Source organism: Castanea sativa, chromosome 10 (assembly GCF_040712315.1).
Source record: "Castanea sativa cultivar Marrone di Chiusa Pesio chromosome 10, ASM4071231v1".
Classification (NCBI taxonomy): Eukaryota; Viridiplantae; Streptophyta; class Magnoliopsida; order Fagales; family Fagaceae; genus Castanea; species Castanea sativa.
The window spans coordinates 26,756,997-26,828,545 of record NC_134022.1 but is presented as its reverse complement, the minus strand read 5'-3'; the positions used below and the strand labels follow the sequence as shown (position 1 = coordinate 26,828,545).

Genomic DNA, 71,549 nt, shown 5'->3' with positions numbered 1-71,549 from the left:
TTCACATTCAAATGATCAAATTCCTATTCCAAATTCATCTTGATCATGAACACACAAAAACAACACAAGAACAACAAACCCAAAATATTCAATCCCAAGAACAAAATAATAGAAACCCAAAATATTCCAAAATTTGTACACAAATTCTTCCACAAAAATCAATTGTACACTAACACCAACCCAGATCTGAATGGTTTTTTTTTTCTTTCCTTTTTTATGTTCTTATTAGGAGCAGATTTGGGTTTGGAGCAGATCTAATGGCGCCGTTTCTGGGTTTGGAGCAGATCTGGGTTTGGGTTAAAAAACTCCCAATACTTTTCTTTGCACCTTCTTTCATTTCATTTGAGCCAAAACTAAAAATGGTTGTTGCTGCTACTTCCATTTCTTCAACGAGCTTATTCTCTCCCTATGCTCTCACTCGCCTAAAAACTCACAACCCTCAGCCTCACAAGCCCTCCAATTCCAATTCCAAGAGAAAGCAACTGCTACAAAACCTTAACAAGTTCAATACCCAATCCAATCGCTTCAAGTTCCTGCCGGAGCCGATTGTTCTCTCCCCCGGCAGCGAAGCCACCACCTACACTCGCCTCCCTCCCAAGGAAGATTTCTCAGTCCCTTCTCTCAATCTCTCCTCCGTAGTCAAGCTCGCCGACTTTGCCTTGCCGAAAATCCAAACTGAAATTCCTGATTTGATTAGTGAAGATGAATAAGCAAATCTGGGTAATTTAGGGACTAAATCACTGGGTTTTTTTGGGTAATTTACTTAGCAAAGATTGTGTTCTTCTGGGTTTGAATCTACTGTGGTAATTTGTTTTTTTTTGCTGGTTTGAATTTTTGTGTTTGATTTTTCTGGTTTGTTCATTGTGTTCTTCGTTTTTTTGTTTTTTTTTGGGTTGTTCTCTAGTGTTCGTCGTTTTTTATTGTCTGGGTTTGTTCATCCTATAAGGTAAATAAATAAATAATTAAATTATTGTATTTTTTGAGGTAAAAGATAGAATTAAATTATTTAATAGTTTGGTAGAAATAATTTAAAGTTTTTTAGGTTATTTATGAAATATAATTTATTATTATTTTTTAATTGGCTACGTCAGCATTTAATGTGCCAGCAATGTACTCAGTTTGCCACTTAAGCAATTTTCGTTAGTGGGCTAACATAAAAGACCAAAATGGAACACATTAATTGATTTAGGGACTGAAAGTGGTAAAATTAAAATGTAAGGATTAAAATGTAAAAAAAACCAAAATGTAAGGACTAAAAGTGCATTTACTCCTAATTTTTACGTAGTCCCTCATTCATAAAAACTACTTTTCAGGAAAAAAAAAAAAAAAACTCTCCTAGTGAGAATATTTTGTGCATTTTCATTTTGTGTCAAAGAGAGAGAAATAGACATTGAGTAGTTTGCAGAGCGACCTTGTGTGCTTCGTTTTCGTGCTGTAAATCATTTTATCCTAGGAGGCAGACGTTCGTGAATCTCAAAGCACCACAGTGATTGTGTGGGGCGAAATCTGCTTTAAGGAGATTATGTCAAACACAAGACTTTATCTGAATTGTTCATCCTTCATGCATTTGGTCTGTGAGTTTTTAATTATTTGCAGATTTTTTTTTTCTCTCTCTCTCTCTATATATATATATATATATTCAGTATTTGTTTATTGCTTTTTCTTTTCACATCTATTTCTGTTATTGCTTATTCTTAGATATGTGTATTATTCATTTTGCTTTATCACAAAAGTAAATTGTTGAAATATAACCAACAAATAATCCATCACTTTAAAAATGGTTTAGGACTAACACTTATAAGTTTCAATTAAAATTTTCATTTTTTCACTTAACAAAAAATAAAGAAAAGAAGAAGAAGCAAATTATCAAAATTTTTTGCACGTTGCACGTGTCTACGACTAATGATGTACAAGAGCTGAAACGTAGTATTTATTTTTGTTATGTTCTTGTTAAGCCAAATAAATGTATCATTTAGTTCGATTAATCTTCAATCTAGTTTTGGTCCATTTTAGTGCACTTACTTAAAAATAGGAAAAACAATTTTGAGTTGAAAATACCTATTTTAAATCCAAAGTTATTAAAAATTAGCTAATAAGAGGGTGTTTGGTTTGAGAAAATAAGTAGGTGTTTTCTATATTAATTTTCAATCTTTTGTAAGACTCACAACATAAAAAACTAGTTCGGTTTGAAAATTTGTATTAAATTTTCATTTTTAATATACTAAAATTTGAATTTGAATAAAAAAATGAATATGCATTTCCAGTGAAAACGAGTAGAAAGACATTTTTGTTACTTTTTAAAACGATTGGGACCCACCAACTCTTAAGTCCCCTCAACTCGAACTTGCACAATAACTGAAGTGACCTATATAAGTGAAAAAGAAAAAGTGTTTCTTTTTTTCCTAAAATAAAGAACATTAGTCAAACCGGAGAAGTGAGTATTTTGTATTCAAATTATGTATTCAAAACAAGTTGTGGAGAAGTAAGTATTTCGTATTCAAATTATGTGTTTAAAACAAGTTCCTATACAACTCAAATCTGAAAACAAGTTATTTTTTCTATATCCAAATTAAAAAAAAAAAAATATATATATATATATATATTTATATATATACAAAAAGTGAAAATGAAGAGTAACCAAGCATTAATTAAGCCTTCATAAATTTAAGCCAACGGATTTCTATATAAGCTGTTCATTTCAACGTACCCTTTATATACCGCCTCACTTTCCCTACAGTTTTGGCGGCAAAATTCGTACATTACAATACCTGCTAGGGTTTCTCTCTCTCTCTCTCTCTCTCTCTCTCTCTCTCTGTGACAAAACAAAAGTACAGATTGAGGCCTAGGGTTTTGCTGTCCAGTAAGTTTGAATTCACAGTCCCCAATCCAATGTGAAAGTCGGTCCGAAACAAGGGGCTTCAATGGAAGCAGCCGATTCTCCATCCCCAACCGCTATCAAACCCATAAACAAAGGTGTGGTTCACAGAATTTGCGCAGGCCAAGTGATCATTGACCTCTCGTCGGCCGTGAAGGAACTCGTCGAGAACAGCCTCGACGCCGGCGCCACCAGCGTCGAGATCTCTCTCAAAGACTACGGCCAGGACTTCTTCCAGGTTATCGACAATGGCTGCGGCATTTCCCCCAGTAACTTCAAGGTAACGTAACCCTAAGTTTCTTCGCTAATAAATGCATGATCTCTCATTATATATGTGAATTGAAATACTGACTGATGCGATTGTGACTCTGTTGTGTCATTTTGGATTAGGGTTATGTTCACGCTTGCGTTTTCTGATTTACAGTGCGCGAATTCAGAGTGTTTGGGAGGGAGTTTAGGAGACTACAACGCTATATTAGTGGAAACTATTTTCATTTGATGGAAACGAATATATCTTAACTATATGAGATTTTGTTTGCAATTTCAAGTGCTAATGCTAATGAGCTTTACCTAAAATGACATTTCCTTTTTTTTGTAAGAGTAAGGTCAAGGGTGAGGTTGTGTTTTTTGAAAACCCGATTTCAACAAACAAAATCGAGTTTTAAAAACCAAATTTCAACACAATTTAGAAAGGGAAAAAAAAAATGCTAGATTCCCAAATAGTTTTAGAACAGTATCAATTTAAATAGTTACTGGTAAAATATTAATATTTTGCAAATTTTGCCTTGTAATTTGGCTGACAGTTCAGGGTGGTCTTTTGTAACTTACCCTTTATATTCAATGTAGCTTGCTTTAGTTCAAAATAGCTTACTTTACTTGAGTTTGATATGTACATACTGTGAAGTATAGAGTGTTGGAGGTGGATGTAATTATAGATTTTCCGACTTCAATTGTTACTGGGCTTATTATGTTCTTTATAAAATTGTGTAGTATTATTTGTTGAACTCTGTGCTTGACTGCTTGTTCTCATTAAATCAATTTGAAGGAAAAGTATTCATTATGTCCTTTTTTAATTTTGATGCTGCTTATTGTATCTGTCATTAGTTCATTGCATGGGGTAGCATATAATTATTGATTTATTATATAATAAAAAAATTGTTGCAGGTTCTTGCACTTAAGCATCATACGTCGAAATTATTGGATTTTCCTGATCTCCAGTCACTGACCACATTTGGCTTCAGAGGGGAGGCATTGAGTTCACTTTGTGCTTTGGGGAATCTGACTGTTGAGACTAGGACAAAGAATGAGTCAGTTGCTACACATTTAACTTATGACCATTCAGGTTTACTGGTAGCTGAAAAGAAAACAGCACGCCAAATTGGTACCACGGTCACTGTTAAGAAGTTGTTCTCCAATTTACCTGTGAGAAGCAAAGAATTTAGTCGCAACATTCGCAAGGAATATGGAAAGCTTATTTCGTTATTGAATGTGAGCTTCTCTTTTCTGTGTCATAACTTCAATTATTCAGGTGTTGTGTAATGCTTTGAGTGCAATCTTAATGTTAACCTGCCAGTGAACTAATTAGTTATTTGAATTTGGCTAAAAGATCTATACACTGTGTGTGTGTGTGTGGAAAGCCGAAAAACTCAGATTTTCTTCAGTTTTTATTTTCATTATCATCATCATTTTTTTGTCTTTAAACTTTCAGGCCTATGCCTTAATTGCAAAAGGAGTTCGGTTAGTCTGCGCCAACACAACTGGGAAAAATGCGAAGTCTGTGGTACTTAAAACACAAGGAACTGGTTCTCTTAAAGATAACATCATTACAGTGTTTGGCATGAACATCTTCAACTGCTTAGAGCCTATGAATATATTTATATCAGACAGTTGCAAAGTTGATGGCTTCCTTTCCAGGTTTGGACATGGTAGTGGACGCAACTTGGGAGACAGACAATACTTTTTTGTTAATGGTCGACCAGTGGATATGCCTAAAGTTGGCAAGCTGGTGAATGAATTATATAAAGGTGCAAACTCCCGGCAATATCCGATTGCAATCATGAACTTCACTGTTCCAACAAGAGAATGTGATGTTAATGTAACTCCTGATAAAAGGAAAATATTTTTTTCTGATGAAAGCTCCATATTGTCTGCCCTAAGGGAGGGTTTACAGAAGATATATTCCCCAAGTTATGCTTTTTATCCTGTTAATAAAGTTGAGGAGTGCACTAAGGAAGCAGATTGCTCTGAATTGTGCTCTCCACGTGAGAAATCTCATATGTTGAAACAATTATCTCCAGATGGCAGTGATCTAGAAGTTATTGAGGAGCATGTTACAGAGGATGGAATTCATCTCAAAACAGTTGAAAATGCTCAGCAGCTAGTGCATGATCAAGAAGGATCAATCCACACCAATAATGGCAAATTCATGGAGAAAGATTTCACTCTTAGAGTACATGGCACTAAAAAGGCTGACAGCAGTAGGAAATTGACTGGTCACCTCCATAGTGTTACAACTGATCAAATTGCTTCCTCCCCTTCACGAGCGGATGGGAATGGAATTGCTGCTAATACAGATTCATGTGGTCGTTCAAGCTATGTCCAATCATCGCTTAACAAATTTGTAACTGTCAATAAAAGAAAGCATGAAAGAATTAGTACAACACTATCTGAACTGCCTATCCTTAGAAATCAAACCCTTTCTTGTCATTTGAAGAATGATGATTCTGAAAGGCATGCTGCTGTTTCAAGATCCCCAGCGAGTCATGACCTGGTTGATAATACTGCTGTGGTGAACAAGAATGAGCCTTCCAAGTATCTTAGAGCAGATACGATTTTAAATAAATTTAGAATTCCACTTTCTTCTGGAGGCAATCCTAAAGATGGAGAACCTGGAAAGGTGTGTATGTCTATGCTCTATACATGCCTTTATATTTTTTATTACAATCTTGCCAATGAGATCTAGCTCAAATGGCAGCTCCTTCCCTTGTAAGAGCAAGATAGAGGATGAAGTTGTGGGTTCAAGACCACCGGGTGTGCTTGTAATTTACCAATTTATGTGTGTGTATATATATATATATATCAATCTTGTATCCTTTCAGCAACCAGTATGAGGATAGAAATATTCTTTATTTCAAAATTAAAAATATACAGTAATGTAAGTGTACAATTTTCTTGCTATAAGTTGTGACATAATGGGCTTTATTTATAATATGTTGAGAAATTTTGATTGATTTTACAACTGTGTATGAGATATTTGAAAACATTATCCATAAGTTTGAGAAGCTTGTCTGTAGAAATGATGAACAAAGATGTTGAAGAACAAAAAGAAGGAATATAAAATAAAAGTTGAAATATCTTTAAAGGCTAAAGTTGCTCTCACCATTGAAAACCTTGAATGGTGAAACTCAGTCAGTTTTTTAATAAGCTGGCTTGTAATGTTTTTGATAGATAGATAATCAGCATAAGACATTTGATCATAACCTCTTGACCAAGATTCTTGAAATTTTGTTGGGTATTCTTTTGTCATACAATTAAATGTAACAGAATTGAAGAGGATATATATTAGCATTAATTGTAATCACTAAAACATGGATGTTATAGTAACTGTTTACACTTTGCTACTAATGTGTGTTAAACGTTTCCCCCAAAATCAAGCTAAAGCCCACAGCTTTCATTTTCTCTCTCACTGCTCAATGAATAAGAATGCATGCTGTTTTATAGATCCATTTCACAAATTTAAAGTTGGCAGTATTGTAAGCATCAGATGACCTGACCAACCATTGACAAGCTTTTACTATTCTAAACTTCTATGAGGTGTAATCCTAGAAGTAATTGTTCTCCACTGTAGTCCAAGATTTTCTGCTTCTGAGTAACAAGTTCATTTCAGGAACCAGAGGGTCAAGAGAAAGCAGCCCCTTCTTCTAACATGGCACCAATTGCGTCTTCTAGCAAGGATCTCGAAAATAAATTACAAGATCCTTCTGTTGCGTCTCCTTCACGTTCTTCTACATCCATATTAGATGCTCCAAAGTCACCTGCTGATCTAGAGTTGTGTTCCACCCTGCAATTTAGTTTTCAAGAGTTGAAGACAAAGCGGCAGCAGAGGCTGTCTATTTTACAATCTAGTGGTCATAAAGATGGAAGAGCAAAGATGAAAAGGTTTATATCATAGTAAATCCCATTTGAAGGAGGAAAAGATATGACTGTGCTATGTTTTAACTGGATTGTTTTGTTATGATCACTATAGGTGCTATGACGCTGCAACTCTGGAGCTTTCTCAACCTGATAATGAGGAACGAAAGGCAAAGGCTTTAGCTGCAGCTACTAAAGAGTTGGAAAAACTATTCAGAAAGGAGGACTTTGGCAGAATGAAGGTTGCCATATTCGTTATTCATTGTTTATAATTATTTACACATTCATAAATTAGATTAATTTTACTAATACAAGTGGACCAAAAAAACAAAAACAAAAACTGGAAACTTAACTTTCCAGATTGCTTGGCTGGTTGACTGAGCCATTTTGCCTTCTCTCCCCACTTGCCCCCAAGTCTTATGATGATGAAAAAGGCTCGCTGGGCATTTGATTCTTTTCATGGATAGATACATGTTCTGATTCACTTGATATGGACTCATTAGGTTTGGTTTTGGTTTCTTCGCTTATACAACCTAGTATCAGTGATGAATTATTTTTAAGTTTTTCAAAAATCAATGTCCCTGATTAGTGGATCCATATCAAGCTGGGCTGTTTTTAACCCATCCCTACCCAACCTTATGTACATTCTGATTATGATTAATTAGTACTGACCAACCTTTGCTTCTATTTTATAGGTGATTGGGCAATTTAACCTTGGTTTTATAATTGGGAAGTTGGATCAAGATTTATTTATCGTGGATCAGGTAATATTATATTCTTGTGAATCTTTTTCCCTTAATATCTTAAAAGGGTTTTTTTCCCTTTTTTATTGAACAATAAATTCTTCTAAATGATTCTTTACTTCAATTTCTGTGTTCCAGTTACAGACATTTTCAATTGATTTTTTTTTTAATAAAATTTTCTGAATTTTCAGCATGCTGCTGATGAGAAATACAATTTTGAGCGTCTTTCTCAATCAACCATTTTTAACCAACAGCCTTTGCTCCGGTGAGAAGTTGGATTTCATTATTTTGTTACCCTTATTTGATTTGCTTCTGCTCAGAATGTATAATGATTGATGTAAACAGTGATAACAAATAGAGGATAAGCAATCTGTACATGTTTGCTAAAAGCATGTTGAGAACTTCTCTTCTAAGATACGGTATTTTTTGAGACATTTGGAGTGCTTTATCTGATTCTAATTATTCAATAGATGGGTCTTTTTCTTTAGAGGTTGCTTTTCTATTATTTTTCTTTTCTTATCTATCTGAGTTTATAATTTTTTAGTGCACATCTACTTTTATTGTGAGAAAGGAAAGTGAAAAACCTTGAGCTACATGCATGAATTCAATATTAATCATAGTACCTATTTTTTAGTTTGAAGTTAAATTTTCATTGTTTGATGCTAAAGCAGAAGTTATGTTTGTATTACAAATTGATTTTTGAAGACATCTTAGCCTTTTATGCAGGCTTGTGCGCACGTGCACACAAAAGATTTTTAAAATTTTTATGACATAGAACCTCACCAAGGCAGGGCCCTTTTGACCCACCCCTAGGGAGCAAACCACAGATATACGACCCCATCTGCCAAAATTGTATATCAGGCAATCCAAGATATCTAGGTCTACAGCTCCTCCCAAGCCTCCAACTACTAGCATACACCCTAACGGGTATGCACACACACTAGAACTTATGCTTTTATGTGTCTAGATTGCTGGGTTTGTCATAAGTAATCAACATAAGGTATGAACATGGCATGCAAGATTAGGATCATCTATAGGAAAAACTTATTTATTAAATCAGATGTATTGCTAACTAGAGGATTGGATGTTCAGGGTCAAAGTTATCACAATTTGGTAATGCCAACCGCCTTGTACTCTTTTCCTCTGGGTGTAGCTTCTCCAGATAGCTGAGCTGTACTTTGACGTGCATGTCAAACCCTTTTATGGAATGCCATTGTCTGAACCGTACTTTGACAAATATGTCAGCTACTGGAGATTTTTCCATCCATTCTCTGAACTTTTTGGCATAGGATAAGAATCTCTTCTGCTTCAGTTGTTGCAGAATTTAGATATGAATAGATTTTATACATTTGGGAGCTGCTAGAGCCATAGGAATCCAAATGACATTCAAATATATCTGCCACTCAGCTCTGCATTTAGCTTCTCTGTCATGGGGGCAGGGTTGGGTTATGGTCATTTAGTATTCTCTGAACTTTTGTTATTATTGATATGCTTACACTATTTCTGCATCTGCTAGAGATTGAATTATAAACCTTTGCTTCCAAATATTATATGGACAGGCCATTGGGGTTGGAGTTATCTACTGAAGAAGAGGTGGTTGCTTCAATGCACATTGACGTAATTAGGTACCACCTCAGCTGCTTCTGTTTTGTTTATTATATTTGTCTATTCATTATTTATATTTTGGTCAATTCTGAAACTGTTAATTTACAGGTGAATTACCAAAAGTAAATAACTTTGTTTGATTCGGTTGAACCTTTGGGCATCACACCACATAACAATTATGTTTACGAAACATGCTATGAGTGCATGTTAGAATAAGAACAAACTTAGCTGTTGGAGTCAATTGAATTGCTGAGGAAGAATGGTTGCCCATGGGGAAGTGACCATCAAAAATAGGGTTAAATGGGAGGTCAATGTCGTTAACTTTGCAGGACCTTGGGTTCAGTCAAATTCAAGCTCATGAAATTAAATGTTTCACAGCAAAGTGCTTTGGATTTTGAACTGTGGAAGAACTCAACTGAACCTGAAATAACTTACTATACATTATTTTCTTTCATTTTCTCATCTGCCAAACGAGAACTACAAAACACTCATCTTCCCGGCAAACCCAGTTAGCACCAATACGTAGCTGTTTTTCACATGTGCCAATAAATGCATGCCACCTGTCCATAATTTTTATAACAAAATGGTTTGATCGAAGTCAAATACCACATTAGCATTCCATTAGGCATCACATAAACGGAAGGATGTAAAGTAGAACGTTTTGCAAAGTTTAGGGATGAAAAAAAAAACTCTTGAAAGTTTAGGGACGAAAAACAAACTTTTGTGAAAATTTAGGGACAAAAATGATATTTTTACCCTAAATTTGAATACTTTTTTAATTTGTAGGCCTTTTTTCATTTGTTTGTTGATGTTGTTCTGTGTTTTTTTTTTATTTTTTTTTATTTTTAAATTTTCATCTCAATTTTATATACATTAAACTTGTACCATCTAAATTGTCAACCATTAAACCCTTTCTCAACCTCTTTGCATTCTCACATTTACTTTTTTTAGAAAAATATCCCTCTTTAAGCATACCTCACACACACACACACACACACACACACACACACACACACACACACACGTAGTCATACCCAAATTTAGACGCGTTAGTTGTTCCCAGATGAGCGAAGCCTACATAAGCGCACACGCTGAACACTTTCACCCTATTCATTGTAACAAAAAAATTTATGACCCTAAATTAGTGCATGATATTATAATTGTTAACGAATCACAAATCAGTGTTCAAGTTTACAATGATGATACATAGAGATTCTGCTGGTGGAATCACTAGAATTTGTTCATTTTTAATCTTTTTTCCCGGAGTCTTGCATTGTCCTCATCCATTTACGTATTTGGGTGTGTGTGTGTGTGTGTGTATAAAATCTCTTAATACTCTTTTATTTTCTGACAGTAATATGATTTCCAATTTCAGGAAAAATGGCTTCACTCTGGAAGAGGATCCACATGCTCCACCTGGGCAGCGTTTTAAATTGAAAGCTGTCCCCTTCAGTAAAAACATTACTTTTGGAATCGAAGGTAGTTGTTGCTTTCAGATTTTTTCCCCCTTATTTTCTACTGTATAGACTGTATTTTGAATGTAATGACCATATAGGAATGTGTTGCTATGCCTTGTGCAATGCTATCACAAATATGTCTTTGTTAAAAGTTCTTGCATATTGATGAAACGGAGTGCAAAAGACATTTACCATTTACAGTTTCTTTGAGCAGATGTCAAGGACCTGATTTCTACTCTAGCTGATAGTGAAGGGGAATGCTCAATGATTGGGAGTTACAAAATGGATACTTTTGACTCTGTTTGCCCAAGCAGAGTTCGTGCAATGCTGGCATCACGTGCGTGCAGATCATCTATTATGATTGGAGATGCACTTGACAGAAATGAGATGCAGAAGGTAATAACCCAAGATTACTTTGAATTGCCCTTGACCCTTTCCATGTCCATGCGTGAAGCATGACCCTTTTACTGCTGAATTTTGTACACAACGAGTATCTATGCATTTCGTTGCTTTGAAACTTCATAATTTCCTGAGCTTCTGAGTCCTATTTTGCAGTTAGTTTTTGTAATGGTTCTGACATCATTCTCTGCACTTTCAATTATATTGGATAAAGAATATAGCATTATACATATTAGAGAGAAGCAAGTGTTACATTACTGATTTACTTGATGGCTTCAGATACTCAAGCATTTGGCAGACCTGAAATCTCCTTGGAATTGCCCGCATGGTAGGCCAACCATGCGTCATTTGACTGACCTGACATCCATTCACAAAAGATCAGAAGGAAAAAATGTGGACTGTTAATAGATCTTTCCATGACTATAAACGGGCCTGTGGTTTATCTAATTTATTTTGTATGACCTTAGAAATCCATGTAAAAAGTCCCCATTCACCTATGTGGCTATGTACAGGTACTTAATGTGTGTGTGTGTGTATATATTGGGGTAGGCTTCTGGTTCTGGGTCCTCTCTCTGCCTCTCAAACTACATGGACTTTTGGCCCTTGATCTTGGCATTTGATTTTATGCTGTGTGTAAGGGATAGTCCCTTCCATCATCGAAATGGTGCAGCAGTTACTTGAACAGCTTAATAGCTGTAAAACTTGATAAAAACTTTCTAGTGGGTTTAAGTGCTTGGATATGTACTGATTTAATTTTAATGGATGGAATAGAAAGAGAACTGCAAATGGTAGAGTAGTTTCGGACAGGCTCGGTTTCTGCATAAGGGGTTTACATTCTTGATCTCATGTGTGTAAGAATTTATTAACAATATATTGCTCCAGCTTAAATTTTAACCATTTTAAACTGAGTAAGTTAAATGCTTATCCTCTTAATGGTTTCAATTCTTACTAAATACATTTGTTCTTTTGTTGTATAAAGGATGTAAGAATATGATGTTTTAAATTCCTATGGTTACATTACTGTCAAGAGCTTTGTAGGCTGTAGCTCAATTATCTCTTCTTGGTGTTTCTTTCTTCCTCCACAGTAATTATCGAATAATAATAATAATAATAATTGATAGGGGTATTTTTAAACAAAGCCTAGACACGTCATGCAAAGAAACTGACAACACTTACAGGTCCATCAGTCTCACATTAGCAAACGAAGGATCTAGAGCAACGACATAAAAAGAGACGGGACCACATTAAAACTCGATGGGCAAAGGAAAGGCCGACGGGGCTAGCAAAAAGTCGACGGGTCCAGCGTGGCCTTGATTTCTACGGAAGTCCATATAACGAAACATCTTGATTCTTGCATATCACGCAAAGTGAACTTGCTACAGAGTCGTGTCTCTCTCATATGGAAAGACATCCTACAATCTCGGAAACCCTAGTACCAGATCTTCTCCTTAAAGAAAGATTCTCACTCTCAAGGGATCTTGGTTTACCACCAACTGCTATATAAGCACCAGACTTCTATTTTTCTTAGATACGTAAGAAAAATCCTTAACTAACTATAGCGTTCTTGGAGATTTTCCGTTTACGAACTTGACCTTCGGAGGGTTCTCAGCTGGTACCACCTCGATGCCTTCTGTTTAGTCCATTTGCTCTTATTACACAGGTACCCATTGGAGTGATTTGAAGTCAACAACTTCCTGACAATTTCAACACATCATCAATAATAATAATAATAATAATAATAATAAGGGTTTTACTAACGTATACTCTTAAGGCATATGTTAATAAAACTATTTTAGAAAAAAATTTATAAGAAAATAAAAAAAAATGATTGATTTTTTTTACGGCTTTTTAAAAATTTCATAAAAAAATTTCATAAAATTAATAATTTATGTGTAACTTTAGGCACACATTAACCAGATGTTAATAATAATATTAACATTACCATATAATTCTTATTTACAATTCTTTTCGGTAAAAACAATTATCAAGTTTTACACAGTCAGTCACGTCATGCTGTTTCTAGTAAAGTTAATACCATAAAGGTATCATGCCAAAAGTATTGTGGTTTAACAGTGTTGTTCAGTTCTTGTCACAGAAGAAGAAAAAAAAAAAAATCACATCACGACACTAATAGGAAACAAGAGCATTAATGGACATCTACTGGTTACTAATTTCTACGTCCATTAACTACTTAAATAATTTTCATAGCAATTACCCAATTAGTGTTAGTTATTACATGAGCCATTATTTTCACTAGTCTAAGACTACATTAAAGATGTCTTTACATTTAAAAAAAAAAAAAGTATTTATTGTGATAAATGATGTAGATTTATTAATTAGGTATCATTAACAAAAAAAAAAGTTATGTCCAAAACTAAAACGAAAATAAATTTATGATCAAGAAAACTTTTTATATTTACATAAGATAGAATTTTATTTTAGCCTAATTTAAGTGTATATGTGTGTAAAACTCTTTTTTGAAGACTTGAACCTCGATTTTACCCCTACACCTCACAAGTACTTATACTTGTAGAGTAACTAGCACACCAAGAGTGTGCAGTGGTAAAAACTCATCTTTAATAAAATTAGGTATTGACTTATGTTCTTTGCACAAACAACCAATATACTAATTCCGAAACTTGACTGCAATAATGTGATTCTTTAAAAAAAAATTAATATGACCTCAATTTTCATGTTATTTCTTTTTCTTTATTATAAAAAAGTATAAACACGCCAGAAAAAAACAAAAAAAACAGAAGATTGATTTTTTTTCATTAAAAAAAATAAAGATTGATATTTAATTTTAAATGACTTCACATTATATTAAATAAAAATTAAGGAAAACGATTTATAGTTCAATTTAGTCGGACAAACCAAAAAAAACAGTGTACCACGTCAGTAATTAAAAACAACCTCGTAATTATTTATTTTTTTTAAAAAAATCCTAGTCCTAGTAGTAGTTTTGTTTTATAGTTAGATACAGAGAGAGAGAGGTAGCAAAACAGAAACCCGGTGGATCACTATATATATATATTATTATCACTCGCATTCGCATTCGCATTCACATTCGCAATCAAAATTCATTGATACACGATTTTCTTGTTTCAAAGTCGAAATCGAAGCCTCTTCTTAATCTTAAACAACAGGTAATCTCCGTTTCTCTTAGTTTATATCCTGAATTCAAACCTATATCGTTTTATTTACGATTTCCTTCTTTCTCTACCAACTCTCTCTCTCTCTCTCTGCACCGATAAAGATTTTGTTGTTTTAAATTAAAATCCTATTTCTTTAACATAGCTTGCTCGATCTAATAAAAATTCTTAAATTTTGTTCATTTACTTTTGGTGTTTTTTTTTTTTTTTCCCCTTGGAGGGTTTTCATTAGATTTTGACTAAAGACTTTGTTGCAGGTTTTTTGTGTTGTCTGAGTTTCTGTGCCCCAAAATATGGTACGTTACTTTCTGAACCTCAAAAATTTTACTTCCTGTTTGGTTGCCGAGAAAACGAAGGAAAACCCCAAATACTAGAAAAGATTCGATTTTTTTTTTCCATTGTTTTTGTGGGTTTTAAGACAAAATTTGAAAATTCTGAACTGAAATAAGCTAAATTTTTGTACTGATTTCGACTAAGTAATGCAACATATTAGAATTAATGCTTAGCAACTAGACTGATATGTGGGTTAACTTTGATTCTACTTGTATTTTTCCTCTATTTTTTTATTTTTAATTTTAATTTTTGCTAATCACTTTTCTTTTCTTTTTTTTCTTTTTTGGGTTACAGCTTCCACTTTCTCTACTTAAGAGTGCCCAAGGGCACCCAATGGTAATAGTTTCATCAATATATTGAAAATATTATTCGTTGTGAATGGACAAGGATTTATACTTTATAAGGCTTCTAGATATTGAAAGTTGAAGTTATTGTACTTTGTAACAGTTGGTCGAACTGAAAAATGGTGAGACCTACAACGGGCATTTGGTCAATTGTGATACTTGGATGAACATTCATCTCCGGGAAGTCATCTGCACCTCTAAAGTAATAATTTTTTCCTTTCTTTTGACCCTTTATTTTGTTTAATTCACTTCACTTTTGTTCTTTGAAGTGTATTTTTTCTTACTTATTAATATTTTGATTGAATGTGATTGGGAATTGTGATGTAGGATGGAGATAGGTTTTGGCGAATGCCTGAATGCTACATCCGTGGGAATACAATCAAGTATCTTAGAGTTCCTGATGAGGTATGGTTAGAAGTGTTCTTAATAATCTGCTCATATTAAAGTGTACTCATCTTTGTATTTTTTGTGTTGTGCTCTTTTCATATATCTATGCATCTCTAGTCCATCAAGAGACATAATTTGATCTGTTGTCTATGATATTTGTGTTGTTAGTTGTTCATGTTGTCTGGTAGCATTAATTAAGGAATAGAGTTTTTGCCTTATGCTTTTTGGAAGGTTCTATCATTGCTTTGTAGTGTTCTGAAGCCCCCCCTCCCCCCATATTTTTCTTTAAAGCTAGTTGCATTTGATAAGTTCTTCTACTTACTGAAAATAAACAAGCATGCCTTTCTAATTTGGCTTCATAGTCACTTTTATTGTTGCATTGGTACTTTTGGCTTTAAAAAATCTTTTCTGATTAGATCAAGATCTGCATGTAGCACATTGTTCTGAAATTTAACTGATGTAACAGTCAGTTGGCTGACTTTTTAAAATCCGAATGCCATAGTTTCTATCATCATTTGCTTTTGTTCTTTTTTTTATTATTATTTATTTTCATTGTTTTAGTGGCATATTTCATTAATCTATATTGGTTCCTTTGTATTTCAGGTGATTGATAAGGTTCAGGAAGAAACCAAGAGCCGTTCAGGTATACTTAACTCTTTCATCAAAGAAGACTAGGTTATTTATTTTGAAACTCACTTCTAAGGATGAGGAGAGTAGTTTTAGGTCAATATTTTTTTTTCAAAGAATTCAGCAAAAAAAAAAAAGTTTTGAAAGAAGCACCTGAATTTCTAAAATTGTGGGTAAAATAAAGCTTTGTTAATTCAGAAAAGTGAAAATTGCTTTTAATATAGGTTCTTATTTGGTCAATTGCGTTTTGCAGACAGGAAGCCACCTGGTGTTGGTCGTGGTCGAGGACGAGGTAGGGAGGATGGTCCTGGTGGACGCCAACCGAAAGGAATTGGGCGTGGCTTGGATGATGGAGGTGCTAAGGGTATGGGTGGAGGCCGAGGTAGAGGTGGATCTGGAGGAAAGGCTGGCGGAAGCAGAGGTAAACTTTTCTAAGAAAAATATATATTGCTTGGTGATTTCTATACCTGTTACATAGAAAGAAAATTTGCATATGATGGATTCTATCCTATTAAGTATGGCCAGAACAGTGGTAGATGGATTCAGATCCTCTAGAGTTCCTAGGGTACTCTACCAGTAGATTTCATTAAATCCTAACCACTCTTTAATGATTTAATGGTCTAGATTCTGTCATGTCAGCATTTCATTAATAATATTCTTAAAATAATAAAATAATGTTATAAACAAAACAATTAGGATGATTGTTAATGAAATGCTGACATGGCAGAATCTAGACCATTAAATCATTTAAGAGTGGTTAGGATTTAATGAAATCTACTTGATAGAGTACCCTAGAAACTCTAGAGGATCTGAATCCGTGGTAGATTACAAGTGTTTGTTGTCACCTAGTAAAAGAACTTAGATATTGATTGCACTTGCTCTTTCTGTAGCATTTCCATCCCTGGTTAGAACTTTCAATAGTATTGATTAAAAATTGCTATGTATTGTTGGAAGCAGCATGTGCTATCATTTTTTTTTTTTTTTTGGGTTTGTTCATGGTATATGTTCAGCTTAATACTGGTGAATTTATACACCATAAGAAGTCATTAATGTTTTTGCTTTTGGTGACAGGTGCAGGGCGTGGTCGTGGCTGATTCATTTTATGGTGTGAAACATTCATCTAATGGCAGCTTTGCTACTTTTAAAGGCATCGGTGTCCAAACTTTATATTTGCGTTGTTTGAGTGGTTAACCACTGTTTCCCTGTTAGGTTTATTCAGTTGGAATAGTTGATGTTGAGTAGCTATTGCATAGTGTCGCAGAACGTAATGAGAAGCTTGTACTGTATGTTTTTTTTTCTTTTTCTTTTATTGAAAATCTCAATGATTCAAGTTATAATATTAAATACAGGTGAGATTTTTATATTCCCTTGGACCTATCTGGGTGGTTGTAATTCATGTGTTTTCCTTGTTAGGATTAAATTCAATCAGGCCATGATTGATTTTATTTACCTAATCAAGGCAGGAATATGGAAATTGATGATATTGGTTTGCAGGCTCTGGAATCTTATATATGTATTCTGTCTTTCTCTATTTGTCTCAGAGACACAACGGATTATCCAGCGTGACGTGATTGGAGAATGAAAGTATACTTTTGCCTGCTAAACAAGGGGATTAATTTCAGTTTTTACAGATTGAAGTATATTGTAAAAACTAAATCAACAACGTTTAGAATTGATCCCTAGCTTATGCGTCATTCTCCAGTCAAAATAACAACGTATTCTTTTTTTCTTTTTCTTTTTTTGAGATGATTTTTCTGTTTATAAATGTGTTAAAAATTAAATTTTTATTGACCTGTACTGTTAAATATGATATGGCGTATATCAATTGGCCCAACTATAAAGATTGCAAGCTTATTTAGCTTTTACCATTCGTATAAATAATTAACGAGCATGGACAGTAGAACAAGATTACAAATATTTTTAACTTCAAGTACCAAAATGAAAATGAAATCGGACTTAAAAGGTGTAATTTGTATGTTATGGAAATTATGTTAAGTACGTTGAGGCCCCTGGGTACTTTAATAGGATTTATATAAACACAGCCGATCAACAGTTTAATACAAAGTTACAAACTCCATATGTTTCCCAATGCTCAGTACACCCACATACTCTACCCAAAAAAAAAAAAAAAGAGACTATATTAATGGTACAGTGTTCACAGCAAGCAGTACTGAAAACCCAAAATTTAAAAAAAAAAATGACGAAGAAAAAGATACAAAAGGCCAATAAAAAAATGGCTTTGCTAATAGGGATTGTGCCTATTTTTCTTGCGAGTACTGGGTGACTTCATTATCAATGCGGTTGAAATCCATGATCTATTTATCTGAGGAGAGTCATCAGACAACCAGCAGCATAAGCGGCCATCTTCAGCACCTGTCCATCCAAAAATGCCTTGGTTTTGGGCTAGCCCACCCTGCTGCATACTTGCCATAGGCAACACACTCCTCACAATACCTGTATGCCCACCCGCAAGAACTGCTTCTGGACATCCTATGACTCCCACTCCATTATAATTTACTGGAAAGTAGCCTATAGTGCCAGAGTTACTGCCGCCAATCACCCATAGTCGTTCATCTTCTTTTGAGTAGTGACAATCGACAAAATAATCTACCTGCCAAAAGATAAGGGTTACTAATTAGTGGCTCAGTGCCAGCACAATCTGGAAGGGAATTGGTTTGCATTCTTTAAACTTTAGTGCAGTACATTAGGTTCTTTAATTAAATTCAAAACACCTGGTTACATTCAATTGTCCTTAGAAATGATAATAATATTTATACTTTATTGGCATCAATGCAACCAGATATTTGAATTTAATTGGAGAACCTAATGTACTGCACCTTAAGTGCCCAGAACCATATATTCCCATTAAGAAACGTTAAAAATTCATAGCTTTCTGCCTAAATGGATATCATGTCATTCTCAAATGTTCAGGGTGACAAAATTGTTGCATAGTTGTATCTAGATAGAGTCCTAACTATGGCAATAATTCCTGCCAATTAGGAAAAACGACCCCAAGTGATTGGCCAAAAAAAGCACTAAAATAAGTTTCCAATTGACTTAAAGTTAAGCACCACATTTTCAGTGATCATGCTGTCTAATGAACCATTAGCTTGGCTACAAGAAAAGGCATGGTTGATATACAAAATTTGTGAGTTAGTAATGCTGCAAAACCATGGTTTATTACATATTTGACAACTCATCAGAGTGGTGTTGCTGGTCATCTTACTTGTATCTTTATTTATTACAAGGAACATAGCTAAATCGGGCATTGCTTATGCTTCCCAAGGTAAAGTTGTTGCTACAACTCAACTATGCTTGTACTGATACTTGATTTTGCCTATTTTTATTTTCTTTTTTCTTTTTTTAATAAATGTTAAAGTAACACATGCACCCAGTGATTTGAACCCACAACATCATTCTCCACCCATTATTGTGGGAGGTGAAAGTGCAATTTAAGTTAGAGCCTATTGGCAAGAAGTTCTACAAGATTCTGGCCTGCCTCAAGGAGTTCTTGACAACCATGGGATAAACTCCAGGCTTAATCATAAGAGGATTTTTTAGCTATTATATTATCTGCCTATGGTGGGATGCATCTCATTTATTTATTTATAATAATAATAATAAATTTAACCATGTATGTAAACATGAAACATAGGGCTTCTACTAATTGACAAAAATGAGTAGATTTTGAAAAACTTACATGATCTAATGTCCAACTATCAGAAGCTAATGAACGGGCATCTTGGAAGCTTACTTCACTTTTTGCATCTCTCCAGTCCCAAACACTGAACGAAATCCAAATAAGCCATTAGCATTTAACATATATTGTGCCAATCAGAGTAAAAAATATGATTGTCAAGTAGAAATCTAAATATCTAACACGGGACATATTAGAAAGGTGGAACAAGAAATCTGGTTTATAGCATAGATTGTAATTTCAGGTATAACAAATATTAATACTAAATTTTCGTCTCATGATTCCCACAGGAAGATAGAGTAGAGATTAGGAATATTTTAACAATAATGTCCTTAACAGCAGTTCATGGGAAAAGACAATACCTTAAGGTCTCAATATGGGTCAAACACCAGAGCTTTTGATACCTCTCTCCAAGAAACCCCACTTTACTGATTGAAGTTCCCACATTAATTACCTACATAATTGTACCCATAAACCTGATCATATTTATAAAGGATCATCTATCCAATACCTCCAAAAAAATAGAAACCTGTAACAAACCATTCATTTGTCAACCTTAAGCTCGAGCACTTAGAGGTCATATTTTGACACTAAGTGCATCGATACTAGGTTTTCATGAGACACCTGGCAGTTGACAAGAATTATCCTTTTTATTTGTTGTTTCACGGGGGGAAAAATTATACACACACACACACACACACACCTTAGATACTGAAAAGCAATTATTTGGACCCAATTTTCTCTGATCAACCTTACTTCCCATAATAGATGTAACTGGCCATTTCATCTGTAAAACAATACTGATACAGGCATGCACTTACTGATTCAAGATTATCGTCATCATTTATATCTCCATCAGTATTAAATATACATATCAACCCATCTACAGATGCAGAAAGAAGTTTGCTTTGATGGCCAGGGACAAAGTGAACCTATCAAAAATCACAAATTACAAATTTATCAAAAACTCAGAAAATACACAAGTTCCAAAAGCTAGCTAAAATCAAGTAACAATATCCCATCACCACCCTATTATATCAACAGATCACATAAACAAACCAGATGCACTAGTGTTGATGAATCTTTACAAGAAAGTTTGAAAAAACTAGTACTACTACAGCTCAGCTAAGAAGTATCAAAATATAATTATAATGCAAGCTTGACTGACATAGAGTAACATAGCCTTCCACATAAATCCATAACAAAAGCATTTAGGATTTCAATATATGACCCCACCCCAATCAACTGATAAGCCTGACCATATGTAAAGTTTTTGCATTCTAACCACATTTCAAGTACTTGATAAGGACAACTTAAAAACTAAGTTGTGCCACTATTTTCCTAAATTAGTGAACATGATTCGACCTGAATGTACTGACATTTCACAGGCATAGGCATCAGAACAAACCTGCGTAACATCTTCCACATGAGAGTCCTCCAAACAAGCAACTTGCTTCTTGTTCCTCCAATCCCAGAAGAGTATCTGAGTAAATTGATTATCACACAAAAAAGATAATCATAAGTGCATGAACTAGTAAATAGTTATCCTACTTATTTGACTGTCTAATACAGGAATGAAAAAGAAATATTGAACACATTTTATTCTTGAAACACCACCGAACATATACAACCTATATATGTGAACGTGCAGAGATATATCACCCTTGAAATACTATAATGAACACCAAAACTATCAAATAACAATCTAAACCGAAAAACTAACATTTCACAACACTCGATATGATTTATTTCTTAACATAGACATTGAACCTGAGATTTACATCCTGCAGCAAGAAGATTATCAGTTGATCCTCCAAATGAGAAGCTGAAGACCTCTTGTGAATCGCCAGCACTTATACACGAAACCTGCAGTGTTAATAATCAAATTAAATAAACGAAAATCAGAAACCAGCATACTTTAAAGAATTAAACAAGAAAACCACTAAAAATATTTTACACCACAACATGATGTAAAAAAAAAAAAAAACTTATGAACGTGTATGCGAACAGATAGAGACTAAAGGAGCTACCTGCTGGAATGTCCTGGTATCCCAAGCTCTAATGGTTCCATCAGAAGAGCAAGAGTGCAACACATGTGGAGTTGATGCACCGGGGAAAGAGATATGATTTATGGTATCAGAGTGACCCCTACACTCTCCATAGTACTGACCAGTCACTGGTGAGTAAAGCTTCACTGCATTTGTTGATAATGACACCGCCATTGCCGTCCAATCCTCCCTGCCATCCAAAACCCACATAACAAATTAACCCCTCAAAATAAAATTTAAAAAAACGAATACGCAAAACCCATTTAACAACTACTTGTTTGATTCCCAAACTTATAAGCATAGCAAAAACCCCACTAACCAAGTTAAAAACTTTGACAAAATATCTCACATATTGAAATGTTGTATAAGACCCAGAATCAAATTTTGCTCCTTTTTCCTAAATTTGATCAGAAAACAAAGAAAATTTAGGTTCAAAAGGGAAAGTAGCGTACCTGGGGACAATTTGGAAAACGTAGTCATCGCCGAAGTTGGTTTGGATTGAGTTTTTAAGACCGAACCGCTTGAAAGAATTTGGGTTGGAACTGGAATTGAGATTGGGATTGTGATTGTTTTGAGGCTGTTCTTCAACATCCATGTCCGTAGCCTCCATCTCTATCGTTGTTGCTGTAGAGGATTCAAGAAAGAAAGACAACCTTGTTATCAGGGTTTTAGGCAAGAACGGGAGAAATTATTTGCTCCTCCCGGGTGGACGAGTGACGTGGTCCTCGTGGTGATGTGGACCAATAAAATGCAACCATGTATTAAAAAAATATCTGAGTCAGCAACACACCACTTCAGCCTTTTAAAACAAAAAAACGTGTGTATCAAAAAAAAAAAAAAAACAAAAAAACGTGCACTTCAGCCCTTTTAACAAAAAAACGTGCGTGCACTTCAGCTTATTTGCCGCTTCACCAAAAACCCAAATTATTTGCTCACCGCCCAGCTCTCTTCTCTCCACCTCCCTGCATCATTGAAGAAAATTTTCTTTGCATAAACAAGCTCTATGAGATTTTGAACTAACTTTGTTCTTGGGCTTTTCTTTTTTTTCTTGCTTGTTTCCCTCTTTTTCCCTATGACTGAAGTGGTTGCTGGAATCCAATGCTCACCATCTCAACTAACAATGGCTGATCAAGGTATGTTACAAAGGCTGCGTTTGGTTCAATGTAAATCGAATTTCGAGTGTAAAATGAATGCAGAGAAAGTGAATTCCCGTAAGGAAAATGAAATCCGGGTGTTTGGTTGTGCAATGAAAAATAGTACGAAATTTTTTTTTTAGTGTTTGGAAACATTTTAAAAATGCTATTTTCCTACAAATTTTTCACATTTTATCAGTCATTTTCTTAGCATCCAAACAAATTTTATTATAGAAAATTTCAAAATATACGCTTAACACAACCAAAAATCAAAATAAAAACATTGAGCAAGAGGAAGAAAAAGTGAGATCAGAGGGAGAAAGAGTGACAGATTGAGGGAAAGAGAGATAGATCGGAAAAGAGAGAGATCAGAGTGGATGGAGGACAGCGCTGCCGATGAGCTTTGGGGTGGATCTAGATGGCAGTCGAGAACGAGAACGAGAACGATGGCAAGAACAAGAACGAGAACGGCAGCGCCGATGAGCTTTGGGTCGAGAATGAGATTGGTTTTGGGTAGATCAGTCTTGGGTGGTGACAATCTAGATGGCGGCGCCCATGAGCTTCCAGCGGCGACTATGGATGCGATCTCGCCAGTGCTCGGGTGCAATTTCGGTGGTGCGATCTCGCCGGTGCTTCAGGCGGCACGATCTTGTCGGTGCTGGGGTGCGACGAGACCGGTGCAATCTAGGTTGTGGGCGGTGGTGCGATCGACGCTTCAGCTTCTGGTGTGATCTCTTCTTGCTGTTTCTCTCTCTCTCTTTTATTTTCCTGGGGTGGAAATCATTTGAAGGTAAAATAGAAATAGAAATTCATTTCCTGCTGGGGAGGGTTATTTTACAGTCAACGCAAAAATTGATTTCCGTTTGACCCAATTTTCTGTGCTTACCAAACACATAGGCTGGTGTAAAATGATTTCCTGAAATCCTTTTCAGTCAAAACAAACACAGTCAAATCTCATTTCACTCTTCAAAGTCTTATTTTCTTGCTCTGTTCAATCTCTATGTAGTTTATAATACAGTGCATTCTACATGTTTGATAAAAAGCCCAAGATAAAAAAAGTTTTAAAAGAATGAATTTTTTATTTTCTTTCTATTTAGTTTTCCTGACTATGAGCCCTTGTTTTTAACTCTAGATTGCAGGTCTTTTATTTTAGAATGAGTATTTAATTGAGAACCCCTTAAGTTCAGTATTATAACGTTGCTGGGTTCCTCTGTGTTTTTTTGTTTTTTGTTGGCATTTGATTGTTGCTGTTGCTGATGCATTTGAATGTTGTGGTGTTTTTAATCATAGATATTACAGTCAATGAGGAAGGTGTTGAAGATACTGAAACTTTGCTTGGAATGGTGGTGCATAGTGAGGATGAAGCATATAAATTGTACAATGACTATGCCATTCGAATTGGGTTCAGTGTTCGGAAAGAAAAAATCAGATATGCAAAAAATGTTGTAAGACAACAAGATTATGTGTGTTCAAAAGAAGGATTCCCACGAGATAGTGACAATTTGGATGATAAGAAGTTCAAAAACTTACAAACTAGGACCGGTTGTGAAGCTAGTATCCGGTTTACAGTGACAAATGGTGAGTGGAAGGTTATTCACTTCAATCCTACTCATAATCATGAGCTTGCAAAGCTAGAAGAAAGGCCATTTCTAAGGTCGAATCGAAAAATAACTGATGCTCAGTTAGGTGTTATAAAAACTTTCAAGGAAGCAGGTATAAGAACAATAAGCGCATATTCCTATTTAGTTGAGGAAGTTGGAGGGTTTGAAAATGTTGGATTTATAAAACAAGATTGCTATAATGTAGTGAACAAGTAGAAGTTAATCAATGTTAAGGCTGGAGATGCTCAAAGTTTAGTAAACCACTTTAAACAGAAGCAAGCAGAAGATCCTATGTTTTTTTATGCAATTCAAGTTGATCAAGAAAATCGAATGACAAATTTTTTTTTTGGAGAGATGGCAGATCAAAGATTGATTAGAACTCTTTTGGGGATGTTATATGTTTTGACACTGCATATCGAACTAACAAGTATAATATAATATGTGCCCCATTTGTAGGTGTCAACCATCATTGGAAGACTGTACTTTTTGGCTATGCATTTTTATTGGATGAAACAACTGTTTCTTTTACTTGGTTGTTTGAAACATTCTTAGAATGAATGGAAAATCAAAAACCAAAGATAATTTTTACTGACCAATGTCAAGCAATGAAGAATGCTATAAGAGTTGTGTTTCCTGATACAGGTCATCGCTTGTGCTTATGGCATATCTCAAAAGATGTTGCAGAAAATTTACCAAGGCATTATGGGATTCCTGAATTCAAGAGTAGATTCAATAAGATTCTTTATAATTGTGAGACTGAATCAGAGTTTGAGTCTTCTTGGGATGCCTTACTTAGTGATTACAATTTGGTGGGTAATAAGTGGCTTAACACTTTATATGAAAATCGGGAAAGGTGGTGTTCAGTTTTTAGTCATAATATTTTCTCTGCTAGAATAAAAGCTTCATCAAGAAGTGAGAGTGTAAATAATGTTTTTCAACACATGGCATGCAAAATAATGAGGCTAACAAAATTTGTATACGAGTATGAGAAAGCTTCAAAAAATATGCGTGTGGAAGAGTTAGAAGAAGATTTTCGTTGCAAACAAGGTACATCTTCTCAAATAGTCCAGAATTGTGGACTTTTGGAACATGCATTATCTGTTTATACTCGTACATTTTTCAAAAGAATTGAGTTAGAAATTGCTTCTACCTTGGGGGTCACACACCAAGATGTGTATTCTGATGGAGTGCCTTTTACCTATGAAGTTATCGAAGGAGGTGGTCGGAGGGTTCGTGTTGTCCAATTTAACTCCTCGAATAATACTGTGCCATGTAGTTGTAAAATGTTTGAAACATTGGAGCTACTATGTCGACATGCTTTGCGAATACTTATTGTGAAAAATGTCACAGAGCTGCCTGTTCAGTATATTTTGAAAAGATGGACAAATGATGCAAAGAAAGATAGTGTTCTATGTGATCTTGTAAAACCAGCAAGTGCAAATGATGAGTTGTCGGTGACTTCACGCAGTAACGAATTAATGCACTCGGTTAATGAAATTCTCACAAAAAGTGCAGCAACAACTCGACATACTGAAATGTGCAAAAGAAAAGATGATAGAATTAGTTGAAAATGATATGGAGCAGTCAAATGTGGCTAGAGATGATGATGAAAAAGAAAACAGATTGTTGCTAATAATGTCTTTGATGATGTTGAGAAGACAGATTGCTCTCTCAATAGTTTGCCAATATTAGACTCCCCCTGTGTGCGACCAAAAGGAGTCACAAATGCAAGACTCAAAAGCAACTTGGAGAAGCGTAAAAGGAAGCCATTAAAAGATGTTACAAGATCAAGTAAATCTTTGTTCTTTTATTTAAATTTTATATTGAAAAAAATATATGTTAGTAGTGTGGTTCAAATATTGGTTTGTTGTGAATAATGCCCATGATTTCCTCTCCATTTTTTAGAACAATTGTCAACAAGAGGATTTCCAACAAGCTCTAGCCATGCCCCTAAAGGTATTGATTCTTTTCTAAACAATTTTATATGGAGGACTTTCAAGTATTTTGATTTGAAAATGTGCTTACTCTTTATAAATGATGCACTATATGATACACATTATCATGTAAATCTTCACTGTGCAATGCTATAGGAATATAAATTTTTTTTTTGTTAGTCTAGCAGATTTATGTATTTCTGTGTTTGTTACTGATTGGCTTGAATAAAACCAGTTTGAAGGTCAATAAATGGCATTTCATCTTTTCTCGAACTCATCATTTGATAAATTATTTTTACACTTTTACTTGAAGACTAACATCCTAGACTTCAATTGACACATTTGGAGGGTGTTGGAAACCGAGTAAGGGAAGGAATGTACTTTAGTAGGGGTGTTTTTTTATTTTTAATCCACTTTGATGAAATTGTTGAAGACAATAACTTGTGGGACACCTGCCATTTCAACTCATTAGTACTTTCAACACAGATACCATTTCATTTGGAAAAATGGTAGGAAGATGATAACTTACAGGAAACTTGGCAATTCATCACATTTTGGTGAAATTGGAGAAGTTATGGAAAGGGCTGTGAAATTATTGACTAGTTATATTCACAACCTAGATACCATTTCATTTTTATTAGGGAGATTGTTTGCCAAAAACCAGTCTGTTTGGTTAGTCAAGTAAATTTATTAGAAACTTAAGATTTTTTTAAAGTTACTTGCTTGGAAGGGTATACATGGTTAATGTGCCTATGCGTGAGAAAATTAGAGTTGGACTATTTATAGAGAATAAATCATCTCTAACACTTACCCAAACAAAACAAGTTATAAGGGGGTAGTTTGGTGAAATATCTGTCGGTTACTTAGGCTTGTTATCACTGGTTTCTAGGGAGGGTTATCTTGTAGTTAGTCTATTCAAGATGAGGTCTTGTAGCAGTGACATCAAAGTTCTCACTATAACTTGGACCAGAAAAACTCAAGACAATGCTACGTTAGTAGGAACATGAATCAAGGTGGGCTGCTGATGAGAATAATGAATTGAAGATAGATAGTTACTTTACAGATATCTCTTTCCAGTGTTCTATGAGGAGATGAATAGCTGAAACATAGATGCCTTTAGAACAATTGCCATTAATTCACAAAACTCAACCTATGCTCCACAATGTACAGGTCTTTGCCAGCCAAAGCACCCATCTAGTGTACCCATGGATGAGAGTTATAATAATCAAGTATGATCTAAGCCCCTTGCATCCTCTTCTTTATTTTTATTTTTTTTAATGATGCCTTATTAATCTCTTAAATATTTGATAGGTATTCCTTCCTCTAGCCATGCCAACAACCATTAGTCCAAGTCATTTTGAACATCCAAATCAGGTAAAAGTAAATATAAATAAATAAATAATTGATTTGTGTAATTGAATGTTCATTTAAAAAAATATCTAACATTTAAGCTTGAGTTAATTTGAATGTAGAACCCCTTTTCCTATTGGAGCAATGCTTCTCCAAATTTCAACTTCATGAGTATGCTTCAAAGTAATGATTTCTTGAATCATTTAAGTCAGGTAAAATATTTGTTGTTTCTATTTTTTATTCTTCATTAGTTATGTTTATTTATAGTTATCACCTTGTTACTAATAACTGAAAAATGTCCATCTCTATTTGTGCATAATTCTTTCTCAAATGGTTTTACACAACTAAATCCTAGGCAAAAATGATTTGACTCAGAAGTTATCATATGAGTATTCAACTTGGAAGATTTTTGACAAGTTCTCAAGTTGGAAGATTAATCAAGTAACTAATGATTAGAGGAGTGAAAGTTGCAGTAGATATTTTTGTATTTCGAAGGCAATGAAAATAGGCCTATTTATAGGAAATGTTAGATTACATTCCTTTTTGTATATTTTCTTTTGTTATGCCTTCTCATCCTCTACTAAAAAAATTTTATAGTTCAACTTGTTATTTATACAATTGAATATAACCAATAGCAATGAAAAGTATTTTCAATTCAAAAGCTGATTATAAGAAATTTTTGTGAACTTGTGGTGTGGACAATTAAAATATAACCATTGTAAAACAAATGACTTGATTTATTGAGAAACATATTTCAGTACAATGGCTAACAAAAAGAAAGAACATTCCTAGCTGCATAGTTACAACTCACTAGCTGCATAATTATTAGTTTTTTTACACTACATGGAAAGAAATTGATTCAAAGTTTAACATGAGTAGCCTAATATCAATTAAAATTAATCTTGCCTCAGCAAAGTAGCTTTTTCCATTTGTCAATGCATTCACTAATTCAACATCTTGACAGTTCACACATCTGATACAAACATCTCTAAAACTCCAACACATTCTTCCAATTAGTAATACCTTGATATTATAATAACAAAACTTTCAAGGTATTACTAATAACTTTCTAATATATTACAACTCCAAAGTTTAAACAACCATACCAAAACACAACAGCCTAACTAACTAACTACCCCTGACCATCCCAACCAACTGCTCAACTGCTTGGTACAACACAGCAACAGCCCACGCACCTCACAGGAACAGCCCACGCACCTCACAGGAGCATCCCACGCACCCCAGTGCACACCTCAATGCACACAGTTGTGCATCACGCTACACACCTTAATGCACACCATTGCCTTAGCACGTGCCTCAGTATTTTGGCCTTGTATGACATCAAAACCAATTCTTTAAAGCCACTGATACAATCTTTCTTCAAAACTTTGGGACATCAATTTCGCAGCATCAACAACAACATTCAAAACCATGAAACCCAACAACTAAAAGACTCACAATCACAATCTAGAGTTAAAAACTAGGACTCAGGAAATTAACCTCCCCACATTACAAATTCAAAAAAACTTAAAACATCTGTATGCCTTCATCTCATCAACCACATCCCTGTTCAGATCGAATGGGCATGAGTCTTAAAACCAAAACTCATAATTCCCATGACCACCAAATCCGATACCAAAACCGATTGGAGCTTGTGGGCTTTGGGTCCTATCTTTGCTTCTCGGCAAAGATGCTAGTTGAGAGAGATTTCAACCTTGTCGCGAAAGAGAAGAATGACGCCAACTTCGTTGAGAACCTGAGCAAAAGTGACGACCTCTTCGTTCGATCTAGTGACGCCCATGCGCTCGTACGCTTGAATGAGCTCAGAGTATCCAGTAACCTCTTTGCCTTCCATACCGAGCTTTCTCTTCAACGCTTCCACGTTCATTATTCTCATCAGCCTCCTTTATCTTTATATTGTTGCTGTTGCCGTCGCTGTTGTAGTAGCCACGACTTAACACTTCTTTGAATTTCAATTTCATATAGAAAGAGAGGGGGAATTGCTTCTCTAGAGAGATATTGGGGAAATAGAGCTAGAGGGAGGGAGAAAGAAAGAGGCAAATGTGTTTGAGAGAAATTTTGATTTTGGGTTTCAGAAATTGGGTGAGAAGGTTTGGGTTGCTGATGTGTTTGAAAGTGTATTTCACGTTTTTATGTTTATGAAGTGCACGTTTTTATGTTTTAAAAGGCTGAAGTGGTGTGTTGCTGACTCAGCTTTTTTTTAATACATTGCTGCATTTTATTGGTCCACATCACCAGGAGGATCACGTCACTTCTCCACCCGGGAGGAGCAAATAATTTCTCCAAGAACAGACCCGTGGGGGCCCAAGGGTGCAGGCCCCTAGTCCTTTATATATATATATATCCCGTTTTTGTAGTGGCCTTCCAAAACCTTATCCCTTTTCATCCATAACTCTAGCTAGCTTTATCTAAATAGCAATTATTTGTTAGGATGTGTGTCCTTAAATCTTATTGTATGATACTATGTATGACTTAATGTTGTGATTAATAAATTTGTTTTATTATTATCTAAAATAATGGTAATATGAATATTTGGACATTATCATATAGTCCATGAGATGCATAGTATGTGATTTATGTGAAAAGTCATAGAAGATATAAATCACAAGTTCTTTGTAAACTCAGAACTTTAGTTCGTAGTCGATGATGAAATTGGACGTTTCATCTGCGAAAACTATAACATATTAACTAAGATGATTTGTCTTGATCATAGAAGTGGAAATTTTTAGTTGATGTGTTGATATGTTTTAAGAGTTAAGACATATTGAACTGGATAGCTGTGAGATTTATTATTCTCCTAACGACTGTCAAATGAATAATAAATTTCACGACTTCCATTTGCATGAACTCTTAATCCTGAGAAGATAATGGACCTGATCATGAAATGTAGGTTGCTTTGATATATCAGGGATGAGATCTAAAGTCACGATCAAAACTTCAGTATGTTGAGCAGCCACATTTAGTGTTAATGGAACATATATTCTCAAGATGGAATTAATAGTCCCTTAACGAAGATACAAAATATTCCCTTGATATAAGTTTAATGAGTTTGGTTATTTAGAATGTTAGGCCTAACCACTTTAGTAAGGACTTACTAAAGTATATATTTATGAAATTGAATTTCATAAATATATGATGAATAATATAAATTATTAAACCAGGTACTCAATGATTAAAATGTAGTAATTTACGAAGTGACAGTTTACATTCATGACTTTATATTACTACGAATATTTTATGAAAGGGTTGCATGTATAATAAAGTCTTAGGATATAATTTATAAATAAGGCCTAGAATGCAACTATATTTTTATAGTGATATTAAATATAGTTAATGGTAACTTTGGACTTATCAAGAGTTTACAGAAAAGTCCAAGGCCCATTGGAGCTAGTATCTTATTGATCCTTTTTTGTCCCACTCATAGCCACACACTAAAGCCCAGTTGGAAAGACCCAAAAGGCTAGCCCAATTAAATAATCAGTTATATACAAAGGAAGAAATATACAGAATTTTAAGTATGAGACACTATTGTGAAATGGTGTGTATGTGTATGTGTATGTGTATGTGTATGTGAGTGTGAGACGCTCTTTTATTCTCCATTGGAAAACTGATTGAGAGACCACACTTCTTGGGCGTAAAGTGGAATTGGAGTGAAGATTAAAAGTGTTCCCGAGTACTTTTGATCTTTATTTTGAATTTTACCGCACTAAAGTACGCTCTCTTGATCATGAATTCTGAAATTTACATAGTACATGTTATCAATTACGAATGAAGTAGATCCGTTAATTTTTCGCTGCGTATGTTTTGTATGCGATACAAACATATTTTTGACCAACACTATTTAACTTAAAAACTTAACAAAAACAATAAAAACATTCACAATGGTGATTGTATTTTAGCAAAAAAAATTATTTTACTACCAAAAAATTAAAAAATCATGTGTTATTGGAAAAGTTAAAATACAATTATTTTTTTAAGATTATATCTCCTCCTTCAATTAAAAAACTCAAATTCTCTCTTCTTTATTATTTTAATGAGTTTTTTATATTATTTTAAATGAAGTGTTAAAAAAAAAATAAAACATTTGATATTTGGTGTATTGGAAGTGAGGTGGTAAAATAGATAAAGTAGTTTTTGAGGTGCTAAAAATTTTAATTTTTAGCATCACCATTGTAAGTGCACAGTTGCACCTAGACCCAAAGACAATCACTGGCTCAGGCCCAATGAGCCTTAAACAATAAAATTTGTAGAGCGTAGGCTTGTAACCTAGATTAGAAGTACTGGGAGCATGATAACAGGTTTTTATGAACAAGTACAGGTAAATAACGAATGATAATTGCAAATGGATCTCCTCGAACTCGAGCCGATGACTACTTCTTTATTATTTCTCTTTCTTCCTTAAAGATTACAATTTCTTAATTTCTTTCTTTGTTTCTCCCCCCCCCTCCTCCCTGGCCTCCATCCCCCTTAAATACTTCCCTTTGTCACACTTTTTGGACAGTGACTAGAAGTTTCAGCCCTACTGTTCAGGGGTCACTTCTCCATTAATGCGGCTAGGAAGGTAGGTGCAGAGCCTTTAATGAGGAGGTGGCAGCCTTTGCCCTTGATATTTTCTTTAACACTGGTGCATCTAGAAGGTTCAGGGTGTCCCTCTTTAACCATTAGTCTTTCCAGAGCTGTGCCTTGACCTTCATAATGAAATCTTGAGTTCTCTTGGGTCGGTCCGAGGAGGAATTCACCCTTGGTTGTATCTTCGGAACCTCGGCATATGGGACGATTCGTAGAGTTTAATTCTGTAGCAGGTCGGCCCTTCATGCTACAGTCCGAAGGCCCATATGCCCATTTGGGTCCTTTTACTCCCCACAATAGCCCCTCAAAACTCTATTTTTCATCATCCGAGGAGAAAAATAGGGTTTTGATCCAACGAACACTTTCCCCACACTTTCTGTAAATAACTACACGTGTGAAAACCGTTTCGCGTTCCAGAGGGTGCCACTTGGCGGTTTTATTTTCAAAAACGCGCGCATTTATTACTGTAAGTTATAACTTGTCCCACACGTTCAACGGTGAGATGAGCATCCAACGGTCCTTGTTACTCCATGAAAATTTGGGCGGGACAAATACAATTTCGAGGCGGCTTCCCACACGTTGTGACCCTTCGGGAACTTGCGCCTTCATTTATTTCTCCAGAGGCTAATCCCATCAAAACATCATCAATCACCTTTTGTCCGCACAAATCCGTGGAAACTCGCACAACTTCAAGTCTGTAAGTTCCTATTCCTTTTTTCTCTTAACCCTTTCTCCTCGGACCCTGTCCTCGGCTCCCCTTGTAATCATTCTCCTTCTTAGAATTTAGCCTTTCGTTCCTTTCTGATGGGAAAGTTCAAGTGTCTAGTTGATACCGCCGCTGGGATGGAAGGCTTTAGAGCCAAGTATCGTATTCCCAGCGACGTAGGTTTAGAATACTGTCCGGCGGAAGCCGTGGCCAGTTCTAGGAAGGCTGGAGAGGTTATCATCCCAATGGTAGCCTTTGTAGAAGGTGGGATGACCCTTCCAATGAAGCCTGTAACCCGGGAGTACCTCCGCAACCACCGGTTGTGCCCCGATCAGTGCGCCCCAAACGTTTTTAGAGTTTTGGGTAGTGTCGACGCTTTAAACGAGCAAATGGGTCTGAACCTCACCTGGCATGACGTCGTCTTTATGTACGAATGCCATAAACTCACTAGAGTCGGTTATTACATCAAATCCCGCTCCAGCGTAGTTAGGTTAATCTCCTGTTTGCCTAAGTCCAACAAAGGCATGAAGGATGACTACCTCATCGTCTCTGGCAATTGGCACGACGGCCCCCACTGCCCTGTTGAATGGGGAGATCCAGGTGCGACACCTTAGGATTTAACTTCCCTAACTTCCTAAATCATCTAGGAATATGTATTAGCATTTACTTGAGCGTCTGACTTTGATTTATTATATGTTCTAAGTATCTGACCGTATTCTCTTATTTTGATGTTTCTCTCTGCAGATAAGCAAAACGTGCGCCCGCGATTAAGCCACTGCAACGTTGCAGATTTGAACAGAGTACTACGCTCCGAGGTGTTCGTAAGCAGAGACCTACAACTTAGAGCGGCCCATTTGATTTTGGGGTACGATCCCGTCTCCTCGGACTTTCAGGAGATCGAGAACGCCATAATCGCGGGTGACCGAAGGCGCAGGAGAATTAACGTAGCCAGACCCTACTTTTTGGCCGACCACGACATCCCTGACGCCCCACATACAGTGTTGTACACATAGCCCATAGCGGCAGTTCCCCTCGCTGTGCACTCTCAGGCTATTGACGTCCCAGAGGAGCGAGTGTCTTCCTCGAACACATTGGACGAGGAGATAGACCAGTTTCGGCTCGAGGACTCCCCACGACCTCGCGGAAACCCGTTTGTTATCCTTTCCGACGAGGAAGAAGAAGAAGCTGAGGCCTCTGGGATCGCGGGTCTAGTGATAGCGTGTCCAGACGACAGTTCCATTGAAGAAAAGATGGACAAGCTAAAGGATCTTATGACCGATAGAGGCGCCCGAGTGGCAAAGAAGGGGACACGGGGGTCCCAGGTTCCCCCGGCTTTACCACTACCTCCTCCTCCTCCAGCCGACCCTAAGCCTCCAAGAGAAGATCCCAAAAAGAAAAGGAAAGCGGAGGCTGAGGGGGCTGGAGGTGAAAAGCAAAAAAAGATGAAGCAGCTCGCGCCGGCCCGGCAGCAGAAGTTGGACAAGGGTAAAGGGCGCGCCCGCTCAGTTGAAAGCGGGGAGATCAAAGACGTGGCCGAGGTGCGCCGAGCACCAGCTACCTAGTCTCCTGACTTGAGACTAGATGGCGCTCCCATTCCCTGCCATTCCAGCATTAGGGTGGTCCAGCAAGGCCACGCTCACCACTTAGCCGAGGTGCTGGAGCGCCCTCTTCTGCTGCCCAAGGACATGGAAACCTTGGAAAAGATGGGCCAGCCGCAGCTGTTCCTCTCGTTAAAGAGGGGTTTAGCTCTGGTACGTCCCACCTTGCACTCGTACCTTATATTCACCTGTAAATACTTTAGCATATTTAACCTCCCAACATTTTTGCAGTCCATCCAAGAAGTTTTTGCGGCTGAGAAATTCGTGGAGGATTCTCGGAAGCGCGCTGGGATGGAGCAAGAACTAAGGCAAGAGGCAGAAAAATCCTTAAGCCAGGCCCTAGCTGAGAATGGGAAGCTCACATCAAGGTTGGCCGATCTAAAAAGAGAGAGAGATGGTGACAAGGCCAGCCTAAAGACGATGGAGACCCAAGTGGAGGGACAGCGTAAGCTCCTTCGTCAAAAGGATGACGAGCTCGCCCAAGTCCAACAGGCACGCTCTGACTTGGAAAAGGAGCTCACGTAAGCTTAGGAGGAGGCTCGCGCCCATAAGCATGCACTGGAGGCTGCGAAGAAGGCCAGTTATCAGGAGGGGGTAACTAGAACGCAAGAAGAGCTGACAGAGGCTTTTGCGGCCTTATGCCGAGAGTACTGTCAGTAGGTCTGGGGAGAGGCCATGAATGCAGTAGGGGTTCCTCAAGCTTCCGAGCTGAGGAAGCCCAAGAACATCTAGCTTCCCCTAGACATACAGGAAATTGAAGACCCTCATGTTGCTGCCTCTCCTGCCCTTCCTCCTGTGGTGGAAGAGCTCGAACCTGCTTCTACAGAACCTGAAGGTTCCCATAAAGAGAATGACGAGTGCAGTGGTGCCGAGAAGGAGCAGATCCAAAGCGTGGAGCCCCCTATTCCTTCAACAGACAAAGGGAAACAAGCCTTGTCCACCTTTGAGCTGGAATTGAAGAGTACTGAGGCTGGCAGCAGCTCCCTTCAAGACCCCCCTTCCCTAGTTTAGGGCCTAGTATAGGAACTTTATGTACTCCCCCTCTTTGTATATAATTAATGAAGAAAATTTTTATTCAACTTTCATTCATGTTGTCTTTGTTTTACTTTATTCTTTTGGTGCTTGCCATGAAAGTTTTTAATAACAAATAGTTAAAGGGAAAACAGAATAAATAAGTATAACTCCACCATGCAAACCACTATGACTTCAAAACAGCCACATAACTTAATTTAAATATCAAATAATGTCACAGTTAGACAACTCACATGACAGTTAAACCTTTTGTAACCTGACGTATTGCTTTCAGTAGGATGTAAAGTCCGAAGACCATTCCTTACAAAAATTTGTTTAACACTTAAAAATGAAGAATTTGAGATCCAAATTAATGAATGGTGAGATAATGATTTCCACAAAACAGGTGATAAGAATAAGAACAGTGACAAGGTTTGTGATCAGAGGACTACACTTAACCAAGTTTCTGTTTGATTCTTAAGACTAGTAACTTCAAATGTTAATTTCCCCAAAGTAGGAGGTCCGAAGACCCGGCATAACTAAGGTTCTGTTTAACAAATGATAAGATATCAATTTCCACAAGGTTTGTGGTCCGAGGACTACACTTAACCAAGTTTCTGTTTGATTCTTAAGACTAGTAACTTCAAATGTTAATTTCTCCAAAGTAGGAGGTCCGAGGACCCGGCATAACTAAGGTTCTGTTTAACAAATGATAAGATATCAATTTCCACAAGGTTTGTGGTCCGAGGACTACACTTAACCAAGTTTCTGTTTGATTCTTAAGACTAGTAACATCAAATGTTAATTTCCTCAAAGTAGGAGGTCCGAGGACCCGGCATAACTAAGGTTCTGTTTAACAAATGATAAGATATCAATTTCCACAAGGTTTGTGGTCCGAGGACTACACTTAACCAAGTTTCTGTTTGATTCTTAGGAATGGTAACTTCAAATGTTAATTTCCCCAAAATAGGAGGTCCGAGGACCCGGCATAACTAAGGTTCTGTTTAACAAATGATAAGATATCAATTTCCACAAGGTTTGTGGTCCGAGGACTACACTTAACCAAGTTTCTGTTTGATTCTTAAGACTAGTAACTTCAAATGTTAATTTTCCCAAAGTAGGAGATCCGAGGACCCGGCATAACTAAGGTTCTGTTTAACAAATGATAAGATATCAATTTCCACAAGGTTTGTGGTCCGAGGACTACACTTAACCAAGTTTCTGTTTGATTCTTAAGACTAGTAACATCAAATGTTAATTTCCCCAAAGTAGGAGGTCCGAGGACCCGGCATAACTAAGGTTCTGTTTAACAAATGATAAGATATCAATTTTCATAAGGTTTGTGGTCCGAGGACTACACTTAACCAAGTTTCTGTTTGATTCTTAGGAATGGTAACTTCAAATGTTAATTTCCCCAAAGTAGGAGGTCCGAGGACCCGGCATAACTAAGGTTCTGTTTAACAAATGATAAGATATCAATTTTCACAAGGTTTGTGGTCTGAGGACTACACTTAACCAAGTTTCTATTTGATTCTTAAGACTAGTAACTTCAAATGTTAATTTCCTCAAAGTAGGAGATCCGAGGACCCGGCATAACTAAGGTTCTGTTTAACAAATGATAAGATATCAATTTCCACAAGGTTTGTGGTCCGAGGACTACACTTAACCAAGTTTCTGTTTGATTCTTAAGACTAGTAACATCAAATGTTAATTTCCCCAAAGTAGGAGGTCCGAGGACCCGGCATAACTAAAGTTCTGTTTAACAAATGATAAGGTATCAATTTCCACAAGGTTTGTGGTCCGAGGACTACACTTAACCAAGTTTCTATTTGATTCTTAGGAATGGTAATTTCAAATGTTAATTTCCCCAAAGAAGGAGGTCCGAGGACCCGGCATAACTAAGGTTCTGTTTAACAAATGATAAGATATCAATTTCCACAAGGTTTGTCGTCCGAGGACTACACTTAACCAAGTTTCTGTATGATTCTTAGGAATGGTAACTTCAAATGTTAATTTCCCCAAAGTAGGAGGTCCGAGGACCCGGCATAACTAAGGTTCTGTTTAACAAATGATAAGATATCAATTTCCACAAGGTTTGTGGTCCGAGGACTACACTTAACCAAGTTTCTGTTTGATTCTTAAGAATAGCAGCTGCAAGCATCAGAGGTACTCATAACTTTGAAATGTTAACTGACAAAAGCGCATTTTATTAATAGTAATACCTTCTAAGATTATTTACATTCCATGGGCGTGGTACAATTCTTTCATCTAGGTCAGCTAGCCGATATGACCCTATGCCTGCCACTGAAATAATGCGATAGGGGCCTTCCTAGTTGGATCCTAGCTTACCCCAAGCTGGGTTCTTAGAAGTGCCTACAACTTTTCTTAGTACAAGATCGCCAGGTGCAAGTGGCCTTAGCTTCACGTGGGCATCATATCCCCGTTTTAGCTTCTGTTGATAATAGGCCATCTGGACCATGGCTGCCTCGCGTCGTTCCTTGAGTAAATCAAGACCTTTCTCCAGGAGTCCATTATTATTCCCCGGGCTAAAAGAGCTCGTCTTTAGGGTGGGAAAACCAGATTCCAGAGGTATCACCGCCTCGGCTCCATAAGTCATAGAGAATGGCGTTTCTCCCGTGGACCTGCGCGGTGTGGTCCGATACGTCCACAGAACATGAGGGAGTTCTTCTACCCATCTGCCTTTCGCATCGTCCAACCTTTTCTTAAGCCCACTGACTATGACCTTGTTAACGGCCTCAGCCTGCCCATTTCCCTGAGGATAAGCTGGGGTGGAGTATCTATTTATGATACCCATGTCACCACAATATTGCCTAAAGGCCTTGCTGTCAAATTGAACGCCATTGTCTGAGATAAGTGTGTGTGGTATACCGAATCTAGTGACAATATTTTTCCAGATAAACTTCTTGGAATCAACATCTCTGATATTTGCTAAGGGCTCAGCCTCAACCCATTTAGTGAAATAGTATGTCCCCACGAGAAGCCATCTTTTGTTTCCTGTAGCTCTCGGAAATGGCCCCACTATATCCAATCCCCCATTGGGCAAAGGGCCAAGGACTAGAGAGAGGGTTAAGAACCCCCCCAGGTTGATGAATATTAGGGGCGAACCTCTGGCATTTATCACATTTTCTGGCATAGTCCTGAGCCTCTCTCTACATATTGGGCCACCAATAACCCTGAGTCAGAGCTCTATGAGCTAAGAACCTTCCCCCAGTGTGGCTTCCACAAATCCCCTCATGCAGTTCCTCCAGTAATGCTTCCGTTGATTCAGGGTGCACACACAACAAGTACGGTCCTGAGAAGGATCGTTTGTACAGCTTCTGGTCCTCGGACAGCCAGAAACGTGGCGCCTTTCGACGTATCTTTTCTGCTTCAGATTTGTCCTCAGGTTGGATATCATTCTTAAGAAAAGCTATAACCGGGTCGATCCAACTAGGCCCGGGCCTTATCAGATGAATGTGAACTGTGCTGACGACGGTAAGAGTTGGCTCCCACAAATCCTCCACGAGGATAACCCTGGGCAAGTCCTGAGCCGAGGACGTCGCCAACATAGCCCAAGAATCTGCATGGGTGTTTGCACTCCTAGAAATATGAGCTAAGACGAATGAGTCAAATTCAGCTTGCTGACGCTTGACCTGGGCCAAATATTCTTGCATTCTGGGGTCTCTAGCCTCCATGGTTCCCATGACTTGGCCGACCATTAACTGAGAGTCCGAGAACACATGGATTTCCTTTCCACCCATCCTACGTACCATCTGCATACCTACCAAGACTGCTTCATATTCGGCCTTATTGTTAGTAGCCGAGAATGCCAATCTCAAAGATTTTTCGAAGACAATTCCCTCTGGGGACATTAGAACAAGTCCAACACCAGACCCTCTCTGATTAGCAGCCCCATCCACATACACTTTCCAAATCGAAGGTACTGCGGCCATGATCACTCCAACTGGTTTTCCATCCATATGTGCTTCTTTTAGAGTTTCTTCTAACAATGGTTCAGTAAACTCTGCTACCAAATCAGCGAGGACCTGGGCCTTCACCGAGGTGCGAGACTTGTATTTAATGTCAAAAGCCCCTAAAATGGTTCCCCACTTTGCCACCCTACCAGAGTAATCGGCGCTGCGTAACACCGCCTTGAGAGGTAATTGGGTCAGAACCACTACGGTGTGAGACTGGAAATAATGAGGAAGCTTGCGCGTGGCATGAACTATGGCCAGAAGCGCTTTCTCTAAGAGCAGATAGCGCACGTCGGCCTCATTCAAAGACTTACTAACATAGTAGACCGGTCTTTGCACCCCGCTTTCATTCCTTATAAGGACCAAGCTGACCGCGTGGACGGCCACTGCCAGATAAGCAAACAATACCTCGTCCGCCTCGGGGCGAGACAAGATGGGTGGCCGAGAAAGATACTGCTTAAGCTGCTGGAAAGCTAACACGTAGTCCTCGGTCCATTGAAATCCTTTCCATTTATTCAACAATTGGAAGAAAGGATGGCATCGGTCAGCTGATCGAGAGATAAACCTATTCAATGCAGCAATCATTCCGGTCAGTTTCTAGATCTCTTTCGGGTTTCGAGGCGGCTACAAATCCTGAATAGCCTTGACCTGCGCTGGGTTCACCTCTATGCCTCTGTGAGTAATCATGTACCCCAAAAACTTCCTGGACCCCACGCCAAAAGAGCACTTTGAGGCGTTAAGGCGCAGTTTGTACTTTCTTAGCACCTGGAAGGTGTCGGCTAGATCTTTGACGTGTGAAGGTATTGTTTTGCTCTTCACCACCATATCATCAACATACACCTCAATAGTCTTTCCTAGTTGCTGTTCAAACATTCTGGTCATCATTCTTTGGTAGGTAGCCCCGGCATTCTTCAACCCGAATGGCATGACCTTATAGTGGTAGTTCCCTGTTGGAGTAATGAAAGCAGTCTTCTCTTGATCCTCCAACGCCAATGGAATCTGATGGTAACCCTGGAAAGTATCCAAAAAACTCATTCGAGCATGTCCGACAGTGGCATCCACCAGTTGATCAATACGCGGCATCGGGAACGAGTCCTTGGGGCAGGCTTTGTTCAAATCTGTGAAGTCCACACATACTCTCCACGTTCCATTCTTCTTTTTAACAACAACCGTATGCACCAACCATTCGGGGTAGAAAACTTCCTTAATAGCCCCAACCCTCTTGAGTTTGAGCACCTCTTCCTTTACAGCCTCAGAATGTTCTTTGGAAGAACGTCGAGGTGGCTGCCTTCTCGGAACAATGGCAGGGTTGACATTCAAATGATGGCAAATGAAGCTCGGATCTACACCTGGAGCCTCATACGGGTCCCACGCAAAAACATCAATATTGTCCTTTAGAAATTCCAACAACTCCATTTTCTCCTGGTGTGGCATACGTATGCTGACTTGGAAGAACCTCTCTGGATCATCGGCTATTAAAAAATTCTCTAATTCCTCACAATGAGCCTCCTCTCCTGTCATCATTCCAGATGCATCAGGAGCGGTTAATTGCTATAAGTCTTTGGTGATCGAAGCCGAAGACTCGGCTTCTACCTGGTGCAGTACTGCAGTCGACATGCATTGCCTGGCCACCGATTGGCTGCCGATGATTTCTTCAACACATTCCCCCGAGGGGAACTTGGCCTTAACATGCAAGGTAGAGGAGACAGCTCCAAGAGCGTGCAGCCATGGCCTGGCGAGGATGGCTGTATATGGAGAGTACGCGTCAACCACAATGAAATCCACCTCAACCGTTTCTGAGCCGGATTGAACGGGCAAACGGATCTGTCCCTTCGGCACAATGGCTCTCCCTTCGAAGCTTATAAGTGGCGAGTCATAAGGAGTAAGATCTTCCAGTTTCAATCTTAACCCCTTAAATAGATCAGAGTACATGATATCTACACCGCTGCGCTGATCTATCATCACCCTCCTCACATCATAATTCCCTATCCTAAGCGTAACTACAAGAGCATCGTCATGGGGTTGGATGGTCCCTACCTTATCCTCCTCGGAAAACCCTAAAACGGGAAAATTTAGCTTCAACCTCTTCAGTCTGCAGCCCGACTCCTCGGCCTGAGGATGTGAAACTGCCATCACCCTGGTGGGAGTCAAACCGGTCCTGCCAGGCGCAGCGAAAATAACATTAATTGTTCCTAAAGCCGGCCGAGATGAATTATTCCTCTGATTGTTTGAGCTAGATTGACTGCCCAGCCCGCTAGGTTGGCACAAGTGTTGCTTCAGTTTTCCTTCACTGACAAGCTGCTCCAAGTGGCTCCAAAGAGTCCGACAATTCTCGGTAGTGTGGCCCACATCCTGATGGTATTGGCAGAAAAGGTTCTGATTCCTCTTCGCAGGGTCTCCGGCCATCTTACCAGGCCATTTGAAGAAGGGTTCCTTACGAACTTTCTCCAGCAGCTGATGTACTGGTTCTCGGAACACAGTGTTCACGGCCTGAGGTGCTGCCGAGCCAGACTACCCAACGTAATCTCTCCTCGGTCTGTTATTATGGTACCTGTCCGACCTGAAATCCCTTCTCTCCGGCGGGATAACCTTCTCCTTACCCTTTCCTTGTTGTTGGTCTTCCTCCACTCTCTTGTACTCGTCAATATGGTCTATGAGGCGACGTACACTGCGGACGGGCTTTATAGTCAAAGACTTTCTCAGGTCGTGATCAGTAGGAAGGCCTACCTTAAAGGTATTAAGCGCCACCTCATCAAAGTCGCCATCTATTTCATTAAACATCTCCCAGTAACGGTCGGAGTATACTTTCAACGTCTCCCCTTCCCTCATGGTCATGGATAACAGCGAGTCCAATGGCCGAGGTACTCTGCTACACGTAATGAACCGTGAAGCGAATGCTCTAGTAAGCTCCCCAAACGAACCTATAGACCCCGATTTACGGCCGTTGAACCACCTCATAGCAACAGGTCCTAAGCTAGAGGGGAAAACTTTACACATCAAGGTCTCGTTGTGAGAGTGCACCGCCATCCTCTGGTTAAAGTGACTCACATGCTCCACTGGATCAGTCCAGCCATTGTAGATGGTAAAGGTGGGTTGAGTAAACCTCCTGGGAAGCCTCCCCTTCTCAATCCTCCGTGAAAACGGAGATTTGGAGAGTTGGTGCAGCACCCAACTCATAGCATCGTTCCCTAAGCCCCTGGAAGGAGCCTTCTTACGTCTGCGAGCTGGCTGGTCATCCTCCTCACCAGAGGACATTGCACTGGGGGGTGAGCATGATCTTGAGCTGTAGCTACCTCCCCGTTCCTCCTCTGAGGAAGGATTAGATGAGGATGGTGAAGGCCTGCATCTGGCGCGGCGTAACTTTCTCTTCAAACGATTAATCTCCTTCTGCATGGCTTTAGCTCCATCCCCATGGGTGGTGCTGCCCCCACCATGAGTATGGCTAGCCCCGAGGTATTCTGTATGGACGCTTCCCTCACGATCCCTTCGACGCTCAAGACGCTAGAAAAGATCCTCCGGCTGTGATCCCTGTGACTCTGCATGGTGAGAACCCAAGCCAGCCATAGTATCCCAACTCCTTCTAGACTAGACTCCCCACAGACGGCGCCAATTGTAAGTGCACAATTGCACCTAGACCCAAAGACAATCACGGGCTCAGGCCCAATGAGCCTTAAACAATAAAATTTGTAGAGCGTGGGCTTGTAACCTAGATTAGAAGTACTGGAGTTTGATAACAGGCTTTTATGAACAAGTACAGGTAAATAACGAACGATAATTGCAAATGGATCTCCTCGGACTCGAGCCGAGGACTACTTCTTTATTATTTCTCTTTCTTCCTTAAAGATTACAATTTCTTAATTTCTTTCTTTGTTTCTCCCCCCCCCCCCTCCTCCCTGGCCTCCATCCCCCTTAAATACTTCCCTTTGTCACACTTTTTGGACAGTGACTAGAAGTTTCAGCCCTACTGTTCAGGGGTCACTTCCCCATTAATACGGCCAGGGAGGTAGGTGCAGAGCTTTTAATGCGGAGGTGGCAGCCTTTGCCCTTGATATTTTCTTTAATACTGGTGCATCTAGAAGGTTCAGGGTGTCCCTCTTTAACCATTAGTCTTTCCAGAGCTGTGCCTTGACCTTCATAATGAAATCTTGAGTTCTCTTGGGTCGGTCCGAGGAGGAATTCACCCTCGGTTGTATCCTCGGAACCTCGGCATATGGGACGATTCGTGGAGTTTAATTCTGGAGCAGGTCGGCCCTTCATGCTACAGTCCGAAGGCCCATATGCTCATTTGGGTCCTTTTACTCCCCACAACCATTATGAATGTTGTAACTTCAACCAAAAAAAATAATAATAATAAAAAAACAAATAAAAAATCTTAGCCGACCTAGTATTAAAAAAAAAACATAATTTTATTTTTATTATTGTCTTTGTTGGTAAATGATTGTATCTTAATCTATTTAGAAACAACAATATTGAGTATTTATAATTTTAAAATACTATATGAATGATTGTTTGGAGTTTTTTTTTTTCTTTATTCTCCGACTAAATCGCCAGTTTAAAATCCTAGGTCCGTCTTTGGTTTTAGAGTAATGATCCTCTCAGGTGAATATCACTGTAGTAACTTTTGTCAACAAATCAGCTCTTGCCATGTCATAAGCTATCTCTAAAGGACACCCATTTATGGACTACATCATGATATATATTAAAATTGTTCAAACAGACTCATCAATTTCAATATAATTTTTTCTTCTAAAAAAAAATTCAATATAATTTTTCTTCTAAAATTTTTTTTCAATCTAATTTAAAATAAAAAAAAATTAAAACCTCAAATTTAATTTTCCATACCTTATTACTATACTTTAAAAAAAAAAATTACACTTTACCACCTTAAATTATACCTCATTTTACACTATTCATTCTAAACTTTTTTAATACACTTTTTGCACTCTAAACTATGACCATTGTTATACTTTACACCTCAATGTTAAGTTTGCTATTAACTTAGAGGGAAACATATGACACCACATGAAAAAACCTAATTGACTATTTTCTCAATGTTTTAAAAACAAAAGATAAATTACACTTTACTACACTAAACTATACTCCTTATTACACTTTGCGCACTAGACTTTGAATTTTCATTTAAATTAACAGCAAATTTAACAGCAGTGTGCAAAATATAATAAAAGTCATAGTTTAGGGTGCAAAATGTGCATTTGAAAAGTTTAGGATGCAAAGTATAACATGAGGTATAGTTTAAGGTGATAAAGTGTAATTTTTTTTTCACCGAATAACATCATGCATTCGAGAATTATTGATATAATAATACATTTATGTTTGGAAGGTAAAATTAATATTGGCATTAAAATCTAAAATGAATCTTGTCAAATTAATTTTACTAGTTGGATGTTATTTACATTGACAAGGAACCCTCCTAAGGTACAAAAATTCTAACAACATTATCCAAAATATATAGGCGAAAACCAATCTTTATGCTGTGATCATCTACCACCAAACCCTATTTAACATATTAACACAATCATACATTCAATACCTCACATTGTGATATTAAAAAAAAACATAAATAATACTATACAAATAAAATTGATGACATTAAAATGTTCGATAAATTGGTAATCATGAATATATTTACTCAATTTGTTTACAAAGAATTTCTACTCAATTTATATTTCACTGTTTTTTTTTTTTTGTTTAATTATTAGTTTTGAATTTTAACAAAAACACGTATTGAGTTTAGTGTCTTGTGCAGTGCACTAGACTCAATACAATACAACCACGTCCAATACTTACCATGTATCCGCACTATATCAACTATAATGTATGTACCCAAGTCCTACTTAACAATAAATTGGGTGACCATTGCCTATTGGCATGCTTGTCTTTACACTTTCGGCCTTACCATTGCCTTTGATTCATTAGATTGATCAATACTCACCTTGGTATTGATATTCTAACACTGGTAGAGTAGTTGACCATGCTAATCAAAGTTCACTTAAAAAGGTGAACACCTACTTCTCGGTTGCTTTGCTTTTTCTAGTTTCATCTTTCATGGTTACACGGAGTTTCACCATAAAAACACCGATTCCAGTTGATTATCCTATGATGATTGCTCGTCTTCACTGAAGATCAATGCCAACGAAGAGTGAGTTGGGTAATTTAACACAGATGAGGACTTTATTTGAACCCATTGGTGTGTTGAAGTTTGCTTGAGTTCAATCCAGAAGATTGATGCCAATGGCTTGTAGGCCGATTGACACTACCCCTTGTACCAGAGTCTTATCCCCTATAATTACCAAAAATATTCAAGATGACCGACAAGCCATAAAAGGCCTTGAGATTTGATCGGCTGAGCACATTGAGAGGCGAGGTTTGGGTGGGGGGAACAAAAATATGTTTTTGACAAAAACTTGTGGTGACCTAAACTCAACCTGTAAATTCTATATCCAAGCACGCTTTTATTGCACACTCACATGACCACTCTTACTAGTCTCATGGGGCATGGTAAAATCACAGCTGGAAAGATCATATTTATATTTTGGGTGTAAATATTTTCCTCAGTCTCACGACAAAAGTACATACAATTTAAAATTATTCATGTGATAAGTTTGGTCATTCCACGCATGGATTGGTTATAACTTATTACATAATAACAAGTCTTTAAAATTGTTGTAATAACTTTTCCTTAGTGTATGTCCCAGGTTTTATTATTAGTATATTTTCAAAAATATAAAATTTCCTCAGATATCTTTTACAAGCTTTCTGATAGGAAACAATCAAACTTATGAATAGTAATAATTATTATATTACACCATATTATATTCCTAATAATAATGACTATTATTCCTAATGAATATCCATTCATTGTACCAAATGTACACTTGATTAGAGAACTCCAATGTTAGGCCTGCGCCTGTCTACTCCAACGAGAAATATAAATAACCATGAAGTCCACTATGAATTTAGCCATGATGCCACTAAGGATTATCGTTTATGAAACATGGTAGTAAACATCCTAGTTCAAGTAAAAATATAGTATTTTGCCCGTCTATAAGATAGAAATCAATGCTTAGCCAACACCAAATATTGTGCAAATTCGAACATCACCATCAACTCTGTTAGAATAAATGACACGCATTGATAGTCATTAAGACTGAAAATTTCACCCCACGAATTTAAATCAAAGCCATAGTTGAAGAATTTTTAAACCATCATAAGACTATTTGCTTGGAGCAGCTTCTTTTTTCTCTTCTGGAGCATCACCCTCACTCTTAGCAGCATCATGTCCTGCTTTTGCACCTTCTTCTAATTTGTCATAGTCTGGCTTGGAAACTTCTTGGTCTAACATAACAGAAAAGCATATTTCATTGTTAATAAACAGGAGAAAAAATACAACTACACCTTAGAGTAAGCTTGAAAAACTCTTAACAATTTTTTCTTTAACACAAACAAGGCAATGCCTTTTGAAACAACTACAAATCTTCAAACAAATATATTTCTTTCCTTCTTCCTCCGTTAATTATTTTCTGTGCTCTCTCTCTCTAAAGTGATCTAAAGCATACAACAGAAAAATTAACAATATTTACCAATTTCAAAATCTTTAAGTCAAAAGCGATCCCTCACATTTTATAGCATAACAAGTACAATCCATATACAATTTTTTGCAATACACCATGTATAAACTAGAAGCACTTCTGGCTTTGTTTGTTACCTTCATCATCACTGTCAGCAAAGTCATCACCCATAGCATCATCACCCATGCCCATGCCTCCCATGCCCATGCCTCCCATGTCCATGCCGCCCATGCCTCCCATGCCACCCATGCCTCCCATGTCACCAAATTTCTGCAAAATACCGCAATGATTTAGTCAACAAGCTCATAACCAAAACTTAAGGTTCAAATCTCGTAAGTTAATATTCCCCTACCGAGAAGTCCATTCCTCCCAAATCCAAGTCAGCACCAGGACCTAATCAAAATGAAAAGTAAATTAATTCCCAACTAAGAGCATATCAGCATTTGTCAATTTAAACAAATCAATTTAAATAAATTAAACAAAATTACACCCAAAAAAATAAAAAAATAAAAAAATCAGTACCAGTTTCTTCATCTTCATCCACCCATTTGTCCCAATCTACTTTGATATTATGTGGGGCCTTGCCATCTCCACGCAAAAGTTTTTTCCACCATCCGTTCTCTGCCTTCTCCAAGATGCAGAATATGGTCCTTACTCCTATATTTATTTTACTTTCCTAAATCAAGGAGGAAACAGATAACAAACACATCAAAACAAATTTAATTAAAAGAAAAAGAGTTAAAACATGATTTTCCTAACCAACTAGTATATTAAGAATGCATACTTTAGCATCAACAGGCCTAACAAAGTACAAATTGACCCAAGTTAAGTGTCCTACAGACCATTTACATAACTACTCTTAATTTTTCTACATAGAAATATTGTTAAATGACCATAAACTAATGGAACTCATATTCAATTTCTGATTTGGACAACTAAGGAAACAAGTGACTTATCATAATTCCCAGCCAAAATGGCGCCATAGGCTAAACAGATGTTAATTCTTGGAGAAAAAATAAAAGCTATGAATAATTTGGAAGACTAGCTTCTTACCTCTACATTAACCTTATCAAAAAGATCCAACTTCAGCTCATAAAGGTGGTCTTCTGCTCCCGCACTGGCAGAGAAGGTAAAAACACCTTCTGGCTCTAGATTAACCTTAGCATTTTTGGCATCTGGCAATTGCACTGTAATAAAAACCTTGTCTGCCCTCTGGGCCCACTTCACCTCAGGATGACGACTACAATAGGAAATGCATTCGTTTATAGACAAGACATAACAATAACAAATGTAGAAACATGGAAATCTCATTCACCAATGTACATAGCAAATATCATTTACAAGCATTCAAAGTATAACATTAGTTACCGTGAAAACACCAACTTTGCCTACCCTCGGCTATCAACTAATAGAAAGACTAATTTGATTTTAGCAATGCAAAAATCAATTATAGTCATAACAGACCCAGCACACTACCTAAAGTAGTGTTAGTTCCACTGCATAATTTAACATTTTACAATAGCAAGTAACACAGGCCAACATTTATATCATGAAACCATTACTTCCTAGGTACCAGCCTAACCATTGGTTTGAAATCCCATGTCCAACACACACACACACAGACTAAAACAACAACTAAGCCTTAGACCCAAAACCTTTGGATCGGCTATGGATCCTCAACAGACTAATCAGGGTCCGTTAGTTGCATGCTCTTAAACCTAAATATGCTTAGCCACTCATTCCAAACCCTTTGTCTTAATTTTGTTTTATGGCATACAATCACTAGCTACATAAACTTCTCAGCAAAAAAATATTTCTTCAACAAATTATTTACTAATTCCCAGATAACAAATACAAACATAAATACCATTCCAATCAACTGCATTTCACACAAAGATGCCATTTTTCCTCTACAAATTTGCTAAAAATGAACAAAAAAAACGAAAACCCAAAAAAAAAAAAAAAACAATCGAAAACCCCACATCGTTTGAGAAAAACGAAAAAAGATTCCAACTTTAGCCCCCCAAAAAGACATATACTCAAAACAAAAACAACATTGAAAACCCTATAATTTTTTTTTTCTCAGAAACCAAACAAAGTTTAAGAAACGAATACTATAAATAACAGATCAAGGAACAGGTAAAGTAAACGAAGGCGGCAATAGCATAAAATAAGCAAATCAAAGTGTGAAAGAAAACAAAAACAAAGAAATCAGAGCAGAGCTGTATTACCTCATGTTTGTTAAGGAAGAGGAGAAAGAGAGAGAAAGTATAAAACCCTAGAATTGAAGCAAAACCAAAGAGTGTGACTTTGTTATATTCTTTCTTTCTAGGACTTTCTCTTTTCTTTTATAGGGAGAAGATATTTCAAGTGATAGAGAGAGAAAGCCTCGTCATTTCTAGCACTTTCTTTAAAAAAAGCTTTGTATTCTTACCGTGCGATAACGGTTTTAAATTTGTGATGAGATGAGAATCAACGGCTCTTGTTTGCGAGAACTGAGACTCAATAGGAATGATAATCTTCTCTCTTTTTTTTTCTTTTTCTTTTTTTTTAATTCGATAATTTGGAAGGATAATTTTGACCCCTATATGTAGAAAGTGTCTTGTATTTCTAGAAGAAATTAAGTGTCAATTGGGTTACACTTACACATCTCTTGGTATAAGTATATTTCTCTCATGTGAAAGTGTTTTATATATAGTAAATAAAATATATACATTTTCTCTCTCACATACATGTAAATTTCACGTGAATATGATTCAGCAAAGTCTACATTATTTTAAGATAATGATGTATTCATCGTATCATTTCCAATTCCTTGCGAAATAGGTCAATTCATCTTTTCATCTTAAAAAAAAATTCCTTACCACATTATATCTTATTTAATGGAATGAAGTTTTAAATAGCAAAAAGTTTTTTTTTTTTTTAAGGAACCAAATAGCATAAAGTATCTAATGCAACAAATAAGCACTATTTCCATTTATACTCGACTAAGCATGTGTATGAGTTGGTTGGTTCGTTTTGGGGTATATTTCAACCCAACTTAACCCCCTCCCCCCTCCCTTCAAATTAAGTAAATCCTCAATCCAATCCGACCTAACTCAGCTTTGGGAAAATTATGGGTACTCTTAGAGCACAATGATATGGTGTTCATTACTCTCGTGTTTATGGCTAATTCTATTAATTAAATCCATAATGAGATCTATCATGAATCTGAAAAGATGGAGTATCTTGTCACTGCATTTTGAGCACACCTAATAATTATTTTTTAACTTACAAGGATCAAGTTGAGATCATTTTGTTAGGACCAAATAACATAATTATACCTTAGAATGAGAGATGGGAAAGAAAAAAAAAATGAATGGTTATATTGTAGGGTGTGGTGTGTGAGATGCAATAAAAATAAATAAACATATATATATATATATATATGTGTGTGTGTGTGTGTGTGTGTGTGTGTGTGTGTGTGTGTGTGTGTGTAACTATTAATAACTTAGATTCCTGGGTTTGAGCCCTGTCTACATTTTAAGCCATAGGTTGAAATTCTAACTTATCTAAATCTAAAAAAAGAATATTGTTACATCATATGATTCATATTAATGTGGAAAGAGAAACTAAACATAAACGTGTTGCATAAGATTTTATCTCTATATATAAAAGCGCGAATGCGCTAAAGCACTGTAGCTACAGTGCTTTGGTTTAGTGAGTCCCTATCTTTTCTTTTCTTTTATTTTTTCCAAGTTTTGAACAGTTGCTTCTTTTTTTTCCCACTGTTTTTTTTTTCTTTGCTTTTTTTTTTGGGTATATATATAAAATTGTTAGTTAACACAATAAATTGTCACAATATTTTTGCAACTGTTGATATGTTAATTCCTTATAGGTTAAAATAAAATATCACACTAGAATCATTTACAACTAAAACTAAAGGTATTATGAAAAAAGAAGTGCTACATCTATAATATTTTTCGTAACACTTTCACAACATTGTTCATTAGGCTTTTTTTTTTCCCACAAACCACAGTATGCCAATTTTGGATGTGCTGTTTTTGCCTTTTCTTTTAAATATTTATGTGTATATACAGTTACACTGAGTTAACAAAGTGCGAATGCGCTAACTAAAGCACTTTAGTTACAGTGCTTTGGTTTAGTGAGTCCCTTTCTTTTGTTTTTTTTTTTCCAAGTTTTGAACAGTTGTTCCTTTTTTTTTCCACTGCTTTCTTTTCTTCTTCTTTTTCTCTGCTTTTTTTTTTTTGGGTAATATCATGTCCACTCTTTATATATATAACTGTTAGTTAATACAATAAATTGTCACAATATTTTTACAACTGTTGGTATGTTAATTCCTTATAAATTAAAATAAAATATCATACTAGAATCAACAACAAAAACTAAAGGTATTATGAAAAAGGAAGTGTTACATCTACAATATTTTTCGTAACATTTTCACAACATTGTTCGTTAGGCTTTTTTTTCCCCACAAACCACAATATGCCAGTTTTGGATGTGTTGTTTTTGCCTTTTCTTTTAAATATTTATGTGTATATATAGTTATATTGACTTAATAAATTCTTACAATATTTTTACAATTATTGACTGTAGGGATAAAAGGCCCAAAATGAATTTTGGGCCATGGGCTTTGTCCAAGGTTGTTCATTTGTCCGAGGACAGATTAATGGTAATGAAGATGTCAGACCTAGAGATCCACAAGTAAATTGTGATTGAGGAAACTAAAGGAGGTAATCCAAGGAGGGGTGTCTCCTCAGCTAAGCGAAGTAAGGATCAGATGGTACGTCATGTTGTCCAGAATGATCTTTTAGGTGGTCTTGTTGATAGGGATGGCAATGGGGCGAGGCGGGGCCGAAGGATGGGGTCTTCATCCCCGCCCCGCATGGTTTTGTCTTGCCTCATCCCCGCCCCGTCCCGCATGACAGGGAAAACTTTCTCAACCCATCCCCGCCCCTTAAGGCCCCGCAAAACCCCGCCCCACCCCGTAAAACTTTACGTTTTGTTAATTTGCCCTACAACCTATACAATTTTTTTAATGAAACCTATTTCATTAATAAAAATATACTTGAAATTACAACTAAATTTATCCCATCAAATCAAATCAATTTTAAGAAAAAATTGAATAATATATCCAAGTGTTTAACAAGACAATCACAAAGGAAAAAAAATATCATAGTATAATACATAACAAAATAAAGGTAGAGAACTACATTAAGTAGAATAAAATAAGATGATATTGATATGTTTGTTTAAATAGTAGAGTTTTAGGATATGAAAAATTTACAATTATAACTCTTAACAACACGGGGCGGGGTGGGGACGGAGAGGGGCGGGGCGAGTCTAAAAAGTCTAAACCCATCCCTGCCCCACCCCGTAGTACGGGGCTAAAAGCTTGCCCCATCCCCACTCCACCACCTTTGCGGGGCGGGAAAAACCCGTGCGAAGCGAAGCGGGGAGGGGCGGGTTAAGCAGGGCGGAGAAAAATTGTCATCCCTACTTGTTGATGAAGATATGTTTCATGGGGGCACAAAGCGCAAGAACAGTTATGAAATATTTAAGAGAAAGCTGCTACCACCACCACATTGAATGCTCTGTATCCAAATCTCTAGCCGCATTGATGAGGAAGTGATATCTGAATAGTGATTTTCAGCCTTAAAGCTATTACCTAAAAACTTCAGAAATGTGATGATGGGACAAGTATCAATATTAGCAGTCTAGACCTACACGTGGTGAGCGGAAATGAGAGGAACAAGGAAGTATAAGATAGAAGAAGGTCCCAGAGAAGGGGAATCGAAGGTTGAAGGAAGAAAAAGAAAAACACTGTAGACTCAACAACAACATCTGTAATTTAGATTTTTAGCCCGCTCTTTACAAATTCATTGTATTGGGTTCTTTAGGCCTATCCCCTTCCCATTTATGGGCTTAGGTGCAAATCATGTCCCTACATTGACAATTTGCACTATTCATTGGCCTTTTTTTTTTTTTTTTTCCACAATACGCTAGTTTTACTTGTGCTTTTAAATATTATATGTGCATATACAATTACATTGACGCAACAAATTTTTATAATATTTTCATAATTATTGAGGTGTCAATTTTTTAAAGATCAAAATAAAATAATAAAATAAGAGACTGAGAACAATCACAACTAAAAATAAATGTATTATGAAAATGTTATAACATCTTCTTCTTATTACAATATTTTCACGACCGCAAGATCTCAGTTCTCCTTATATATCAAAATAAAATAAAATAAAATAAAAAGAAATGCTATGTCCACAACATTTTCACAATAATTTTGTAACAAATTTTATGTGACGAGGTATTTTTGAATGATAAAAAAGTGATATCAGTAGTGGGTTCAATTTAAAACCAATAACAAATTGTCATTTATAATTTGTTCTAAAAATGTTATAGATGTAGCATTTCTCTCAAATAAAATAAAAATATATCTATTCGGATCCTAAAAATAAAAGTATTGTGAAAATGTTTTAATATTTTGTAATATTCTTAGACTTCTTTTTTAGTATATGATGGGGTATGATAAAATACCAATTCCAACGTCATCCATGGAGGTCGTCTAGGACAAGGCCAGTAAAGCAAGGATTATAGGAACCCCGTCCATAATAATCTCGTCCATGCAAGAAGAGGTTTGGACGAGATTCGCATGGCCAAGTGACAAAACCGCGCCGTCTTGTCCAAGGGAGCCATAGATCTCATCCTGAACAAGGTTGTCCATAGGGGAATGACCTTCCTTCTAAGCGAGGTACGCTTGATAGGAGAACCCTCGGACAAGCCCCTGACACTTAGGGATTTTCCTGAATGTGCATTACAACTCCTTATTACATGCATAACTTCCAGTAACCGTTATGTGAGAAGTATGTAACTCCTAAGCAGTTGTGGAAGTTATTTTTGAAACCTTACACCTCCTCGAATCCAAGAGAGGTTACAAGTTTGATAACTGTCTTTAGGACACTATATAAACGCTCATTCAGACCAAACAAAGGTACGTTTTTACACATCCTAAAATGTTGGAACTCCAAAAGTATAGAGAGAAAAACTAACTTTGCCATCGGAGGGTTCTTGGCCGGTAACCCCGGTCACCTTTGATCGTTTTTCTTCCTTTTTCAGGCCATCAAGTCAGCCAGTAGTCCTTTCAAGTTCGAAGTATCCAGTCCACTGATTTTCTTCGCATCATCAGTTGGCACTGGAAGAGAAAGAGATTAAAACGCTCAGAAGCAGGTCCCAACGTTATCCAGATCAGGGTCCTCGTCCAAAGAAGGCTCGGGCAGAAGAGAAAAAAGAAAAAGATGGTAAGAAGGCGAGTTCCTCAGCGAGAAATTAACAATACACACCCCTGAATACGCCACTAGAGTAAGTGCTTATGCAAATCAAGAATGATCCGTCCTTGAAGTGGCTAGAGAAAATAAAAGGAGATCCTAATAAGCGCAATAGGAACAAGTATTGCCGCTTTCATAGAGACTATGGGCATGACACGGATAAGTGTTTTGATTTGAAGCAGCAGATAGAGAATCTTATCAGGCAAGGGAAGTTTAGGAATTTCCTTGGACGAGACCAGAGAGATGAGAAGCTGAAGGCCAAGGTGGAAGAGTCATTAAGACCCCCACTTGGAGAAATAAGAGTTATTATGGGATGAACCTTGGCAGCTCAGTCGTCCAAGTTGAGGAAGACATACCTAAAGGTGGTGCAAAACGTCCAACTGTCTGGACGATCTCCCAGGACGAGGGAAGCAGACAAGCAAGCTATCACATTCACGGACAAAGATGCTGGACGAGTTCACCATCCGCACGATGACGCGATAGTCATTACCCTACTCATTGCTGATTATACGACTAGGAGGGTATTGATAGACAATGGCAGTTCGACAGACATTCTGTATTACCCCGTCTTCCAACAAATAAGGCTAGGACGAGATCAACTTCAACTAGTGAATTTGCCATTGGTGGGATTCGGAGGAATGAAGGTGCAGCCTGTGGGCACCATTACATTACCGGTGGTGGTTGGCGTGTATCCACAACAGATAACCAAAGAGGTAAATTTCCTCATTGTTGATTGTTCATCATCATATAATACTATTATTGGAAGGCCAACTTTAAATAGTTGGAAGGCAGTAACTCTACCTATCATTTGTTCGTCAAATTTCCAACTGAGCATGGAGTGGGCCAAGTACAAAGAGATCAGTTAGCCGCCAGAGAGTGCTATCTAGCCATGATGGTGACGGACGAGCATGTACAAATGATGAGCATAGACGAGAGAAGGATTGCAGCAGAATCTATTGAGGTGTTAGAAGATGTCCCTTTGGACGAGAGTAGACCCGAAAAGTTCACTAGAATTGGGGCGAGCATGGAAGAAGAGGCAAAGCATACTTTGGTCCAGTTTTTGAAGAAAAGCCTTGATGTATTTGCATGGAGTCATAAGGACATGCCAGGTATTGATCCAAGTGTCATTACTCACCGTCTGAACGTGTGTCCCTACTCCAAACCAGTGTGCTAGAAGAAGAGGATTTTTGCTCCTGAACGAGACAATGCCATCAAAGAAGAAGTCCAGAAATTGATCACCGCGGAGTTCATCCGAAAAGCTTATTACCCGGACTGGTTGGTGAACGTAGTCATGGTAAAGAAGGCCAACGGCAAGTGACGAATGTGCGTGGACTTTACTGACTTAAACAAAGCTTGCCCCAAGGACAGTTATCCATTGCCACGCATTGACCAGCTGGTGGACTCGACAGCAGGTCACAGGTTGCTGAGTTTCATGGACGCCTTCTCAGGTTACAACCAAATAAAAATGGACGAGGCAGATCAAGAAAAAACCTCATTCATTACCAGCCAAGGGTTATTTTGCTACAAGGTAATGCCCTTTGGTTTGAAGAAGGCAGGGGAGACTTATCAAAGACTGGTTAACCACATGTTCCGTCCTCAAATCGGGCGAAATGTGGAGGTTTATGTCGAAGATATGCTGGTAAAGAGCTTGGATAAGGGGAAGCATCCAGACGACCTTCAAGAGACCTTTAATACACTTCGGCAGTACAACATGAAACTAAATCCAAACAAGTGTGCTTTTGGAGTTTCGTCGGGAAAGTTTTTAGGGTTCATGGTTTCACACAGAGGAATTGAGGAAAATCTGGACAAAATTATGGCAATACTAAATATGGAACCATCGAAGAATGTCAAAGAAGTCTAGTCACTTACCAAACGGGTTGCCGCCCTTAACAAGTTTGTATCGAAAGCTACTGACAAGTGTTTGCCATTCTTTAAAATTCTCAGGAAGGCATTTGAGTGGACAGACGAGTGTCAGAAGGCCTTTCAAGACCTGAAGACTTACCTCATGACGGCGCCATTGCTAAGTCCATCTGTACCCGGTGAAGAATTGTATTTGTATTTGGCAGTGTCCCCGCATGCTGTGAGCTCAGTGTTGGTCAGAGAAGAAGGGCGGATTCAGAAACCAGTTTACTATACGAGCAGGGCATTGAGAGGAGCGAAAGGACGATACCCGATGATGGAGAAGCTAGCCTTTGCTTTAATCACAGCTTCTAAGAAGCTGAGACATTATTTCCAAGCCCACATTATCAATGTCCTAACAGATCATCCCTTAAAGAAGACGATGCACAAGTTAGAAGCTGCCGGACGGCTAATCCAATGGGCACTGGAACTTAGTGAGTTTGACATCAGATACTAGCCGAGGAGTGCGATAAAGACACAGGCGTTAGCGGATTTCATTGCGGAATTTGCCCCCAGCCAGGACGAGTTGGACAAAGACGAAGTTGAAATGTGGGTTATTAATGTGGATGGGTCGTTCACATTATACGCAGGGTGATTGAAGTCATACTCAGGTCCCTAGAGGGTGACAAGCTGGAGTACGCAACCCGTTCGCAGTACCAAACCACCAACAATGAAGCTGAGTATGAAGCCCTACTCAAAGGATTGGAATTGGTTAAGTCCCTATGGGCGGAATCAATAATAGTCAAAGGAGATTCTCAGCTAATCATCAATCAAGTGAAAGGAATGTGTGATGCTAAGGAAGATCAGATGAAGAGATACATCAGCAAAGTGAAACAGCTTGTCCAAAAGTTTACAGAAGTGAGTTTTGTTCAACTCCTAAGGGAGGAAAATATGGAAGTGGATGCCTTGGCAAAAGCAGCTTCGGGAGGAGGAGTTATGGATGAGTACGACAAAATCCAATACATGTCGAGCATAGATCTCCCAAATATACAGCAAATGGGAGGAGGAGAAAATTGGATGAATCCAATAATAATCTATCTTAAGGATGGCAGGCTTCCAGAAGACAAGGATGAGGCTAGGAAGCTGAGGGTCAGGGCTGCCAAGTACGTCCTCATAAACGAAGTACTATACAAGCAAGGCTTTTCTCAGCCCTACCTAAGGTGCTTGGCTCTAGACGAATCAAACTATGTGCTGAGGGAGGTTCATGAAGGAGCATGTGGGAATCACTCAGGAGCAAGATCGCTAATCCATAAGGTCGTCTATGCAGGCTACTACTAGCCTACAATTCAAGCAAATGCTAAGGCTTATGTCAAGGTGTGTGACCAGTGTCAATGCTATAGCAACATCCTTAGACAGTCGTCGGAGTACTAGACCCCAATGATAGCCCCGTGGCTCTTTGCACAATGGGGACTGGATATCCTAGGTCTTTTCCCCCTAGGAATCAGACAAATGAAATTTTTGGTAGTAAAGATTGACTACTTTACCAAGTGGGTGGAGGCCGAACCTCTTGCAAAAATTACTCAGCAAAATGTTAAGAATTTTGTTTGGAAGAATATTCTATGTAGGTTCAGAGTACCTAGGGTACTAGTATCTGACAACGGACGACAGTTTGATAACGCACCTTTCAGGGACTTTTGTGAACAGTTCGGAATCAAGAATCACTATTCCTCGCCCTCCCACCCGCAGGCGAACGGACAAGCAGAAGTGGCAAACCAATCCCTGCTGAAAATTATCAAGATTCGGCTCGAGTGGACAAATGGGATATGGCCAGACGAGTTACCAAGTGTTCTTTAGGCCTACTGAACGATTGTGAGAACCCTGACAGGAGAAACCCCCTTCAAGCTAGCCTATGGAAGTGAAGCAATCATACCAGCAGAAGTTCATATGGCTAACCACTGAGTGATGAAGTATCAAGAGAAGGAAAATGAAGAACAACTTCGTCTTGACCTTGATCTCATTGATGAAGTAAGGATGGATGCGGAGCAAAGGACAACAAGATACAAGAATCTGATGGCTAGGCAGCATGATGCCATGGTAAAACCCATGCGTTTCAACGTTGGAGACCTTGTTCTTAAAAGGGTGTCCTTGGCAACCAGGAACCTAGCTCATGGAATATTAGGACCCAATTAGGAAGGACCCTATAGGGTAATCAACTGTAAAAGGTAGGGGTCGTACTACTTGAAAACTTTCAAATGGACGGAAGTTAGAGCATCCCTAGAACGTGGAGCACCTGAGGAGGTACTATCAATAATGAGTTGGGACGAGGGGAAGCAAAGACGAGGTTACAGCTATGGTCTACCTGATTACTTATATTTACTATTGTGTTCTTATTACTACTATGATGTGTTTTAAGAATAAAAGTGCACTAGTTCTTAAACTTTTGCACCGTTTACAGACAAGTTTGTGAAAGACGAGGTTATGTATGTAAGTATTTTCCTAAGGCACTAGCTTCTAAGCATGTGCCATATTTGTGGACAATGTTTATATAATAGTGTGGTTTAGATTTCTAATGTATTTAATGCATAAATCTAATTTTCATGATAGTACTCACAAGGGGGCAAAAGCCTAAGACGAATGAAAATCTCTGGACGCAGGGATGTAACATTCATAAGTTTTCCTCGAAATGAGGATAAAGCAAAGAAAAAAAAAAGCTAAGGCATACTCATCTAAGCTTTCCTCGTTTGAAAATAAGCGGACGAGAAAAGGGCATACAGTGAAGCTAGTCCATGGACGAGCATCTGGCCAAGACGTCCAGGTGTTCTAGGACGAGGCAAACACTAGAAACGTCTAGACGAAAGATGAATGCCAACTGCCTATCCCAAGGACGAGCTAAAAGACTGGCAAAATCATCATTGTCGTTTCTAAGATGAGTCACACTTAGAAAAATTTAAATGGCTAACAAAGACGTCCGTGCATAGGTGGGTAGTCCATAAGAAAAGCGCATGGATGACCACTCAACACTTAGAATGCTCAAATTGTTTAAAAGCCAATAACATTAATGATGAAAACAGAGGATAAACTCATCCATACAATAAATAATGGTTAAAAGTAAATATTCATTAGTCTAAAGAGGGTAGACGATCACCGTCCAGAAACCCTTACAAAATAAGCCTTAAAAGGCAATTATTAATAAACTCATCCAAAGCACTCTGGACAAGAGAATTGTATTCAAATACATTTTAAATAAGGATCCTAAAAACAATGGACCCAACTAAAAGAAAAACCAACAATAACACTGGAAAAAATTAAAAATCTCGTCTTCAAACAGGAGGGGCATTAGTATTGGGGTCGTCCTGAGCTGGCTTTGTAGAGGCATCGTCCTCAACATTAGCGTCCTCTGAGCTTGTCTGGAGGAGGGAACTTGAAGTAACTCCACCAATGTTAAGTTTAATAAGGCTGAAGTCAATTTCAAGGAACTTCTCCACTGCTTCCATCCTGAAATCTTCAAACCCAGCTGCATAGTTGGTGTCCAGTAGATCAGTGAACTGTTTGGACGCCTTAAACTCTGCAACTGTGTCTTCCTTAACCTTTGCAAGAAGGGCGCTACACTCGTTGTTCTTCTTCTGGAGGAGCTCAAGACGAGCGTCTTTCTTTTTGATGTCTGTCTTTAACCCCTCGACGTTGCTTTTCAGTTTCTTTGCATCTTCCTTAGCCTTGGCAGCCACTTCAGCCCACCTTTTAGACTAGTCCTTCCCCTTTTGGACTGTCCTCTCAAGTAGAATCCTCATCTTGTCTAATTCAGTTGCCTGCTTGGATGCGGCGATAAACTTAGACATTGCCTGCACCAGTTAAAATTTCATTATAATACGCATATATACATAGCTGACAAGACGAGGCATACATAATATGAAAAAGACATAGCTTAAAAAGGTCATGAACGCCAGAACGTTCAAAATCCTTTAAGGACATGTCATAGCATGCCGTTACGTCCTCGTCCGTCACGACCTTCTCAAACCTTTCCCAAGCCAAGTCCTCATTGGAAAGAAGGTTTTGAGGTACTTATTGAAAGGGCTGAGACGAAGAAGGAGCGGCAACTTTGGATGAGATTTGCAAGGACGGGGGATCCTTAGATTCAAAATCAACATCCAGAATTTGGATGGAATGACCCTGGAGGACGAGGAAAGGATTGGGTTGATCGTCCTGGGTTTGAGCGTCCTTAGCCTTGGACGACCTATGCTTAACCCTCTTTTCCTTACGTCTGCTTGGAAGATTCCCAAAATCAACTCCAAGGGACAAGCTCTTCCTTTTATCCCCAGTGGAAGGACGAGGTTGAGAATCCTCAAGGACAGGACGAGGCTGAGAATCCTCAAGGACAGGACGAGGATGAGACTCCCCGAGGGCAGGTTGAGGTTGAGACTGAACCTCTGGCCCCACATCCTCATCCATTATCTCCTTCCCTTTATTCTCCTTCATGGTAGCCATTCCTGCAAAGAAATTTGTTAGAATCACTTCTAGAAATGACAAAAGGGATCACTCTAAATAAAAACTTACGTCTACGGATTGTATGCTCATGGGCTGTGGCTTTAAGAGAAGGCTCAGGACCAAGTCCCCAAGTAGCGAGGCGTTGAAGAGTGACCAAAGAGTGGAAGTCCCTCTTAGGGTGTAGGCGAGCTTTCTGAACTCGCTCAAGGTAAAACCTGCTCAAATGAGGTCGTTTTGCACCTACAAAAAAGAGAGGAGGGTGATCAGACGACTACAATAAAAAGTGTAACAAGAAGTAAAGGGACAACCAGACATATCTTCAGGACAAAGGTTTCCTAACTCTCCTGTGTAGGGAGGGAATGGATCCCTGTCAACCTCAATAGGGCGTCCAACCCAAAAGCCAGAGACGAAGAAGAACTCTGTCTTCCATTTCCTATCTGAGGTGACTAAGAATTTTATCAGCCTATAATCTCTCCCTCTAGTTGTGAACTGATAAAAGCCAAGGGATTGGTTAATCTCGGAGGGCTTATAACAGAAGAGGAACTCGTCCATAGTAAGAGGACGATCCCCCTCAAACACCTCCCTCCATAAAACTTGCATAACGACTATTAGCCTCCATGCATTGGGGTTGAACTGGCATATACCTAAACCTAACCTAGAAAGCAACTCCCTAGCAAAGGCATTGAAAGGCAACCTCAAACCCCCCAAGAGCTAAGCCTCATAAATGCCAACGCCAAAACGGGGTTGACAACACCACTCATCACGCACAAGAACCCTAGGATTTAAACTTTCAGGGATTTGGTACCAAGTCTTAAGAATGCCTAACTTTCTCTCATCTGTCTTAGAAGCAACCCTAATAGCACAACTATAAACCACCTCCTCCTTGTCTTGAGTAGAAGACGAGGGAGCGCTTGTGCCAGCCCCAGAACCTGACTTAGCCCTCGTCCTAAGGCTTTCTTGAAATACCTCTAGGGGAACCCCAAGGACACCTGACGTATACTTGTTCGTGGTGTTTCCCTCACTACTATTATTGCAATCACTACTACTACTATCACTAGACCCACTAAAACTACTAGGGTCATGGTACTCGTCTATAGCTTTGTCAACACTATTGTTAGACGAAGAAAGGTCTACTTCAGACATTCTTTGAGAAATCTTAAAACCTGAGGACGAGGATGGAGAAAATACTTGAGTCTAGACGAAGGGGAACTACGGACGCAGGAAACTTCTAGACAAGGCGCTAAGACGAGGATGTCAAAGAAGAAAATTTGAAAAATTGCAGAGAGTATGGGAGGAATTCCACTATTTATAGGCGTTGAAAAATGGTGTCTCGAATTACATGACTAATCAAGACATGCCACGTGGCACTTCCCTCGAAAAATTAAATCAACATGACAAGTTGGCAATGAAACTGCAACACATGGCATACACAACAGCTAATAAAAAACACGCATCCAAATGATGACGTCAGTTGATGTACGTCCTAGACGACCCATAGACAAGGGGGCAACTGATGGGGTATGATAAAATACCAACTCCAACGTCGTCCAAAGAGGTCGTCCAGGACAAGGCCAGTAAAGCAAGGATTGTAGGAACCCCGTCCATAATAATCTCGTCCATGTAGGAAGAAGTTTGGACGAGATTCGCAAGGCCAAGTGACAAAACCACGCCGTCTTGTCCAAGGGAGACATAGATCTCATCCTGAACAAGGTCGTCCATAGGGGGACGACCTTCCTTCTAAACGAGGTACGCTCGACAGGAGAACCCTTGGACGAGCCCCTGACACTTAGGGATTTTCCTTAATGTGCATTACAACTCCTTATTACACGCATAACTTCTAGTGACCGTTATGTGAGAAGTATGTAACTCCTAAGCAGTTGTGGAAGTTATCCTTGAACCCTCGCATCTCCTCGAATCCAGGAGAGGTTACAAGTTTGATAATTGTCTTTAGGACACTATATAAACGCTCATTCAGACCAAACAAAGGTACGCTTTTACACATCCTAAAAAGTTTGAACTCCAAAATTATAGAGAGAAAAACTAACTTTGCCATCAGAGGGTTCTTGGCCGGCAACCCCAGTCACCTTTGATCGCTTTTCTTGCTTTTTCAGGCTATCAAGCCAGCCAATAGTCCTTTCAAGTCTGAAGCATCCAACCCACTGATTTTCTTCGCATCATCAGTATATATAGTCAAATTGGGTAAGCCAAAATTCACTGTACGTTTCACGCACAATTTTCTTGTATTGTCTTTTTGCATGTTTTTTTTAATGCATAATTTTAAAGCTAATAATAATTTTTTACCTAAGATTCGTTGTAAAAATGCTATGGATGTAAAAATTAAATAATAAAATATCAAACTAGGACCTACTACAACTGGAAATAAAAAATATTACGAAAATGTTGTGATGTTTTGTTATATTTCTAAACTTCTTTTTTGTGTGACATTTTGTTGTGTTCCTAAGCTTCTTTTTTTGTTTAGTAAAATTTAGTAAGCCAAAACTCATTGTTTTAGGCACAATTTTCTTCAATTGGATTTTTATTTTATTTTTAAATACACGGTTAAAAGTGGTTAGCCAAATTTAAAACCAATAGCAATTTACCACCTAAGATTTATTATGAAAATATTGTGAATGTTATATTACTCTAAAATAAAATAAAAAAATATCAGACTAGGATCCACCATAGCTAAAAATAAAGGTATTGTAAAAATATCGTGACTTGTTGTTGTGTTTCTAGACTTCTTTTTTGGTTTATTCAGTTTGTTGAACTAAAATTCATTGTTTAATGCATAATTTTTTTTGGTTGATTTTTTTTTTTACACATTGTTTCAAGTTTTTTTTAAAAAATAAAAATACACACACACACACACACACACACACATTGTTTTACACACACATAACACACACACAAATTGATGAAGTAACACTTTCCTCATTTATGTTCAGGGTAGTTGCATTCCCCCCTAAAGTAAAGTTGAATAATTTCATCATTTATATTTTGTGAATGAGCATATACCCCTATTGCTTTTCTCTTAGTTAAATCCTAACAAAATCTTATAATTCCTAAAATATTCCATTGTGCAATGTCTAATATACTCCTACTAAATTTTAATGTCCCAAAAAATTTCTTTGTGTATTTTTATGTCATAGACTAGTAGTCATGCTTGGAAAGTTAGAATGATGATATATGATGTTCTATTTGTTACCTAGAAAACACTAATTTATTAGGTTTAAATCTTCTACACCTATAATTTTATCTAATAAAAACGTTGATATCACATGTCTTTCGTTATTTTGTTCTTATTTTAATTTATTTTTCTACTTAAAAGGGTATTCATTAAAAATAAGTAAGCTAAATACCGTAGTTAGATTCATAAAATAAGATAATAAAGAATGAAATATGAATAACAAAATCTTCATTGTAGATGATTGCAAATATTTAATTTAATGAAGATCTTCAAAAAATTTGTAGCATATATTATTATTTATTACGAAAATTTAAATATTATAGAAAAATGATGACATTCATTATCATTCTTTGTAGCATTTTTTGGTGAGTAGATATTACATTTAGTAAATAAGTTCTAAGAAATTGTCATAGTATATAGATATTTAAATAGCTATTTTGAATTTAAGTACATAACTTCATAATTTTTTAACAAAAAAAAATTTATATTAATTTTCTTACTAGAGGGTCCGCACGTGCAACTCACCCTCGTTTCTTTAAAAATATGGTATAGCTCAATCTATTGTACATAAGTAGGCTAGGCCTTATAGAAAGCCCACCCTCCTCCTGCTGATGACTACATGGGCTTTAAGCTCATCTCAGCCTCACTCAAGGACCATTATCTCATCCGTTATATTTTTTTAAGGACTTTTCAGCCAATGAAGGAAGCTAAAATCAATCCCAACTGGGCAAATTCAGCAAAAAAAAAAAAAAAAAAGCCCACTGGGTTAGATTTACTATTAGGCAGGGATAGTTTTTATACTGGTTTTCAGGCCTGCATGTTCGAAAACCCAAGCCCAGCCTTAGAAAAAGCTTGGACACTCACTCAAAAGTTAATGCCAGAACTTTCAAGTAAACGAATATTCTAAACTTGGGTTTAGGCCCAAAATGGCCATTACAATGGCCTATGCTTTTCAGCATGATAATATAACTACAACTATAACAATGTCCTTGCTACATGTGCTAGTTTTTGTGAGTACACAAGCCATGAAAATATTCTGAGACTCAAAGATGATAGAGTAATCATTCACCCAGGTCCATGCCATGCTGTCCCGGTTACATGTCACATGGAAGATCAGGATTTACAGGTTCAATTCAATCAATAGTATGCTTGGCAATGTTTCATATCTGTGGTACAAATCTGACTACCTAAAACAAAACCTCTATTTTTTTGATGAAAATGGATCATTCATTCATTTGCGTTGGACCTACAAATGACTTCCTTGTCTCTAACAATCGAGTGCATCAAATGACCAAACAAATAAACAAATAATGTGGTTGATGATATCGGCTGAAGTATCTGCAAGATTTTTTTTATTTTTATTTTTTTAATGTCCTTTCTCTAAGAGATAATGGAAGAAATGTGACAATAATATAATGAAAGGCAAATGTTCACGTGGAATACTTTTCTTGTGGTACGTTTGGTTGGTGGAAAAGTGAGAAGAACAAAAATGGAGGAAGCAAAATTAGAGTTTTCAACTTATTTGGTTTGGTGGGAACGAGAAAGGATGGAAAAAGGAGCGAGTGAAGTTTCCACCGAATTACCAAAAGCCATTCTCCCAAAATTGGAAGGAAAAGTATGTGAGAAAATGTTTATTACAGAAAATTTACTATTTTGTCCATATTTTGGCTACAACATTTCCTCTTCTCAAAAAAAAAAAAAAAACAGTTACAACATTTCTGTTGTCATTAATTCTTATTCCACAAAATTTATTCAAATCATGTTTTCTATTTTTCCAACTTTCCATCTCATCTATCAAATACACACGGGAAATAACTAAACATTTTTTATCATTCTACTTTTTTATACGTCCGTACATTATCTATTATATCTCACTTTGCTATCCTTGATCGGTGTCAGTTGTCCTTCTCAACATGCTAGGTGTGATCAAGTTCTCGAGATAGTCCACGATGAGTACTGATAGGGGCAGAACCAGAAATTTATATGTGGGGTGCGAATATGCTAAGTCTTTTTTTATTATATATTTTTCAAATATTGTTATATGATACTTTTGCAAACATGTAACTTTTGTGTGTGCGTGTATATGTGTATATATATAAATGAAAAACTAAAAAGAAGAATTTTGTACCTATCAAGATTTTAATATATATATATATATATATATATATATATATATATATATATTTGTTAAGGAAGATATAACACACTATACATATGGTCCATTATTATATAGAGCCTTCATAATAGTAAACAAAGATAGTGTGAGAGGACTTGCTAAACAAAGTGAATTATAGATTGCCATCATTATAGGGTATTTTAAGCCAAAGATAGATCTAATTGAAGGGAGTTAAACTTAAAAGTAAGTATGAGAACACCGGTTCTAATTAGAGACTTGAGTGGCTAGCTAGAAAGGAAGTGAACGATGTAAAACGTTTAGGGAAAAATGCGAATGATGCACCAAATGCTACAGTAAGAGAATTTTAGCATTAATACACCAAATAAGCCAGCTTCCATTCTGCTACTTGTAAATTTTTTTTCAATACCGCTACAGTACCATCTTACTTCTAAGACGGTGCTGTAGCAACTTGTAAACTTATTATGTTATTTCTCTCTCTCTCGCTCTCTCCCTCTCTCCCATTCAGCTATTTCTCTTTTTTTTTTTTTCTTTTTTTCTCTGATTCTCCCTATCTTTCATCCTAATCAGTTCTCACTCCCTCTCTCACATCTCTCCCTGTCTCGTTCAAAGCATGCCATCGGAGTTAGGTTGGATTCGGCGTGGTCACGGACTCACGGCGTGGGTGCTGCGTTGGAGGTTGTGGCGAGATCAGTCGCTCTTTCACGGCGGTGATGGCGTTTTTCTGGGTATTTTTTGTGGCGAGATCGGCGAGATTTAGGTGGAGATCGGCGAGTTGTGTGCTAATCGACGGCGTGGGTTGTCTAATCGGTGGCGTGGGTTTCTGATGGCGGCTTGGGGTTGCTGATCAGCGTGTGGAGATCGGCGAGTGGGCGTGTGGAGTCGGTGGCGTGGTGGTTTGTAACCCAGTTTTGGTGTCTTTGTGGTTCCTCGTGGTGGGTTTCTTCGATTTTTTTTTTTTTTTCTCTTGGTGGTTTTTATGGTGGCCGTGTGTTGTGATTGTGGTTGTTAGTGGTGGTTTTTGGCAATTTTTTGTGTTTCTTTTCCTCTTGGTGGTTGTTTCTTGCGGTTGTTGTTGGTGGTGAGTTTGGTTGTGGTTGTGGTTGCCGGCCGGTGGCGTGGTGGCGGCAAGGTGGCCATTTTCACGTGGTTGTTCTTGCTATGGTTGGGGTTTGGGTTTGTTCACAGTGGAGAGAGAGAGAGAGATGGGAGGAAGGAAGAGAGAGAAAGTTAGAGAGAGGAGATTATTTTTTTTGGGATATATTTTTTTAGTGGATAATATATATTATTTTAATTAGTAAAATAGGAAAATAGATGTCTACGCTTATAGTATTGTATATTTGATTTACGACCTCTACTATTTGAGTGGCAGACCTCTAAGGCCAAAATAAAATTTAAAATATTTATAACAATTACCTACACCAAAAACGACTTATTATATATATATATATATATATATATATATATAATATTATACCAAAAATGACAGAATATAAGTTTTGAGTCTGAAAATTGACATCTTTAGTAGGGGTGTGGTTGCATTATTAAAATACATATAATAATCACCTACAACAAAAATGACAAATTACGAGTTTGAGTTTGAGAATTGATTTCTTTAGTAAATTAGGGGTAATATTGCGTTATTAAAATATATATATATAACAATCATCTACACCAATAACGACATATTACAAGTTTGATTCTTCGTTTGAGTCGAAGAATCGACTTCTTTAGTAAATGAGGAGTAAGGTTGCGTTATTAAAATATATTTAACAAATACCTACACCAAAAACAATGAGCAAAAAAAAAAAAAAAAGAAAAAAAAAAAAGAAAAGAAAAAAGGGACAGATTACAAGTTTGAACATGAGAATCAACTTCTTTAGTAAAAGGGGTAAGGTTGTGTTATTAAATTTCATTTTGGTCCTGGAGGTCTGCCCCCAAATAGTAGAGTTTTGGCTCTGTCCCTGCAATTTTTATATCTTGTACCCGGCATATATGCCGGGTGCAGGATATACCACCTTCTGTCCCTGGTAGGTGTGGGGATTTGTTTGGGTTTTTTTATTTTTTATTTATTTATATTATATATATATATATTTCTTTATATATACATTTATTGAAATATAAGGTTTAAGCAAGATTGTCAAAAATCGGGATTTTACGTAGGGTTGTAGGAGGTAGGTAGGATTGTGGATCGTAGAAATCAGATTATAGATTGTAAGATCTTACATTATTTGAGAAAAAAAAAAAAAAATACACATTGATATGTTAAATAATCACATAAATTATACATTCATTCATAAAAAACAAAAAATTTGCATCCATTTAATGTAATTACCTTACATTACTACATCCATTTGTAAGCATCATTTAAAGATGTCAAAAACGTCAAAACGTGACACTCTATTGAAATGTTATTTTTTATTTGTGTCCAGCTGACACTCTATCTCTCTACCTTAGAATAGCAAAACTTGGTCTATTGGGATGTTATTTTTTTTTTTTTGGGTCCAACTAAGCATTTTGTCAAGTTAAGAAGACAGCAAGAAATTAAGATTGTTTGGAATCGTCAGAATTATACAATCCTACTGATCTTGAACCATCGCAAAGATTCGGATCATTTTGGGCTAGTGGGATCGTAAAATTGTAGGATCTAGATCAGAATTTTGACAACCACGGGTTTAAGTGACCTATTTAAAAATTTGAAATTTGAGGTGTCTCATGGACAAAACCATAATAAAAAAAGGAAAAGGTTTTTGTCTGAACTAGTTTGAAGAGAAACCCTTTAAACTCTTCCTATATTTTTTCATTGGATGTGAATTTTGAAAATCTAACTGTTAGATTGCATGTTTTTATTATATCCTCTATACTTGCAAAATTTCAAAAATATCAAAGATCAATAATTATGCTATCAATCAAATGTTTAAATTTCAAGTGGTCCCTAATGTTTCAAATGTATAACTTTCTCTTTAAACTAATTTGGAGAAAAACTTTATCCATAAAAAAAAAAGAGGTGAAATTACACTATTAGTCCATAATGTTTACCTTGTAAGTGCAATTAGCCTTTTGAGTTTCAAATAAACATTATTAGTCACTCAAGTTTTTTTTTTTTTTTTTGAGAAGGTATTAGTCACTGAAGTTTAAAAAATAAGCAAGATTAGTAATTTTATTAACTGTCGTTAGTGTTTTTGCATAGGTGGCTAACAGAAAAGTGATGTGGCATTTTTTATATTAAAATATTACAAAATTAATACTCTTTTTGTGCCATTCTTTCTCACTGATTTGCAACCATAGAGACTCAGTATTTTCACATATTTATCTGACTTCTTTGCCAAGATGATCTCGCTGAATAGAGGCTTGGTAATAATAATATAAACCAAACCGATTTCTCAGATCACACTTTTATGAAAGTGAGAGACTGGAGAGGGGAGTTGGTATTTGCTGGCTCCATGAAAGTGAACACCACCCTCCCTTTCCAAGCTGAAGCAGAAGCAATTAGTTGGGCGATTTCCATTGCCCTTGCTTTGGTTGGCAAAGCTGTCCTTGCGGAGTCTGATTCTTAAGTTGTTTTCCAGCTTCTTTCGAATTTGGCAATGCCTCCTCCTTCGAGAATCAAGTCTCTATGTGCTGATTTGAGGTCCCTTTTGTCTTTCTTTGATAATATTTCTGTTTCTTGGGTCCCTAGGTTGTGTAATTAGGCTGCACACTCCTTAGCTAAGTGGTGTTTATCTTGTAATTTTTTCGGATCTTTTGGTTGTGGGTTTTGGCCTGACTGTTTCTCTTCCGTTATTTTGGAAGAGTCCAGAAGGGTGTTGTAGTGCTATTCTCATTTTTAATAAAAATTTTCTGTTCATCAAAAAAAAAAAAAAAGATCACACTTTTATGTACGCACACCCATTTCACCAAAACAATATTATTATTATTATTATTATTATTATTATTATTATTATTATTATTATGGGTTCTCCATGTTATGCTCTTTCACACTGAAACTCGCAAAATTCTCTAACTTTCCCTAGCATTCGAATTGTCAATCATATTGTATAACACAATTCGATCAATTCCAAAGCAATAGATTTCCTCATCTGAGTCATCTCTATTTAACTCATTCACATTGAGAAGTTTATCAAATCTTCTTCATTATTTTTAAGATGGTAAATTTTTTTAATGTATTATTATTGTGGAGACAAAGGGCCCAAGATACGTTTTTGGGCCATGGACTTGAGCCAATGACGTTTGTTTGTACGAGGACGAGTTAATGGTAATAACAATATCAAACTTAAAGCCCTGAAAGCAAATGTGGTAGATGAGGTGAACGTAAATAATCCGAGGAAGACTATCTTCTCGGCTGAGTGCAGCGAGGATCAAGTGGAACGTCATGTTAACTAGAATAATATTTTAGAAGGTCTTGGGGATGAAGATATGTTTAAAAGGGGCACAGAGAGCAAGAGGGGTAAAGAAAAGATTTTAGAGAAAGTTGCTACCACCGCATTAAATGCTCTGTACCTAAGTCTCTGAGCGCATTTATGAGGAAGTGATACTTGAACAGTGATTTTCAGCCTTACAGCTATTACCTAGGGACTTTCAAAAGAGGTGGATGAGATAAGTATCAAGGGAAGCAATCTGAATCTAGGGGAAGAGAGGGAGAGGTCCTGTAAAAGAGAAGGGGAGGATATTTGTAAAGAATCTTTAAAGTAAGAAGAAATATAAACACTTGGTTCTCGGCTTGAGTCCGAGAATAAACTTCATCTTATAAACTTGTTCATCTATATTGTTTTGTGATTTTGGGTCATTGCCATTACTGTTCAAGCTCATTAGAATCAAAATTTCTAGCTCACACTCTATAAATTCATTGTATCAGGTTCTTTGGACTTATGTCCTCCTTTTTGTTGGGCTAGGGCTTGAATTGCGACCTTACAATTATATGTATTTTGGTGGCGCAGGACAAGACCAGGATATCAAGTTCTTGTAACTTTTCTATCTCTCAGGTTTAGAGGAAAAGGTCGTTGTGGTAGAGAAGGAAATGAGAGGCGGGTAAGAGAGTAAGGGGTAGAGATTTCTTTTCAAATTTGTAATACTTCAATAAAAAGAAACGACCAGTCAAAGAAAAAGATGCTACATCGTTATTCTATTAGTCACAAAAAAAAAAAAATAAAAAAAAAAAACGTCGGCTGCAGGTAACAAAGAAACTAATGATGTTTATTTTTGAAATTTGAGGGAACAATTATACGTTGGAATAAACTATAACCATTATTCTGTTTGCTTATAATATATGAATTATGAAAA

General features: G+C 37.2%; 5 protein-coding genes across 5 annotated transcripts; 3 read left to right on the top strand and 2 right to left on the bottom strand.

Annotated features, from left to right (window-relative positions):
* Positions 1–2,741: 2,741 nt before the first annotated feature.
* Positions 2,742–12,122, top strand: LOC142613791 (DNA mismatch repair protein PMS1). The gene is made up of 11 exons (XM_075786293.1): positions 2,742–3,155; positions 4,040–4,363; positions 4,584–5,771; positions 6,762–7,033; positions 7,122–7,248; positions 7,702–7,770; positions 7,941–8,014; positions 9,309–9,374; positions 10,730–10,833; positions 11,026–11,207; positions 11,490–12,122. Exons 1-11 carry the CDS (start codon positions 2,922–2,924, stop codon positions 11,613–11,615), a joined length of 2,766 nt encoding a protein of 921 aa, XP_075642408.1. The 5' UTR covers positions 2,742–2,921; the 3' UTR covers positions 11,616–12,122.
* Positions 12,123–14,174: 2,052 nt separating this feature from the next.
* LOC142613349 (putative U6 snRNA-associated Sm-like protein LSm4) lies at positions 14,175–17,416 on the top strand. Its single transcript, XM_075785663.1, has 8 exons — positions 14,175–14,356; positions 14,620–14,658; positions 14,990–15,031; positions 15,143–15,241; positions 15,367–15,444; positions 16,030–16,069; positions 16,307–16,474; positions 17,125–17,416. Exons 2-8 carry the CDS (start codon positions 14,656–14,658, stop codon positions 17,145–17,147), a joined length of 453 nt encoding a protein of 150 aa, XP_075641778.1. The 5' UTR covers positions 14,175–14,356; positions 14,620–14,655; the 3' UTR covers positions 17,148–17,416.
* Positions 17,417–18,067: 651 nt separating this feature from the next.
* On the bottom strand, positions 18,068–22,455 carry LOC142613348 (WD repeat-containing protein GTS1). Its single transcript, XM_075785662.1, has 8 exons — positions 22,251–22,455; positions 21,781–21,988; positions 21,521–21,616; positions 21,159–21,233; positions 20,572–20,682; positions 20,113–20,204; positions 19,754–19,838; positions 18,068–18,664 (listed from the first exon to the last, which is right to left on the bottom strand). The coding sequence occupies exons 1-8, from the start codon at positions 22,406–22,408 to the stop codon at positions 18,296–18,298; spliced, it is 1,194 nt and encodes a 397-aa protein (XP_075641777.1). The 5' UTR covers positions 22,409–22,455; the 3' UTR covers positions 18,068–18,295.
* Positions 22,456–23,377: 922 nt separating this feature from the next.
* On the top strand, positions 23,378–26,100 carry LOC142612319 (protein FAR1-RELATED SEQUENCE 5-like). Its single transcript, XM_075784426.1, has 3 exons — positions 23,378–23,594; positions 24,222–24,644; positions 25,175–26,100. The coding sequence occupies exons 1-3, from the start codon at positions 23,378–23,380 to the stop codon at positions 26,098–26,100; spliced, it is 1,566 nt and encodes a 521-aa protein (XP_075640541.1).
* A 20,629-nt stretch (positions 26,101–46,729) lies between these two features.
* On the bottom strand, positions 46,730–49,684 carry LOC142613230 (uncharacterized protein OsI_027940). Its single transcript, XM_075785476.1, has 6 exons — positions 49,516–49,684; positions 48,338–48,524; positions 47,807–47,960; positions 47,637–47,677; positions 47,422–47,554; positions 46,730–47,051 (listed from the first exon to the last, which is right to left on the bottom strand). The coding sequence occupies exons 1-6, from the start codon at positions 49,518–49,520 to the stop codon at positions 46,930–46,932; spliced, it is 642 nt and encodes a 213-aa protein (XP_075641591.1). The 5' UTR covers positions 49,521–49,684; the 3' UTR covers positions 46,730–46,929.
* Positions 49,685–71,549: the final 21,865 nt, after the last annotated feature.

Excerpts from the sequence above, each read along its gene's own strand:
- LOC142613791 (XM_075786293.1), top strand. The coding sequence starts at position 2,922 with ATGGAAGCAGCCGATTCTCCATCCCCAACCGCTATCAAACCCATAAAC. Across the intron at positions 3,156-4,039 it reads TTTCCCCCAGTAACTTCAAG|GTTCTTGCACTTAAGCATCA; the intron begins GTAACGTAACCC and ends AAATTGTTGCAG. Across the intron at positions 7,034-7,121 it reads GGAAGAGCAAAGATGAAAAG|GTGCTATGACGCTGCAACTC; the intron begins GTTTATATCATA and ends TGATCACTATAG.
- LOC142612319 (XM_075784426.1), top strand. The coding sequence starts at position 23,378 with ATGGCAAGAACAAGAACGAGAACGGCAGCGCCGATGAGCTTTGGGTCG. Across the intron at positions 23,595-24,221 it reads ACGATCTTGTCGGTGCTGGG|ATATTACAGTCAATGAGGAA; the intron begins GTGCGACGAGAC and ends TTTTAATCATAG. Across the intron at positions 24,645-25,174 it reads AAAAACTTTCAAGGAAGCAG|GTCATCGCTTGTGCTTATGG; the intron begins GTATAAGAACAA and ends TTCCTGATACAG.
- LOC142613349 (XM_075785663.1), top strand. Across the intron at positions 15,032-15,142 it reads GTGCCCAAGGGCACCCAATG|TTGGTCGAACTGAAAAATGG; the intron begins GTAATAGTTTCA and ends ACTTTGTAACAG. Across the intron at positions 16,475-17,124 it reads AAAGGCTGGCGGAAGCAGAG|GTGCAGGGCGTGGTCGTGGC; the intron begins GTAAACTTTTCT and ends TTTTGGTGACAG.
- LOC142613230 (XM_075785476.1), bottom strand. Across the intron at positions 47,555-47,636 it reads TGGGAGGAATGGACTTCTCG|AAATTTGGTGACATGGGAGG; the intron begins GTAGGGGAATAT and ends GGTATTTTGCAG. Across the intron at positions 47,052-47,421 it reads TGCTGACAGTGATGATGAAG|ACCAAGAAGTTTCCAAGCCA; the intron begins GTAACAAACAAA and ends CTGTTATGTTAG.
- LOC142613348 (XM_075785662.1), bottom strand. The coding sequence starts at position 22,408 with ATGGAGGCTACGGACATGGATGTTGAAGAACAGCCTCAAAACAATCAC. Across the intron at positions 21,617-21,780 it reads ATACCAGGACATTCCAGCAG|GTTTCGTGTATAAGTGCTGG; the intron begins GTAGCTCCTTTA and ends TTAACACTGCAG. Across the intron at positions 20,683-21,158 it reads ATGTGGAAGATGTTACGCAG|GTTCACTTTGTCCCTGGCCA; the intron begins GTTTGTTCTGAT and ends GATTTTTGATAG.